Source organism: Heterodontus francisci, chromosome 5 (genome assembly GCF_036365525.1).
Source record: "Heterodontus francisci isolate sHetFra1 chromosome 5, sHetFra1.hap1, whole genome shotgun sequence".
Lineage (NCBI taxonomy): Eukaryota > Metazoa > Chordata > Chondrichthyes > Heterodontiformes > Heterodontidae > Heterodontus > Heterodontus francisci.
In genome coordinates this window covers 196480782-196548817 of record NC_090375.1, presented here as the reverse complement: position 1 = coordinate 196548817, position 68036 = coordinate 196480782, and the positions used below count along the sequence as shown (strand labels likewise).

Here is a 68036-nt window from a genome sequence, read left to right as displayed (position 1 = left end):
CTCAGAGGGTTATTAATCTTTAGAATGCTCTTCCTCAGAGAGCAGTGGAGGCTGAGTCATTGAATATATTCAAGACTGAGTTAGACTGATTTTTGATCTACAAGGGAATCAAAGGTTATGGGGGGCTGGCAGGAAAGTGGAGTTAAGGCCACAATCAGATTAGCCATGATCTTATTGAATGGCGAAGCAGACTTGAGGGGCAGAATGGCCTACTCCTGCTCCTATTTCTTATGTTCCTATGTTCTAACCTTTCTTCTCCTGTCTGGGGCATCCCATGGTAGTGCGAGTGATACAAAGATTGCTACCCTGGAGGCTCTGCTCCTTAATCTAGAGGTTAGCTACTTGAAACTCCTTTGCAGAACCTATTCCCATCCATGCCCTTGGTTCCCACATGAACCCTGACCTTGGCTGCTCACCCTTCCATTCCAGAAGCTTTTTTTTTTGTTCTGGGGTAACCCATCCTGAGCTCTCACCTGTTGCTCTAACCTATCCTGCCCTTTCACCTGTCACTCCGACCCATCTCGACCCCTCACCTGTCTCTCTGACCGATCCCAAACCCTCACCTATCTCTCTAACCCATCCTGACCTTTCAACTGTCTCTCTGACCCATCCTGACCTTTTACCTGTTGCTCTAACCTAACCTGACCTTTCACCTGTCTCTCTAACCCATCCTGATCTTTCACCTGTCTCTCTAACCCATCCCGATCCCTCACCTGACTCTCTGACCCATCCTGACCCCTCACCTGTCTCTCTAACCCATCCTGACCCCTCACCTGTCTCTCTGACACATCCCAACCCCTCACCTATCTCTCTAACCCATCCTGATCTTTCACCTGTCTCTCTAACCCATCTCGTTCCCTCACCTGTCTCTCTAACCCATCCTGACCCCTCACCTGTCTCTCTGACCCATCCCGACCCCTCACCTGTCTCTCTGACATCCCAACCCCTCACCTATCTCTCTAACCCATCCTGATCTTTCACCTGTCTCTCTAACCCATCCTGACATTTCACCTGTTTCTCACATCAGAATGAGGGGGGAAGGGGTGGTGTGGGGGATGCTTTCCTGATCTCGGTCTATAACTCCAGCAGAAACCTGCCTGTTTCTCCAAAGATTTTTCCAATGTTCTGCTGGAGTTAGAGATCAGGATGTTATGTTTACGCCGGGTTGCTGGATATATTATGTAATCTGATTTATCTCAAAGCAATGCAGATACCACACTTGTATTAAATTACCAACTGTTTCTTTACAACACTTTCAAATATTTCAGTTCTTACAAGATCTCAGTACAATGTCTTCTCAGAATAGTCTCTGTCCCTTTTTAGCTTCAGTTTCAAATTCTTCAGCTCCATCCATAGGCTTAAGCAATCAAGCACAGTGAACACAGATAAGTGGACAGACCAATACAATCAAACCCAGATCAATCAAACACTACACAGGGAACCCCTGAATCTCTTTGAAATATACACTAAAATCTACCAGACTAGATATTTCTGTGCTGTACATGACAGGCATCTTTCAACTCACCTCATGAACAAACATTTCCTGTTCTTGGGCATCACAATGGGTTGTCGGTTCTTTTTATTTCCCAAAAATGTTGTGCGACCCCGCCCCTCTCTTCCTCTACAGATGCAAGCCCTTTTAAGCTCAGCTGTGCTGTTAAATCAGCTCCAACACGACACTGCTTGGCTGCTGAGAAGGAATTAAATTGTGTGATGTTCTCTTCCACATAAAAGCTGCAATTTTGGGACAAAGAGACAGGAGAACATTCTCCCAGAAACCTTCCGTATCTGACAATAAGGCACCAACAGCAACTTCTAAGATAATATTTCTTTTGTTCTTGTGATCTTTGAAGTCGCATTGATTTCCTGAATGAGAATTGGGAATTCTAACTGCTGCTCAGTACTTGCATGCACAAATAATTCTTTTTCTATTAGATCTCACTGTGACATTGAATCGATTTTATCAACTGAATTAGATACAGTCTCAGTCCACATGTTCAATCTTTAATGGTCTTTCCTTTCTTCTTCTATAGAAATCATTGATAGCTCTTTCTCCGAAATAAAGATCCAGATAATGAACATCCATTCAAAATTCAACCTTGCTAGCTATATTTAGAAGTTTAATAATTGCAGGTGATGATATGCTCATGGAAATGAATCCTTCAGTTTGTATATTATTGCCAGTAGGGGAATTGTTTGATAATCCAGAAATATATAACTAAGCTCTTGCATTTCAAAGTTGCCTCTGAATCAGGCTAATTGAATCTTTAAAGACCTATCTAAGCTGTGCATGTAATTTAGCCCGTTCTCGCACCGCTGGCTTTCTCCATTACTCATCAGCTTTGTCCAGTCGCACACTGGGTATCCCTGCAGCTATATACTCATCTCTGAAGATGTCATTTATCTCAAAGCATACCCCCTGGAGCTTGATGGATCGCATTTAGTGTCAACTACTGCACACCATTCTGAGCTCCTTCAGATGCTAGGAGATAAAAATGCTTTTCAAAATCTTGGCAGTTATAATTGTGACAAAGCAATCTCCAAGCAGATAAAGCTTATAAAATTAATCTGTGCGATTCTCTTATGCAAACTCATTTGTTCACAGTTTTAACGGAACCATGAGCTTGTTTACAATAAGTGGGAAGGAAGGATTCACAGCATTGTGCCTCCTTCAGTTTGCTCTGTAGCTGGGACTAAGATTGAGTTCCTCATTAACGTATTTTAAGAAAGAACCTGCATTTCTGTTGCACCTTTCACAACCCCCAAGCATTACAACCAATAAAGTACTTATTGAAGTGTAGTCACTACTGTAATGTTGGAAGTGCAGCAGCCAATTTGTGCACAGCAAGCTCCCATAACCAGCAATGTGATAATATCCCAGATAATCTGTTTTTTGTGATGTTGATTGAGGGATGAATATTGGCCAGGACACCAGGGAAAACTCCCCTGCTCCTCTTCAAAATAGTGCCACCTAAGAGGGCAGACAGGGCCTCAGTTTAATGGCTCATCTGAAAGACAGCACTCCCTCAGTACTGCACAGAGGTGTCAACTTGGTTAATGCCTTCAAGCCCCTGGAGTAGGACTTGAATGTAAAGCCTTCTGACTCAGAGGCAAGAGCCACAGCTGATAAATCAAGCTACCAATTTATCCCCCCTTACATTTCCCATTGTTACTTATTTTTAGACAATGGTGGTGCTCAGAACAGCATGTAATCTGAACAAATGATCTATTGGTGCCTTCTCCTAATATTTCATGACTGTAATATTACCTACTTGTTTTTGCTCGGTTTAGTGAAGGTAGAAATGTCAGTGTTATGAATTCCACAGGTCTGCACTCAGGTTCGTTATCAGTTACCACTCTTGTAAGTAAACCTGGCATCCCCTATGATCTGGCATGCACATTGCTGCACAATACCTAGTTATAGGCTAGTGTAACTCAAGAATCATAATAGAACTCTTCATGCCAGTACTGGGCACTGTACCCTCACCTATACTGTCACCTGACATTCTCCTGTCTTCATGGAAGGTGAACTGAACAGCACTCCAGAAAGATAAGGAACAATTTTGAACCAGCAAATTAACTTATTTTACAAGAAATATACAAATAAACAGACCTGAATTTCCATAGTTGTTTCATGGATTTCTGATCACTCACTTATACAATTAAAGCAACAAAGAAGCAGCCCTGCTACTACTTGAGGCTTACACTTGCTTTTCAGCTAATTGTGCCTAAGCTAACTGGTCATATTTTCCTCTGTTACGGGCACCATTTGCCTACAGCCTCTCTACGTGTATCTCTAAATGACTAGATAAAGATATCATACCCTTTCATAGCTATGTGTGCGCACAAAAAAATCTTTTTTTTATTTAAATAACCTTAAAATTAAAGCCAGGCTGTTCAGGGGTGATGTCAGGAAGCACTTTTTCACACAAAGGGTAGTGGAAATCTGGAACTCTCTCGCCCAAAAGCTGTTCAGGCTGGGGGTCAAGTGAAAAATTCAAAACTGAGATTGATAGATTTTTGTTGGGTAAGGGTATCAAGGTTTAGCAACAAAGGCAGAAACACAGCTACAAATGACTGTTTCTGTTGTTCCTGTGTGGGTTCTGTTGTTCTCCCAGCAACAATAAGACAGTAGGAGAATCCCACGGGGATTCAGGGCCACAAAGTGTCATTTTAACTGAATTCCCAGCAGGAAACGAATGAGTTTGGATCAGCTGCCCGATTTACACTGGTCTGATTTGGACCCGACTGATTAACATCCCTGTGTTTTACACCCCATTGATTTACACCCCACTGTTTTACACCCTGTTGATTTACACCCCCCTGTTTTACACCCCGTCGATTTACACCCCAATTTACACCCATGTGATTTACACCCCTGCTCAATTTACACTTGCCTGATTTACACCCCTCTGATTTACATCTCCCCAATTAAAATCCCCCTGATTTACACCCCTCGATTCACAGCCCCCAATTTACACCTCCTCAATTTACACCCTTCCGATTTACACCTCCATAATTTACACCCCCTGATTTACACCCCCCTGATTTACACCCATCTGATCTATACCCACCTGATTTACATCCCCCAATCTACACTCCCCCCACTTTACACCCCCCTCCCGATTTACAGCCCACCTGATTTTCACCCTGTCTGATTTTCACCCGCCTGATTTTACAGTTTGTTTGATTTAACGTCTGCCCAGTTTTACTTTCCATTATCTCATGAGGGAACAATCAATAAAGAACAGTCAGAACAAATATTCCTCGGTAATAGCAGACTGTCAAAAACTTTGCAGTACAATAGTGCTCAGGTTTAACAATATATATTAACTGTTTAATTTCTCAATGATTCCAAGCTATAACAATCTCCAGCTAAAACAATATTGTTGACTTGTCAATAATACAATTCACATCATCTATATTATTTTCAGTCATTCCCCAGTTAATTTATTAACAATTGTATAATGTTGTAACACTTCACTTCATAAAACAGACTTGGGACATCGAACATGACCATTCTATAATTCTATATAGATAAAATTCTCAACCGAAATTAAACAAGCACATTCGCCATTTTCTAATATTCTCTCCATTTCCAAACAGTAAGCTGAAAGCACATTTACAGCAGCAACAAAGTCACACTTAAATATCACAATGCTTTGGAACAAACATGTCAGCTGTGGATCAGTGGATAGCACTCTCATCTCTCCAGCAGAACATTGTGGGTTCAAGTTCCAATTGTAGAAGTTGACCATAAAATCCAGCCTGGGATTTGGGATGAGATGTTAAGCCAAGCCCTGCCTGCTCTCTCAGGTACATGTCAAAGAAGCCAGGATCACTATTGGAAGAAGAGCAGGGGACTGTCCTGGCTCTCAATCAGCATTATTAAAGAACAGATTATTAATCACATTGCTAATTGTGGGATCTCGCTGTATGCAAATTAGCTTCTACATTACATCAGTGACTGTACTTCATTGGCTGTCAAGTGCTTTGGGATGTCCTGACATTATGAAAGGTGCTATATAAATGCAAGGCTTTCTTTCTATCTTACTGCCCCCTCATCCAGAGTATAACCCAAAGGACAAGGTGCAGCAGGACCTTGATTTTGATCAGATGTATTTTTACAGAAATGTTTTGCATGGTTTCAAGTTGTTTAAAAATGTGTGGGTCCCACCCAATGTGTCAACGCGACTTTCTCTTTCAAGTCCTGATTGGCTCCCAGCCCACTGCAGAATTTTCTGCTCTGATTTCAAAATCCTGATATTTTCAGTTTTCATTTTTATTGATCACCAAACTGTGCTTTTCCCTGCAAAATACAATCACAGAATGTATCCGTACATGTAAAATCAAAACTTTTGGAATTTAACACTGACGTAGAATCACTGAAATGTGGCAATAAAACTGAAGTTAATCCCTCTTGCATTAATTTCCATTTTCTTCATGTTGAATAGCTAAAACATTAAACCATGAACTGTACTTATTAGGTTCAAACCCCTAGGGAATAAGGAATCACTCACGTCCCACCCTCTTCCTATTTTGTAAGATGGATGAAGCCCTGCACATAAGTAAATGAATTATCTCATGGAAGTCCCAAGTTTGTTCACTGCTTCATGTTTAGAAAATGCCCTGTTTTCATGTCACACCTTTCTTAACTTCAGGATGTCCCAAGCTCCAATGAGGTACTTTTAAAGTGTAGTCACTGTTGTAATGTAGGAAGTACAGTACTTCATTGGCCAACTTGCACACAGCAAGCTCCCACAAACAGAGGTGTGATAATGATCAAATAATCTAGTTTTGTGATGTTGATTGAGGTATTAACATTGACCAGAATAACGGAGAGAACTCCCCTGCTCTTCTTCAAAAATAGTGGCCATGGGATCTTTTACATCCACCTGAGAGGACCGACAGGCCTTAGTTTAACATCTCATCCAAACAACAGCACCTCTGATAGTGCAGAACTCCCTCAGTACTGCACTGGAATGTTAGCCTGGATTATGTGCTCATGTCTCTTGATTCTTGAATGGAACTAGAACCTCCAGCCTTCTGACTCAGAGGTAGGCGTGCGACCACTGAGCCCAGGTGGAGACGTTATTATTGGTTGTCCTAGTACATCACAGCACAGAGAAACACCTGTGGCACTACACAGAATAAGCTTTTTCGAGCTAGTTCCAAGCACAAGCTCATTCTGAAATAAAAGTAATTTAATCTTCAGCATTTTAAAGATAAGATCTCAATTAAAGGTTAATGCACAAGATATGGGCTGATGGAGTTAGGGGTGATGTATTAGCATGGATCGATGTTTGGTTAACCTGGTAGGAAGCAGAGGGTAGGATAAATAGGGCATTTTCAAGTTGGCAGACTGTGAATAGTGGAGTGGCACAAGGATCAGTGCTGGAGCCTCAGCTATTTACAATTTATATTAATGACTTAGATGAAGAGACCGAGAGTAATGTATTTAAGTTTGCTGATGATGCAAAGCTAGATGGGAATGTAGGCTGTAAGGAGGAAAAACGGCTAACTGAATGGGCAACAAGGAGGCAGATGGAGTATAATGTGGGAAAGTGTGAGGTTATTTACTTTGGCAGCAAGAATAGGAAAGCACAATATTTTTTAGAAGTGTGAAACTTGTAAATATTGATGTTCAGAGACTTGGGTGTGCTTGTACAGGAAACACAAAAAATAGCATGCAGGTACAGCAAGCAATTAGGAAGGCAAATGGCATGTTATCCTTTCTTGCAAGGGGATTGGAGTACAAGAATAAAGAAGTCTTGCTACAATTGTACAAGGCTTTGGTGAAACCACACCCAGAATACTGTGTGAATTTTGGTCTCCATATCTAAGGAAGGATATCCTTACATTGGAGGCGGTACAACGAAGGTTCATTAGATTGGTCCCTGAGATGAGAGGGTTGTCCTATGATCAGAGGTTGAGTAAATTGGGCCTATATTCTCTGGAGTTTAGAAGAATGAGAGGTGATTTTTTTTTTTATTCATTTCATGGAATGTGGGCGTTGCTGACCACCCCAGCTTTTATTGTCCATCCCTAATGGCCTTTGAGAAGGTGGTGGTGAGCTGCCTTCTTGAACCGCTGCAGTCCATGTAGGGTAGGTACACCCACAGTGCTATTAGGAAGGGAGTTCCAGGATTTTAACCCAGTGACAGTGAAGGAATGGCGATATAGTTCCAAGTCAGGATGATGTGTGACTTGGAGGGGAACTTGCAGGTGGTGGTTTGATTTTTTTTTTAGATATTTTGATTTAGAGATACAGCACTGAAACAGGCCCTTCGGCCCACCGAGTCTGTGCCGACCATTAACCACCCATTTATACTAATCCTACACGAATCCCATATTCCTACCACATCCTCACCTGTCCCTATATTTCCCTACCACCTACCTATACTAGGGGCAATTTATAATGGCCAATTTACCTATCAACCTGCAAGTCTTTGGCATGTGGGAGGAAACCGGAGCACCCGGAGGAAACCTACGCAGACACAGGGAGAACTTGCAAACTCCACACAGACAGTACCCAGAATTGAACCCGGGTCGCTAGAGCTGTGAGGCTGCGGTGCTAACCACTGCGCCACTGTGCCGCCCCATGGTGTTCCCATGCATCTGCTGCCCTTGTCCTTCTAGTTGGTAGAGGTCGCGGGTTTGGAAGGTGCTGTCTAAGGAGCCTTGGTGAGTTGCTGCAATGCATCTTGTAGATGGTACACACTGCTGCCACTGTGCGCCGGTGGTGGAGGGAGTGAATGATTGTGGATGGGGCGCCAGTCAAGAGGGCTGCTTTGTCCTGGATGGTGTCGAGCTTCTTGAGTGTTGTTGCAGCTGCACCATCCAGACAAGTGGAGAGTATTCCATCACACTCCTGACTTGTGCCTTGTAGATGGTGGACAGGCTTTGGAGAGTCAGGAGGTGAGTTATTCACCGCAGAATTCCTAGCCTCTGACCTGCTTTTCTAGCCACTGTATTTATACGGCTACTCCAGTTCAGTTTCTGGTCAATGATAACCCCTAGAATGCTGATAGTGGGGGATTTAGCAATGGTAATGCCATTGAATGTCAAGGGGAGATGGTTAGATTCTCTCTTGTTGGAGATGGTCATTGTCTGGCACTTGTGTGGCACGAATGTTACTTCCCACTTATCAGCCCAAGCCTGGATATTGTCCAGGTCTTGCTGCATTTCTACACGGACTGCTTCAGTATCTGAGGAGTCACGAATGGCGCTGAACATTGTGCAATCATCAGTGAACATCCCCACTTCTGACCTTATGACTGAAGGAATGTCTTTGATGAAGCAGCTGAAGATGGTTGAGCCTAGGACACTACCCTGAGGAACCCCTGCAGTGATGTCCTGGATCTTTTATAACTTGTATAAAACACTGGTTCAGCCTCAGCTGGAGTATTACATACAGTTTTGGATGCCACATTTAAAGAAAGATGCGAAGGCATTGGAGTGAGTGCAGTAAAGATTCACGAGAATGGCTCCTGGGATGAGGAACTTCATTTCTGAAGTTAGATTGGAGAAGTTGGGACTGTTTTCCTTAGAGAAGAGAAGGCTGAGAGGAGATTTGATAGAGCTATTCAAAATCATGAGGAGTCTGGACAGAGTAGATAGGGAGAAACTGTTCCCACTCGTGAAATGATCAAGAGGCAAAGGGCACTGAATTAAGGAAATTGGCAAAAGAAGCAATGGCAACCTGAGGAAACTTCTTTCACGCAGCGAGTGGTTTGGATCTGGAATGCACTGCCTGAGAACATGGTGGAGGCAGATTCAATCGAGGCATTCAAAAGGGAATTAGATAGTTACCTGAAAAGGAAGAATGTGCAGGATTATGAGGAGAAAGCAGGGGAATGGCACTAAGTGAATTGCTCACTCGGAGAGCTGGTGCAGACACGATGGGCTGAATGGCCTGTGGGCTGTGCTGTAACAACTCAGTGATTCTGTGATCTCATTGAAACAAATAAGATTATGATAAAGCTTGACAGAGTAGATACTGAGAGGTTGTTTTCCCTGGCTGGAGAATCTATATCAAGGGGGCATAGTTTTAGGATAAGGGGTCGAACATTTAGGACTTAGATAGGAAGAAATTACATCACTCTAAGGGTTGTGAATCTTTGGAATTCTCCAACCCAGAGGGTTGTGGATGCTCCATCGTTGAATATATTTAAGATTCAGAGAGGCAAATTTTTGGTCTCTCAGGGAATCAAGGGATATTGGGAACGGGGGGGGGGGGGGTGGGGGGAAAGTGGAGTTGAAGCCCATGATCGTATTGAATGGCGGAGCAGGCTCGATGGGCTGTAAGGTCTACTCGTGCTCATATTTCTTGTGTTCTTATGTTCTTGAAGATTTCCTCCATTCCTGATAACAACACTTAACCAGCTTGTGGGGAAGGCACCACTTTTTGTCACTGCTCATTATCAGCAGGTAAATTGTACTGAATTTGGAATGATCTCTGTTTCACTTCATTTTCTTTCAGCAGGCATCAGCTGAGAAAAAGTTCCTATTTTAAAACGAGTAAAATCTAATTCCCTTTTAAATGATGTTATAGTCTCTGCTTCATTTAACACGTGTGATGTTGCATCCTGAATTCTAATGATACTCTGGGGAAGGAAAGAAATCTTCTACTGCCCCTTTTATTCGGGTTGCCAATTCTAGTTGGATGCATTCCTGGCTGTTTCACCACATGAACTTTCACCTCCAACAGCCCCACTCACTCAAAGAGTTTCCTCCCCCATCTGCACTATTTTTATAACTAATAAGTTAAATGGAAAGGAAAACACACATTTATTTTTAATTTCCCTGTTATTTTTCTCCTACATTTCTTGCAGCAATGTCCTGGAGATCAATCTTTAATTCCTGGAGAGTTAGCAACCCTTCCCTTCATCCTCTTAATTATAATTTTTAGTTATAATTCTTTGTTTGTGTCCTCATGTTACCAATTCCCCAACTAATGGAAACTGTCTTTCATAATTCACTCTCCCAAAACCTCTCACAATTTTGAAAGTCTCTGTCAGATCTCGTCTCTACCCTCTCCACAGCAGTGACAAAGGACCCAATATTTTTATACCTATGATTCCTGCTCCCATTCTATGAATCCTCACCGCCCTTTTTCATGGCTCTCATCCCCTTCCGATAACGGAGGTGCCCTGAACTCTAGCCTCCCATTCCTCATCCCATTCTCTGAATCTTTGCTGTCTCCAACCCATGATTATTATAAAAATTGGGCACAGAAACTTTGCGAGTTGCAATCTGGAGCAGGTAGTAGTGTAGTAGATTTAATGAGCATTTAGACAGTTGTATCAGATACCGTGATCATTCTGGAAGGGGGTGAATGAACTTTGACTGATTTTGCTAAGGTATGTTAAAGCCAGTTGTGTAAAACATTAAAGGATAAAATGTGCCCTAAGAGTTGGAGTTTGCTCTACCTGGTAATTATAAGTAAATTTGAAGTCTTGTTAAGATACAGTACCCTGAGGACGAGGTTAGTTTGCAGTGTCCTTCCCCTGAATTCCTATTTGATTTTTTTATCCTTGGGCTGCCTCTCAAATGTTGATTATTCTATACATTCTAACCATTATTGGCTCAGCACAACTACCATAACCCATGGATAACACCACATTAAGCTGGTGACATACGCGTCATGTTGACTATAAATATCGGCACAGAATTCACAATGAATACAGCGATGCAAAAGGAGCCATTTTGTACTTGTTTCATTAATCAGACTTTTTGGGGGCCATTGTATAGCGCTGTTTATTGTCATGCACGTATTGGTTTCCTCCTGTGTTTCTTCATCAGGATATTATTCATCCGCAATTAATAAAATGTAAATTAGTTTACTCGCCTAACTCATTTTGAAAAGTCATATCTCAGGCAGATGTCGGGCTTGACTGAACACCACCTTTGGTGATGCTCTGGTGGCAGCAAAGGAGACTTTCTTGGAGAGCATGAACTGCTCAGTGATGTCTTCCAGCTCAGTGTTGAAGTGATCAGGGCTTCCGTTGGAAGGCTCCTTGATGCTGTAATTGAGAGCCACGCTGTAACTGGCTGGTTTCTCTGACTGTTTCTCCTCGCACTTGTACAGCTTCCTGAAGGCTGCCCTGAACTTCTGAGACATCAGGTTGTAAATGATGGGGTTGACGGCACTGTTCAGATAGATGCAGACTCGGCAGAAGAGCAGGATCCAGGGATCAGTGAAGGGTTGACTCAGGAAGGAGTTGACCACCACAAGGGTCCTGTAAGGCATCCACAGAAGAGCAAAGAGGATGACCACCACGGCCAACATCTTGGTCACCTAAACAGCCAAACAGGAGAACGTATTCTGTAAGCATTGATACTGACCTCAACAACACAAATTTTTATCAGTTTTCATTTCCTGTTAACTCCAGCTATTTACTGTTGTCCAAAAGTCATGCTATTATTCAAATAGTAGATGTTATTGTGAGACCTACTTGCATACTTTATACAGCCAGGATAACAGCATTCAGGGCAAATCAATGCTTGTACATTTTACTGCCATAGTTCCAAGATTGGACCACCTTCATTCTTTTACATTCAAGCCCCATTCCAGAGACTTGAGCATAAAATCTAAGCTGACGCTCCCAGTGCAATACCGAGGGAGTGCTGCACTGTTGGAGGAGCCGTCTTTCGGCTGAGACGTTAAACTGAGGCCCTGTCTCTTCCTTTGGCAGGAAGAATAAAAAAGCTAAATGGTGAGAGATTGCAGAGCTCTGAGTTGCAGAGGGATCTGGGTGTCCTAGTGCATGAATCGCAAAAGGTTTGTGTGCAGGTACAGCACGTAATTAGGAAAGCTAATAGAATGTTGCTGTTTATCGTGAGGAGAATTGAATACAAAAGTAGGGAGGTTATGCTTCAGCTATACAGGGCATTGGTGAGAACACATATGGGGTACGTGTATAATATTGGTCTCCTTATTTAAGGAAGGATGTAAATGTGTTGGAGGCAGTACAGAGAAAGTTTACTAGACTAATACCTGGAATGGGTGGGCTGTCTTATGAGGAAAGATTGGACAGGCTAGGCTTGTATCCGCTGGAATTTAGAAGAGTAAGAGGTGACTTGATTGAAACATATAAGATCCTGAGGGGTCTTGACAGGGTGGATGTGGAAAGGATGTTTCCCCTTGTGGGAGAATCTAGAAATAGGGGTCACTGTTTAAAAATAAGGGGTCACCTATTTAAGACAGAGATGAGGAGAAATTTTTTCTCTCAGAGGGTCGTGAATCTTTGGAATTCTCTTCTTCAAAAGGCAGTGGAAGCAGAATCTTTGAATATTTTTAAGGCAGAGGTCGATAGATTCTTGATAAGCAAGGGGGTGGTGGAAGGTTATTGGGGGTAGGTGGAAATGTGGAGTAATCAGTTCAGCCAAGAAATGACTGAATGGCAGAGCAGACTCGAAAGGCCGAGTGGCCTATTCCTGCTATGTAATTCATATGCTTGTATGTTCCAACTCTGGGCACCTCCTAACAATAAAGCAATAGTGTTCAGTATGGTAGTGTAGTTTATAGATCAGAGTTGTCCAACATATGGCCCGCTGGACAGGATCCGGCCTGCCAAAGGTTTCCATCCAGCCCACAGATGGATTTCAGAGATGAGAAATTTTCCACTGTCCTCTTCTTTCAGACCGGCTTTTTAAAACAAAATCGCACTGTCTGTTTTACTGCTGACAGGTGCAGACATCGGGAACAGCAGTTTTCCAACACCGAACAGGTTCAGGGTTTTCTGGCGGGCTTTTAAAAAAAAGTCAGAATCTGCTGAGAGAGAGGAGGGGGCCAGAGAGAGAGAGGGGGGAGAGAGAGAGGGGGGAGAGAGAGTGAGGGGAGAGAGAGAGAGAGAGAGAGAGGGGGAAGAGAAAGAGAGGGGAGAAAGAGAGGGGAGAGAGACAGAGGGGGACAGAGAGTGAGGGGACACAGAGGCAGGACGACAGAGAGAGAGAGCAACAGAGAGGAGGGAAAGAGAGCGATCAAGATCACTCCTGACAATGGACATCTATCTGGAATACTCCGCATCGCTACAAGTATGCGGGTAAACATTGACTATTTGTGCAAGCAAAAAAAATGCCAGGTATCTCACTAAATCAGTGTCCAACACAGTGACAAGAAAGTAAGCCAATAAATTAATCTTCTCATTTAAAGCTTCTTCACAAAAATGCATATTTGTTGTTGATTTTATTAATAGTAAGATACATTTTAATGCCTTTATCTTTCCAAAATTGTCTCACTGGCCCCCGATGCAAGACAAAAATTGTAACGTTCCCCCACAGGCAAAAAGGTTGGACAACCCTGATATAGATGTTAGAATTATATTAGGGACTGGTAAAACAGAGTTCAAATCCTTCTGTGTCAGCTTAAGGATTTGAATACAGTGTAATAAAAAGCTGGTAATAGTGAAAGTGACCATGAAACTGTCGGATTGTCCTAAAACCGCATCTGGTCGACTAATGTCCTTGAAGGAGGGATATCTGCCGTCCTTACCTGGTCTGGCCTATATGTGACTCCAGTCGCACATCAATAGTTGATTCTTAACTGCCCTCTGAAGTGGCCTAGAAATTACTGTTATATCAAAACTGCTCACAGTGATTCATGAAAGCAGCCCATCACCACTTTCCCCGGGATGGACAATAAATGCCAGCCTTGCCAGCGATGCCCACATCATGAGAATGAATGATGACATGCAGTGAGGCTGAAGTTGGGCTTTACTGGAATGCTGGGTACGTTATTTTGGAAGAACGTTACTGACTCAAAAATGTCAGGACTCGGGATGAATATTCCATTTCTTTGACTGTTGCAGATTCCTGATACTATTCCTCACAGCGAGTCAAAAAATATGTCTTACCCTGAAATTTGGATTTGTTTTTATGGTAAACAATTGAACTATTCCGCAATTTGACTAAAGCTGTGTAAATAACAAATAATTCCAATTAAATGAGTTTTGAATTAATAGGAGTGAACTATATATCTTCAATATCACAATGGAGATATATCAGCAAATTGTGATGTGAAAGTGTGACAGGGAGTCAGTGGGCTGCATTTTCTGGGAACATTGGGGACGGGAACGGAGGCCAATGGGGACACTAAATCGGGACAGAAGACGTCGGACTAGAAGTCTGATGTTGTGACAACCCATCCGTGTATTATTGCCAGCAGCCGACCTGGAGAGCAGACTTCACACATCCACACAGCAGGAAGGTAATTACGGTAGTCAAGAACCCAAGTGAAAGCAATTTTATACTCTGTTTTGCATTAAACTGATGGCACATGGAAACCCTGGGCTGTCGGAGCCTTGCCTACTGAAAGAAGGGGACAAGGAGGCGGCTGGAAAGGAGAGCCATTGGGTGAGGCAGTGTTGATTGCCAGGGAGGGTGGAAGAGAGAGTGCATCGGGAATCGGTCTGAGGAGTAGGGCCACTGCTGCTCACACTGTGGGGGAGGCATATCAGGGTCCCATCGAGCAAGTGCCAGTTGTCTCAGCTGTCAACTGAGGGGAAGAAGGAGGGGCCGTTGGCTGTGAAGGCCTTGCACACAGGGAGAAGCAACCTGTCATTGGCCTCATTCACCTTGGCTCTGGGTCCCCTGTTGAGAAAGAGGAGCAGCAGAGACGGAGGGAGGACCAGGTACCAGCAGCTGTGCTTGCCACATGGGAGAACACAAACATTTGTGGGCTAGTTTGTTCAGATCTCCTCATCCCAACCACGTGAGATGTGGATCTCCAGAAGTGTGGTGGAGGACATGAGAACATAATGTCTCCTCTCATCCTTGTGCAGACACTCTAGTCTCACCATCCACAACTGCCTGGCCGCCCTGGGCCCCCGCTAGCTCCAGAGCCTCCTCCTCTGCCAGCCTCAGAGAATGCACATCAGGGATCCCACCGTCAGTCTTTGATGTCTCCCCTGGTGTTAAGGGCCCATTTCTCCTGAAAGCGGAAAGAGTTGGACTTCGCAGGAAGAACAGCAGAACAGTTGTGCTAGTGTCAGCCCTTCATCCTCTGATGGGGTCTCCTAAATGGCTCCTCCCCACGTCCACTCTCAGGGGAGGGAATGGCAATGAGCTCTGAAAGAAGATGGCCTGTACCAAGATGCAGCCATGCATCTGACAGGATGTGGTGATGTCTCATCCGTTTGTGACCTCCTTTATGGTCACTCCCTCCTCATGTTGTGCTCTCTCCCATATGGTCACATGCAGGCCCCAAACATAGAATAGGTACGGAAGACTCACCATGGCGAAGGGAAGGTGGTCATTGTCCCTTTTGCGGCACTGGACCCAGTTTCGGAGAGTGACCCCATGACTGCCCACCTCCTCTGCAATCTCTGCCAGGGTCACTTGGTCAGGCAAGAGGGTCTCTTCTCGCCATCCTTTGGAAAGAGGACCTCACACATTTCCCTTGCAGCCTGGAGGAGAATCTCCAGGGAGGCATCGCTGAACCGTGGGGCTACCCAGTGTCTTGCCACAGGTATGGTTCCATTTGGCTCCTGCTCCATCTGGTCGGTCCAAGATCATGGTGCAGGGACACAGGGAGGCGCAGGAGTCACAGTAGTGGTAGAGGGGGGTCTGACAACAGCAGCAGCAGCAGTAGAGGGGGGTCCAGGAGTTCCAGCAGCGGTAGAGGGGGGTCCAGGAGTTCCAGCAGCAGTAGAGGGGGGTCCAGGAGTTATAGCAGCAGTAGAGTGGGTCCAGGAGTTCCAGCAGCAGTAGAGAGGAGTCCAGGAGTTCCAGCAGCAGTAGAGGGGAGTCCAGGAGTTCCAGCAGCAGTAGAGGGGAGTCCAGGAGTTCCAGCAGCAGTAGAGGGAGGTCCGGGAGGTACAGCAGCAGTAGAGGGAGGTCCGGGAGGTACAGCAGCAGTAGAGGGGGGTCCAGGAGTTACAGCAGCAGTCGAGGGGAGTCCAGGAGTTCCAGCAGCAGTAGAGGGGAGTCCAGCAGTTACAGCAGCAGTAGAGGGAGGTCCGGGAGGTACAGCAGCAGTAGAGGGGGGTCCAGGAGTTACAGCAGCAGTCGAGGGGAGTCCAGGAGTTACAGCAGCAGTAGAGGGGAGTCCGGGAGTTCCAGCAGCAGTAGAGGGGGGTCCGGGAGTTCCAGCAGCAGTAGAGGGGGGTCCAGGAGTTCCAGCAGCAGTAGAGGGGGGTCCAGGAGTTCCAGCAGCAGTAGAGGGGGGTCCAGGAGTTACAGCAGCAGTAGAGGGGGGTCCAGGAGTTACAGCAGCAGTAGAGGGGGGTCCAGGAGTTACAGCAGCAGTAGAGGGGGGTCCAGGAGTTACAGCAGCAGTAGAGGGGGGTCCGGCAGTTCCAGCAGCAGTAGAGGGAGGTCCAGGAGTTAAAGCATCAGTAGAGGGGGGTCCAGGAGTTACAGCAGCAGTAGAGGGGGGTCCGGGAGTTCCAGCAGCAGTAGAGGAGGGTCCGGGAGTTCCAGCAGCAGTAGAGGGGGGTCCAGGACTTCCAGCAGCAGTAGAGGGGAGTCCAGGAGTTACAGCAGCAGTAGAGGGGGGTCCAGGAGTTCCAGCAGCAGTAGAGGGGGGTCCAGGGGTTCCAGCAGTAGTAGAGGGGGGTCCAGGAGTTCCAGCAGCAGTAGAGGGGGGTCCAGGAGTTCCAGCAGCAGTAGAGGGGAGTCCAGGAGTTACAGCAGCAGTAGAGGGGGGTCCAGGAGTTCCAGCAGCAGTAGAGGGGAGTCCAGGAGTTACAGCAGCAGTAGAGGAGGGTCCAGGAGTTACAGCAGCAGTAGAGGGGAGTCCAGGAGTTACAGCAGCAGTAGAGGGGAGTCCAGGAGTTACAGCAGCAGTAGAGGGGAGTCCAGGAGTTACAGCAGCAGTAGAGGGGGGTCCGGGAGTTCCAGCAGCAGTAGAGGGGTTCCAGGAGTTACAGCAGCAGTAGAGGGGGGTCTGGGAGTTACAGCAGCAGTAGAGGAGGGTCCAGGAGTTACAGCAGCAGTAGAGGGGGGTCCAGGAGTTCCAGCAGCAGTAGAGGGGAGTCCAGGAGTTACAGCAGCAGTAGAGGGGGGTCCAGGAGTTCCAGCAGCAGTAGAGGGGAGTCCAGGAGTTACAGCAGCAGTAGAGGGGGGTCCAGGAGTTCCAGCAGCAGTAGAGGGGAGTCCAGGAGTTACAGCAGCAGTAGAGGGGAGTCCAGGAGTTACAGCAGCAGTAGAGGGGGGTCCAGGAGTTCCAGCAGCAGTAGAGGGGAGTCCAGGAGTTACAGCAGCAGTAGAGGGGAGTCCAGGAGTTACAGCAGCAGTAGAGCGGGGTCCAGGAGTTCCAGCAGCAGTAGAGGGGAGTCCAGGAGTTACAGCAGCAGTAGAGGGGGGTCCAGGAGTTCCAGCAGCAGTAGAGGGGAGTCCAGGAGTTACAGCAGCAGTAGAGGGGGGTCCAGGAGTTCCAGCAGCAGCAGTGGGTTCCAGCAGCACTCCAGGTTCACTGTATCAGTGAAAGGCAGCAGTTGAAACAGGGTTGGCAGTGCTTTAAAGATTGCGCCACCAGCTACATTTTCTGCAGTTGATGCTGCTATCGAAGCCTCATAGCCCATTCTGTCCTGCAATAGGACAGGCTCGGCGTCTTGGTTTGTTAACTGGCCAGGTGCTGCGGCATCGCGGTCAGTTGGTGGCAGGTGTGACATGCGGCGATGCCACCCGTTTCTGGTGCCGCCACTGCAACTTACGATGGGCTGAAAGAAATTCAGCCCAGAGATAGGTTGATAGGTAAATTGGCCATTATAAATTGCCCCTAGTATAGGTAGGTGGTAGGGAAATATAGGGACAGATGGGAATGTGGTAGGAATATGGAATTATTGTAGGATTAGTATAGATGGGTGGTTGATGGTCGGCACAGACTCAGTGGGCCGAAGGGCCTGTTTCAGTGCTGTATCTCTAAACTAAACTAAAGAATCTGATACAGAGAGTGTGACGGGGAGTGAGTGTGACACAGTGTGATGGGGAGTGAGTGTTTTTTTTAATTCATTCATGGGATGTGGGTGTCGCTGGCTAGGTCAGCTTTTATTGCCCATTCCTAATTGCCCTTGAGAAGGTGGCGGTGAGCTGCCTTCTTGAACCGCTGCAGTCCATTTGGGGTAGGTATATCCACAGTGCTGTTGGGAAGGGAGTTCCAGGATTTTGACCCAGCGACAGTGAAGGAACGGTGATATAGTTCCAAGTCAGGATGGTGTGTGACTTGGAGGGGAACTTGCAGGTGGTGGTGTTCCCATGCATTTGCTGCCCTTGTCTTTCTAGTTGGTAGAGGTTGTGAGTTTGGAAGGTGCTGTCTAAGGAGCCTTGATGCATTGCTGCAGTGCATCTTGTGGATGGTACACACTGCTGCCACTGTGCGTCAGTGGTGGAGGGAGTGAATGTTTGTGGATGGGGTGTCAATCAAGTGTGCTGCTTTGTTCTGGATGGTGTCGAGCTTCTTGAGTGTTGTTGGAGCTGCACCCATCCAGGCAAGTGTGACACAGAGAGTGTGACAAGGAGTCAGTGAGACACAGAGAGTGTGACGGGGAGTCAGTGTGAAACAGAGAGTGTGACAGGGAGTAAGTGTGTGACACAGAGAATGTGACAAAGAGCGTGACACAGAGAGTGTGACAGGGAGTCAGTGAGACACAGAGAGTGTGACGGGGAGTCAGTGTGAAACAGAATGTGACAGGGAGTGAGTGTGACACAGAGTGTGACAAGGAGTGAGTGTGACACAGAGAGTGTGACAAGGAGTGAGTGTGACACAGAGAGTGTAACAGGGAGTCAGAGTGACACAGGGAGTGTGACGGGGAGTCAGTGTTATCATAGAGTGTGACGGGGAGTCAGTGTGACGTGTGACACAGAGAATGTGACAGGGAGTGAGTGTGACACAGAGAGTGTGATAGGAAGTCAGTGTGAGACAGTGTGTGAAGGGGTTCAGTGTGACACAGAGAGTGTGACAAGGAGTGAGTGTGACACAGAGAGTGTGACAGGGAGTCAGAGTGACACAGAGAGTGTGACAAGGAGTGAGTGTGACACAGAGAGTGTGATAGGGAATCAGAGTGACACAGAGAGTGTGACAAGGAGTGAGTGTGACACAGAGAGTGTGACAGGGAGTCAGAGTGACAGAGAGTGTGACAAGGAGTGAGTGTGACACAGAGGGTGTGACAGGGAGTCAGAGTGACACAGAGAATGTGACAGGGAGTGAGTGTGACACAGAGAGTGTGATAGGGAATCAGTGTGAGACACAGAGTGTGACAGGGTGTCAGTGGGAGATAGAGAGTGTGACGGGGTGTCAGTGTGACACATAGAGTGTGACAAAGAGTGTGTATGATACAGAGAGTGTGATGGGGAGTCAGTATAACACAGAGAGTGTGATGAGAGTCAGTGTGTCACAGAGAGTGTGACAGGGAGTCAGTGTGACACAGTGTGTGACAGGGAGTCAGTGTGACATAGTGAGTGTGACAGGGAGTCAGTGTGACACAGAGAGTGTGACAGGGAGTCTGTGTAAGAGACTTTGATAGGGTGTCAGTGTGACACGGAGAGTGTGACGGGGAGTCAGTGTGACATAGAGTGTGACAGGGAGTGAGTGTGACACAGAGCATGTGACAGGGAGTGAGTATGACACAGAGAGTGTGATAGGGAGTCAGTGTGACAGAGAGTGTGACCAGGGAGTGAGTGTGACACAGAGAGTGTGACAGGCTGTCAGTGTGACACAGAGAGTGTGATGGGGAGTCAGTGTGACATAGAGTGTGACAGGGAGTCAGTGTGACAAAGAGAGTGTGATAGGGAGTCAGTGTGACAGAGAGTGTGACAGGGAGTGAGTGTGACACAGAGCATGTGACAGGGAGTGAGTATGACACAGAAAGTGTGATAGGGAGTCAGTGTGACAGAGAGTGTGACCAGGGAGTGAGTGTGACACAGAGAGTGTGACAGGCTGTCAGTGTGACACAGAGAGTGTGACAGGGAGTGTGTGTGACACAGGGAGTGTGACAGGGTGTCAGTGTGACATAGAGAGTGTGACGGGATGCCAGTGTGACACAGTGAGAGACGGGTCGTCCATGTGACTGAGAGAGTATGCATTAGTGGAAAGAATTTTAATTAGCTGGTCTGAGATTCAACAGTGAGCTCGTTGATTGAAATCCAAATTTAAGTTTTAAAAGTGGGAATTGTACCAATGTTAAATATAAGAACAGAAGTGGTTTACAAAGTCTTTCTTTAAGGGTAGTTGTGCATGCCTTCTGGTTCACTCCTCTGGAAGGCAATTAAGAACTCGCCTCCAGGATTGGCATCCCTATTTGGTGGCCTGGGGAGGTGGGAGGTCGATTCAGTGCTGGCCGGCAACCTTGGCTGTGTCTGCAGTGAGAGTGCTGCTGAGGGGCAATGCAGCAGGAACAGGATAGACACAATGGAGGCACGAACGGTCTGATGGGAACGGTTGCCAGTGCATCACCCCCAGCACTATCAGAGACATCACCTTCAGGAGCTCCTCACACAATGGCCAGCATCTGCCCGCAGAGGACATCAGCCTTTTCATTTTTAGCTGTTACAGTTTAGAAAGTCTTGTACTCTCAGGCTGCCCTGGCCTCTTGCTGTGTAGCTGCCTCCTCTGAGTTGCCAAGGTGCTGACACAGTGTGGGGCCCCTGCGACGCTGAGGAAATTGCCATGTCGGTGGCAAATTGCAGTTAGTCGGCTGATTAATCATCTCAATTGGCTTCTCACTTCTGCCAGGCGGGATGCTGACATGCCAGCCTTGGGAAAAGCAGCTGGAGGTGGGAACACACTGGGAAACTGGCCAGATGCTTTTTCGGATGAAGGATCATCGACCTGAAACGTTAACTCTGTTTCTCTCTGCACAGATACTGCCTGACCTGCTGAGTATTTCCAGCACTTTGCTGTTTTTGTTTCAGATTTCCAGCATGTGCAGTATTTTGCTTCTGCATCTTTCTCTAATTTTGCTCACACCTCCCCCGCCGACCCCATGCACCCCACCCATCCCCATCCTCCCACCACCTCCAAACCTGCCTCCAAGGACCTGCTAAAATTCCCCCCAATATTTTGGGTTGATAACTTTGGGTCTGAGTATTTCCAGCAGTTTCTGTTTTTCTATTGAAGTTGAGGGTTGATGGATGAGTGGTGATGGATGAGTGGTTGAATGAGAGGAGGAGGAATATTCTGGAATCTATGGGGGGGGGGGCGGGGGCAGCTCGGTGGAAATCTTACTTCTCACCTTGTCGGTGACATTAACAAACCATCTGGGTGGGGAAGGGAAGATCCCAGCACAATTGCCGCCAATAGTTGGCTGTACTTGCCTGTCGTCTGGAAGTAGCTGTTGTGTTGGATGTCAGGGAGTCACTTGCTTTTGATGGATGTTGATGGTGAGCAGATCCATCCTCCCTTTGCTTGCTGCTCTCTGATGGGTCAGCGGGAATGGGATTCAGAAACAAAATGCTGCCAATCATCCAGTACAGGACAGTGGCCAGAACCAGAGGCGCGACATAGAACAGAAAGAAATCGAGGAAATAAATGGGGAGGTAAAACTTTCTGGAGACCCTGTAGTCACACGTCACCACAGTCATGTCCTTGTAGGTAGTCTGCTTGATGTCTAGTAGGAAAAACCACATCACACAATAGACACAAGTGAAAGCCCACACCAGCAGGATGATCTTTTTAGCTCGGGATGTAGTGCAGATAAACTGGGCTTTGATAGGATGGCAGATAGCAATGTACCTCTCAATGGTGAAGGCAGTTATTGAGCAGGAGGACACATTAATCCCCAGGTATTGGAGATAGGTGATGCCCAGGCAGCCCGTGTAACCATAAATCCAGGATCCGTAGATGGTGTTGGTGATGTTGGGGAGCCCTGCAGCCATTAATACCACCAGGTCAGCGATGGCCAGACTCACCAGGTAGCAGTTAGTGGGGGTTCGCATGTGCTTTGTGCTGAGGACCACCAACACCACCATGGCATTGCCCATGATGCCGACGCCACATATCAGCAGGATGAGGGACATGCTTGTCACCTCGTACTCACGGCTGTGCTCTGTCCTGTTCCTGTACACCTTGTTCAGCTGCTCCTCGTCGTAGTAGGACAGGTTCTCCATGGCCAGGCGAAGGGGCTTGGCTTTGTTGGCCTGATTTATTGGCACCGTGCTGTTGCAAAGGACGATTGGTGGACTATCCACATCCGTCCTGAACCGGGATGGAGAGAAGGAGTAATACCTGCATCAATCACAGATTGGCAACAAGGTTCAGTGAGGTGTAAATACAGCAGGGCAGTGTCCACACATTCTCCTCACTGTCTTCCAAAAATACCTTATACACATCAGTACAAATGAAAGTGTTTGTTTAAAGAGACCCCGAAAGTAAATACACTAACTAAACGATACTGTGTGCAACAGATTGCCAATCAGTGCAGAGATACAATACAGGCTGTCTAACTGAGTGTAGCTCCACTGCTATCCCTTTAACATTTATAACCAAGACAAGGTGGACTGATGTGTGACAGAATAATTAGATCATAGAGCGATACAGCCCACTTCGGCCCACTGAGTCTGTGCCGACCAACAACCACCCATTTATATTAATCCTACACGGCTAACCACTGCACCACACATATTGATTTGAAGGGGGAGCAGAGATATTGGTGAATGAGTAAACAGCATCCAGAGTACAATACAATTAGGATGGGGTCCTCCCAGGATCTCCAGAGGGGGAGGATAGGGTCTCGAGTGTCCTGCCAGAGTGCGATAGAGTCTAACCCTTCTTTACAAACTTCATATCACACCCAGAATACTGAGCCAAGTACAGCACTATCAAACTGGTTAAATATTTCCCTGCATGTTCACCTGCTGATTTAGTTCAAAAATATAACTCCTAATCTGAGCTAAACCTTGTTTGGAAAGTTGTATCTATGGATGTAATTCACAATGGCATTTGCCCCCTCTCAGTTTAGTTTCTAGAGATATCAGTGATGTTTTGCTGTCCCATATTTTCCGATCTGGGGTGATTTCAATGGTTGAGCTGGATTTCTCCCCTGCCCTCCCGCACTTTCCCCAACTTTACCCCCCATCACCCGGTGAAACCATCCACTAAACTGCCCACTTGACCATTTCAACCTCATTTCCCTCCACTCCCGATCTGCTCACATTCCGCCCACTCCTACCGATATGGAAATGGAAAATGAGCTAGTTCAGGAGTCCACACAGTCACATAAACCCAGTTAGACCCCACCCCACAAGCCGACACAAATGTACATGCCTGGAGTTTCTCCTACCTTACTGCTCCTGGCTGCGCTCTCCTTGGCTTCTGCTGTGAGTTGAGTTTGCACTATAGGAGCCGAGCTGAGCTGTTAGCTTCCCCCACCCTTCTCCCCTTCTTCTTCTCGTGGACTTGCTACTAACCAGTTTCTCTGTTACATCTTACTGCTGCGCCTCCACAAACACTCAGTAAGAACTGCCCAAAGCATTGAGCAAGGGAGCCTGTAGACTTTAACAGAGTCTCGGCAAAGCTAGTGACGCTCGCGGTAGATGTGACATGTCTGAATGCTCCCCACCCACCAGAAGTTTCACTTTGCACAACAGTTCCAAACAGATCGGTCAGAAGAAAGCCGATTGCATTGGGGAACCTGATCATTCACACAGCAAGCAGCGTCTTTCTATTCGCACCTTTCATTGGTTCGCATTGTATTTGTTTATACGGAGTTTTTGCACCATTTCTCTTCGTTTGAGGGGGGCCGGGGTGGGGGTGAAACCGAATTAAGCCCCAATGCAGAATGTGTGCACCTAATCTGGCTTTCCACTTGAGCCCAGCACTGAGGTCAATGCTACAATAAACTGTATGGGGTCTTCCTATGTGTTCAAATCAAATCCCATTGGAGGAAGAGTAAGGAGTTCTCCCAAAATTCATCCAACCAACGAAACCGGTTAGCTGGTGATTTATCTTATTCCTGTTTGTGGGAGCTTGCTGTGCATAAACTGGCAGCCTGCTTTCCTACATTACATCAGTGACCACACATCAGAAAAGTACTTCATTGGTTGTGAAGTGACTTGGGACATCCTGAAGCTCTAAAAGGTGCTGAATAAATGTAAGTCTTTATTAGAATCTTCTTCTCCTTCTTCTTTGGCCTCCTTGTCTCAAGAGACAATGGGTAAGTGCCTGGAGGTGGTCAGTGGTTTGTGAAGCAGCGCCTGGAGTGGCTATAAAGGCCAATTCTAGAGTGACAGACTCTTCCACAGGTGCTGCAGATAAAGTTGGTTGTCCGGGCTGTTGCACAGTTGGCTCTCCCCTTGCGCTTCTGTCTTTTTTCCTGCCAACTGCTAAGTCTCTTCGACTCGCCATGCTTTAGCCCTGTCTTTATGGCTGTCCGCCAGCTCTGGCGATCGCTGGCAACTGACTCCCACGACTTGTGATCAATGTCACAGGACTTCATGTCACGTTTGCAGATGTCTTTAAAGCGGAGACATGGACGGCCGGTGGGTCTGATACCAGTGGCGAGCTCGCTGTACAATGTGTCCTTGGGGATCCTGCCATCTTCCATGCGGCTCACATGGCCAAGCCATCTCAGGCGCCGCTGGCTCAGTAGGGTGTATATGCTGGGGATGTTGGCTGCCTCGAGGACTTCTGAATTGGAGATACGGTCCTGCCACCTGATGCCAAGGATTCTCCGGAGGCAGCGAAGATGGAATGAATTGAGACGTCGCTCTTGGCTGACGTACATTGTCCAGGCCTCGCTGCCGTAGAGCAAGGTACTGAGGACACAGGCTTGATACACTCGGACTTTTGTGTTCCGTGTCAGTGCGCCATTTTCCCACACCCTCTTGGCCAGTCTGGACATAGCAGCGGACGCCTTTCCCATGCGCTTGTTGATTTCTGCATCGAGAGACAGGTTACTGGTGATAGCTGAGCCTAGGTAGGTGAACTCCTGAACCACTTCCAGAGTGTGGTCACCGATATTGATGGAGGGAGCATTTCTGATGTCCTGTCCCATGATGTTCGTTTTCTTGAGGCTGATGGTTAGGCCAAATTCATTGCAGGCAGCCGCAAACTTGTCGATGAGTCTCTGCAGACACTCTTCAGTGTGAGATGTTAATGCAGCATCGTCAGCAAAGAGGAGTTCCCTGATGAGGACTTTCCGTACTTTGGTCTTCGCTTTTAGATGGGCAAGGTTGAACAACCTTATTAGAATCATAGAAAGTTTAATGCACAGAAAGAGGACACCTGGCCCATTGTGAAAAACAAGGCATCCAGCCTAATCTCACCTTCCAGCATTTGGTTGGTAGCACTGCAGGTGTATATCCAGATACCTTTCAAGGAAAATATTTGCAAGAGAATTTTAAATTTCTCATTTTTTGTGTTCAAATCCCTACAAAGCCTCCTCCCTCCCTGTCTCTTTAACTTCCTCCAGCCCTACAACCCTCCAAGACATCTTCACTCCTCCAATTCTGCATCTTTAATTTCTCCCCACCATTGGTGGCCGGGCCTTCAGCTGTCTGGGCCCTAAGCTCTGGAACTCCCTCCCTAAACCTCTCTGCCCCTCGACTTCATTTTCCTCCTTCAAGACACTCCTTAAAACCTACCTCTTTGACCAAACGCTTGGTCACCTGACCTAGTATCACCTTTGGCTCAGTTTCAGTTGTTGTCTGCTTAAGCTCCTGTGTAGAGTCTTAGAACATTAAAGGTGCTATATAAATGCAAATTGTTGTTGGATATTTCCATAATTTACCTTGCACTAATAAAACTGGGGCCATGCTGTTCAGAATCTTTTGCCCTATCAGTTGATTTAATCCATCCTTTCACATTCTGTTTTCCCAGATTGAAAGGACCTTGGGATTAACATAAAATCATAGAATGATACAGCACAGGAATAGGCCATTCAGCCCATCATGTCTGTACCGGCTCTTTGAAAGAGCTGTCCAATTAGTCGCACTCCCCCCTGCTCTTTCCCCATAGCACTGCAAATTTCTGCCTTCAAGTATTTATCCAATTTCCATTTCAATGTTATCTGCCTCCGCTGCCCTTTCAGTCAGTGTTCCAGATCATAAACAACTCACTGTATAAAACAAATTCTCCTTATCTCGTCTCTCATTCTTTTGACAATTACCTTCAACCTGAGTCCTTTTGTTACTGATCCCTCTGCAACGGGAAACAGTTTCTCCTGATCAACTCTAGCAAACCCCCTAATGATTTTGAACACTTTTTTTAACCATTTCTGCTTGAACAATTACCACTATGCACTACTATTATTAAATTAAGCATTGCCTCATGCTATGCTACCATAGATAAGTGAAAAATATTTCAAGTGCAGAGCAGTAACTTGACTGGGCTAAAACCATTAGTGAAATTTATTTGGTAAATAAGATAGAATTATAAAATAAGGTCAATTTGATCAATGAGGCAATTAGAATTTATAACATACAGATCATCAGTTACAGGGTCTGACATAAAATCCCTGAGTTATTTTCCTTGAACAACTTTCGGAATTCAGCAAGGGTTAAAGAATCTTGTCGATAGGCCTTGCTGTTATTTACCTAATTTTTAAAAAAAGAAAAGCAGAAAAATTTGAAAGATACTGCTCAACAAAAATATAATAGACTAACTTTGAGGCTCTACAGCATTGCATGACCACACTCTATAATTCTCACCTTAAAATCCTTCTATCTCTCCTTCTCCCTCAGATCCTCCTTGAAACAAAACTCTTGACTAAGCTTGAGCAGTGACATTTATTCCCCCGATGAGCAAATAACATCAAAAATCCTAAACATATGAAAAAAACTTCCATTTGTTTTCTAGAGACCCAAAATAGTCCACTTTAGCTTATATCAAGTTGACAATTTGATTCAGCATAATAAAGCATGTCTGAGTCTGGAAAACATGTATATAGAACACGGAATCATTATTGGGATGATGGTGATGTATCTACTATTGTAAATATCACTCATGATAATGAAGATGGATGAACATTTTTAGCCATTTTAGCTCTGGTTGCAAATAATATTTTCAGATTACTGAATTATTGAGCAAGAAATAACAGAAATAATAGGAACATCGGAGCAGGAGTATGCCATTCAGCCCATCAAGCCTGCTCTGCCATTCAATACAATCATGCCCTTTTCCCACACTCTCCTCATATCCCTTTATGTCATTGGTATTTAGAAATTTGTCAATCTCTGCTTTAAACATACTCAATGACTGAGCTTCTACAGCTCTCTGGGGAAGAGAATTCCAAAGATTCAAAACCCTCCGAGTAAAGAAATTTCTTCTCATCTCTGTCCTAAGTGGCTTCCCCCTTATTTTGAAATATCACAAAACAATCAATTAACTTGAGAAAATGTTACAAAACATAGCCAACCAATACTTTTCCTAAACAGCCTATGTTGCCCAAGTACTGGAGAAAGACCACGACAAAGAAGGGAAGACAGGATTCTATAGTGGAACAGCCATCCCTTCTGAAATCTGAAATCTTTTACAAGATATGGAATGTTGGAGGTAACAAAGCCTGATCTTCCTGCCTGGTGGTGAGTTGCAGGGGAAGTTAGTCTTACGCACTCAATGTGGCACTAGTGAAGCTCTTGTTTACAGAAAGTCAAACGGTAACTCTCGCCACAGCACCATTAGTGGTAGGAGGACTGAAAATCCTAGCATTACCTTAAAAAGGCAAGCATTACTGTTATGCTTTAAGGTGTTGATGCTAGGCAATGTCACGCAAGCATTGCTAAATGGGCTGAATGGCCTCGTTCTGTACTGTACATTTCTATGATTCTATGATTCTATAAATCATGACAGCAGGAAACAGGTGTGACAAACAAGAAGCCTGAAGAATTGTATCACTAGTAAATTGCCTGCGACATTACCTACAGTCAGTTCACTATTATTGGCTTTCCATATGCATAGGATCATGACAGAATTGGGGGAAAAAAACCTCAGAAACCACCTCACCCAATAGTCAGAGCATGCAACAATATAGAATCATTGGATCATAGAATGGTTACAGCACAGAAGGAGGCCATTCAGCCCCTTGTGTCTGTGCTGGCTCTCTGAAGGAGCAATCACCTAGTGCCACTCCCCCACCTTCTCCCCATAACCCTGCACACTTCTCTTTTTCAGATAACTGTCTAATTCCCTTTTGAATGCCTCGATTGAATCTGCCTCCATCACACTCTCAGGCAGTGCATTCCAGATCCTAACCACTCGCTGCGTGAAAAAGTTTTTCCTCATGTTGTCATTGCTTCTTTTTGCCAATTACCTTTAATCTGTGCCCCCTCTTTCTTGATCCTTTCACCAATGGGAACAGTTTCTCTCTATCTACTCTGCCCAGACCCCTCATGGTTTTGAATATCTTTATCAAATCTCCTCTCAACCTTCTCTTCAAGGAAAACAGTCCCAGCTTCACCAATCTATCCACATCACTGAAGTCCCTCATCCCTGGAACCATTCTCAAGAATCTTTTCTGCACCCTCTCTAATGCTTTCTCATCCTTCCTAAGGTGTGGTGCCCAGAACTGGATGCAGTACTCCAGTTGAGGCCAAACCAGTGTTTTATGTAAGTTTAACATAAATTTCTTGCTTTTATACTATTTCCCTATTAATAAAACCTAGGATGTTGTATGCTTTATTAACCACTCTCTCAACTTGTCCTGCCACCTTCAATGATTTATACACATATACACCCAGGTCGCTCTGCTCCTGCACCCATTTTAGAATTGTACCTTGTTACGATCAGGTGAGGAGTGGTCAAAAGGCTCCCCTCTTGTCCCTCTCCTTGTTTGACTGCAACAGGGTTTATTTTTTTAAACAATGAATGTGCTTACAAATTCAGTGAATGTTTAACCCTTTATGTGCTATGATCATAAAATAACAAATCGGACAGATTTTCTTGAGTTTAAACGAGAAAGAGGTTAGTTTATTGTACTTAATATCAAAACCCAATTTAAGTAAAAATAATAAACTACACTCCAACTTTCACACACACACTCACATGAGAATCACACAGACACATACAAATAGGTTACAGAGTGATGAAGAATAGTTTGGTTGGATTAAAATCCAGAACAAACAAAAATAATATACAGTCTGTGGGATCTGGTAATTCAGTTGTCTTCCAGCTGAATTCGTGGTTTTGAAGTTCCTGGCTTGTAGAAGTGGCCCCCTTGGTTCAGGTTTTGCTTGGAGGCAGTGATGTAGCTGGCTTTCTCCCCAGAGTCTCTGTCTGTAGCAATGATAGACTTGGATCGCTGAAGTCCGCAGACAGTGTTCAAAACTTGTTATATTACCTGGGGAGAGAGAGAGAGCCCCATTGGGGTCTTGCACAGATTAGCTCTCAAAGCTTGTCTGATGTGTCCAAAAGAAACTGTAAGTTTTCACAGAGATGAACAGACTGTCACATGATTATCTCAGTGTATTCCCTGTTGCACTTTAATGAGATTCAAGTCTAAGAATTTAATCTTTCTCAGGCCTTACTGCTTCAATGATTATCTCCTGGAGCCTCGTCTCCACTAGGGTTACTCTTCTAAGATGGTCTTGAATGTCTTGCAAATGAAAGCGATAATCAGGTAGTTCATTCAACTGTTCAAGCTGTTCAGCTGTTCTGGATGAGAGCTATTTCGATTTCGTCTCCACTTTGATGCCTTGGAATGTAATGTGTTTGATGCAAATTGTGGTGGCCAACTTAGCTGTTTTCCCTTTGAAAGTTTAATGTAGGTTTTCAACCGATGAATTAAAATCATCATTCAGCATAGCACAGTTTTCATGACAACCCTTTATTTAATATTGTCTCTCCATGTTCTTTCTTCCAAAATGAATCATTTCACACTTCTCTGCATTAAATTTCATCTGCCACTTGCCAGCCCATTCCACCAACCTGCCTATGTTCTTTTGAAGTTCTACACTATCCTCCTTACAGTTCACAATACTTCCAAGTCTTGTGGCATCTGCAAATTTTGAAATTTTGCCCTGTACACTAAGGTCTAGATCATTAATATATATCAGGAGGAGCAGAGCGACCCCTGGGGAATTCCACTTTAAATCTTCCTCCAGTCTGAAAAACAACCATTAACCACTACTCTCTGTTTCCTGTCACTCAGCCAATTTTGTATCTATGTTGCTACTGACCCTTTTATTCCATGAGCTCTAACTTTACTGACAAGTCTGATGTGTGGCACTGTATCAAATGCCTTTTGGTAGTCCATGTACACCACATCAATAGCATTAGCATCATCATGTATCATTACAGGCGACTGTTTACATACAGGAATATGAACAGAAAATGGTGGAAATGCTCAGAAGGTCTGGCAGCATCTGTGGAGAGAGAAAAAAAAAGTTAACATTTCAGTTCTATGACCCTTTGTCAGAGCTGGAAAAAATTAAGATGTTAGAGGTTTTTAGCAAGTACAGAAGCAGTCAAGGAAAGAACACAATGGAAGGTCTGTGACAGGGTGGAAGGCAGAAGTGATTTAAATGGCAAAAGAGATGAATTATGAAAGGCAAAAGGAGATAGTAATCAGTCAAGTAAAGAAACAAAAGATGGGTCTAAAGGAGGTGTAAATGGTAACACCAGAAACATTACCAACAGCTGCTGTCTGAAAAAAATGGGAACAGTGGTTATGATCTGCAATTGTTGAACTCAGTGTTGAATCTGGAAGGCTGCAAAGTGCCTAATCAAAAGATAAGATGCTTATGCATTTGAGCTTATGCCGAGCTTCATTGGAACAGTGTAGGAGATTGAAGACAGAGTGGTCAGACTGAGTGACAGGAAACAGAGAGTAGTGGTTAATGGAAAAAGATCTAAAGTCGAGTTCCCCAAGGCTTGGTGTTTGTACCTCTTCTCCTCCTGATATATGTTAATGACCTAGACCTTGATGTAAAAGGCACAATTTCAAAATTTACAGATGATACAGGACTTGGGAGTGGGTTGCAGAATTGCAAGTGACCAGAGGCTCAGGGTCATGCGTCCATACAAGACGTCCATTCTAAATGTTTACATAGGCAGTTTCAATGTTAAATGTTAACATAAATACTTTCATCAAAAATTTGGACAGGAAATGCTAAATTTTAAAATATATACTAATTATTTCCTGGTGGTGTTTTAAACATGGAATCAAGAGCAAGTACAAAAGAAAGAAAGACATGCATTTATATAGCATCTTTCACAACCTCAGGACATCCCAAAGTGATTGACAACCAACAAAATACATTTTAAGTACAGTCATTGTCATAATGTAGGATACACCGCAGCCCATTTGCACATAGCAAGATCCCACAAACAGCAATGTGATAACCAGATAATCTATTTTAGTGATGTTGATTGTGGTACAGGTATTGGCCAGGACAGTCAGCTTAATGTCACACCCAAAAGACAGCACCACTGACAGTGCAGCACCCTTTCAGTACCAACACTGGACTGTCAGCCTCCATTTTATTCCCCAGGCTGTGGTGTGGGACTTGAACCTACAACTCAGGCAAGAGAGCTACTACTGAGCCATAGCTGACACAGATAGATAGGTGTAAGCACTGGGTGTATCTACTGGGGGGAGGGGGGGCATGCCACTAGGGGCACATCACAGACACACAGGCACTGCAGGAGGGTACAGGTTGCCATGTAGTGCACTTGCTCAGAGTGGTACCAGGTCCTCCCAGAAAGAAAGTAGAGCTGGCCCCTGCTTTGTAAGATGGCCACAAGAGTTTAAAAAAATCTGCTTTCACTTAAGAAGTCGAGGCCACAACCAGGCAAGCCCCAGATCCACCATTCAGCCTGCAGCTCACTGACTCCATGAGGGATGTGGAAACTCCTGGGCTGTGAGTCCCTGCTTCTGGCCCCACTCCTACCCATCCTACCCATGGGTAGAGGATCCATCTCTTACAAGACCATCAGGGATGTCTGCAGAAGATTAGAACCTGGCACGTCTGTGTCCCAGGTAGATTTGTGGGCTCCCATTCTCATTCCCCCGCACCAAGAGGTGCTGGGAGTGTTTGGGTGTGCTGTGGAATTTGACCCCAAGACTCAGTAAGGGCTTCTTACGTGTAATTTCCTGCCCTCACTAATGGGATTCCAATTTCAGACCCAATATACGGCACAGGCATGATGGGCCAAATGGTCTCCTTCTGTGTTATTCTATGGTAGAGGTCATGAAGCTGACCCTGTAACAATTCAGTGAGATCAGCACACGAACGGCTGGTCAATGCTCATGGCACTACCTAAGTAACATCCAATCAGAAAACCTACTCTCAGAGAACGAAATTCTTAAAGGGGACAAACATTGAGTTTTTTGTTGTTTCCATTTTTATTCGTTTTTATTAGAGATGTTTTCAGTACTTTTGTAACTTTTACGATTCGTGGAATCATTATTGAAAGAAAACTTGTTTTTATTTTCATAAGTTTGGTTTTAAATGTTCAAAAAATAAAAATCTGACCTTGTCCTCACCAATCTACCTGTCACAGATGAATCTGCCCATGACAGTATTGGTAGGAGTGACCACTGCACAGTCCTTGTGGAGACGAAGTCCCGTCTTCACATTGAGGATACCCTCCATCGTGTTGTGTGGCACTATCACCGTGCTAAATGATATAAAGTCAGAACAGATCTAGCAGTTCAAACTGAGCATCCATGAGGCTCTGTGGGCCACCAGCAGCAGCAGAATTGTATTCAGCCACAGACTGTAACCTTCATGGCCTGGCATATCCCCCCCTCTACCATTATAATCAAGCCAGGGATCAACCCTGATTCAATGAGGAGTGCATGAGAGCATGCCAGGAGCAGCACCAGGCATGCCTAAAAATGAAGTGCCAACCCTGGTGAAGCTGCAGCACAGGACAACATGCATGCTAAACAGCGGAAGAAGTATGTTAGAGACAGAGCTAAGTGATCCCACAACCAGCGGATCAGATCAAAGCTCTACTGTTCTGCCACATCCAGTTGTGAATGGTGGTGGACAATTAAACAACTAACAGGAGGAGGAGGCTCCGTGAACATCCCTGTCCTCAATGCTAGTGGAGCCTAGCATATGAGTGCAAAAGAAACGGCTGAAGCATTTGCAACAATCTTTAGCCAGAAGTGCTGAGGTCCCTAGCATCACAGATGCCAGTCTTTAGTCAATTCACTTCACTCCAGGTGATGTCAAGAAACGACTGAAGGCACTGGATACAGCAAAGGCTATGGGCCCTGACAATGACTGGAATGCTGAATACTTGTGCTCCAGAACTAGCCGCACCCCTAGCCAAGCTGTTCCAGTACAGCTACAACACTGGCATCTACCCAACAATATGGAAAATTGCCCAGGTATGTCCTGTACATAAAAAGCAAGCCAGATGCAATCCAGTCACTTACCACCCCATCAGTCTACTCTTAATCATCAGCAAAATGATGGAAGGTGTTATTGACAGTGCTATCAAGTGGCACTTACTCAGCAATAAACTGCTCACGAATGCTCAGTTCTGCCACGACCACTCAACTCCAAACCTCATTACAGCCTTGGTTCAAACATGGACAAAAGAGCAGAATTCCAGAGGTGAGGAGAGAGTGACAGCCCCTGACATCAAGGCAGCATTTGATTGAGTGTTGCATCAAGGAACCCGAGCAAAATTGAAGTCAATGGGAATAAGGCAGGGAAATTCTTCGCTGGTTGGAGTCATACCTGACACAAAAGAAGGTGGTTGTGGTTGTTGGAGGTCAATCATCTGAGCTCCAGGACATCACTGCAGGAGTTCCTCAGGGTAGTGACCTAGGCCCAACCATCTGCAGCTGCTTCATCAATGACCTACCCTCCATCATAAGATCAGAAGTGGGGATGTTCACTGATGATTGCACAATTTTCAGCACCATTCCCAACTCCTCAGATACTGAAGCAGTCTGTTTCCTCATGCAGCAAGACCTGGATAACATTCAGGGTTGAGCTGATAAGTGGCAACTAACATTTGCACTACTCAAGTGCCAGGCAATGACTACCTCAAACAAAAGAGAATCTAACCATCTCCCCTTGACATTCGTAGAGTCATAGAGTAATTTACCACACAGAAGGAGGCCATTCAGCCCATCGAGTCCATGCCAGCTCTCCACGGAGCTATCCAGTCAATCCCACTCACCTGCTCGATCACTGTAGTCCTGCATGTTTATTTCCTTCAAGTGACCATCCAACTTCCTTTTGAAATCATTGATTGTCTCCACTTCCACCACCCTCGTGGGCAACGAATTCCAGGTCATTACCACTCGCTCTGTACAAAAGTTCTTCCTCACATTCCCCCTGCATCTCTTGCCCAAAACCTTCAATCTGTGTCCCCTAGTCCTTGTACCATCAGTTAATGGGAACAGTTTTTCTTTGTCTAATTTACCTAAGCCTGTCATAATCTTGTTCACTTGTATTAAATCTCCCCTCAAATTCTTTTGCTGTAAGGAAAACAAATCTAGCTTTTCCAATCTAACCTTGTAACTAAAATCCTCCATCTCTGGAACCATTCTAGTAAATCCCTTCTGCACCCACTCAAGGACCCTCACATCCTTCCTGAAGTGTGGTGACCCGAACTGGACACAATACTCCAATTGGGGCCTACCAGAGCTCTATAAAAGTTCAGCATAACTTCCCTGCTTTTGTACTCAATGCCTCTATTTATGAAACCCAAGATCACATATGCTTTATTCACCACCCTCGAAATATATCCTGCCGCCTTCAAAGATCGCAACACATGCACCCTGTCATGCTCAAGCAAGAATCAATTATAAACTATAAAAATGAACTGATGAATTAACCTCCCAGAATGGAGACATTTTTGCAACAAGACAAAATGGAGTAAGAGGTCAGGTGACCTCGCCAGCACTGTGAATATACATGGTGACTGCTGGAGACTGAAATTATCATCATGTCTGGACCGGCCTTGAAGAAAGCAGAGGAAATGCTAATGGCCCCATTCCATGTTAATGTCTAACCTTCTACAATTGGTGGGCGGCACAGTGGTGCAGTGGTTAGCACCGCAGCCTCACAGCTCCAGCAACCCAGGTTCAGTTCTGGGTACTGCCTGTGCGGAGTTTGCAAGTTCTCCCTGTGACCGGGTGGGTTTCCACCGGGTGCTCTGGTTTCCTCCCACAGCCAAAGACTTGCAGGTTGATAGGTAAAGTGGCGATTGTAAATTGCCCCTCGTGTTGGTGGGGATGTGGTAGGGAATATGGGATTAATGTAGGATTAGTATAAATGGGTGGTTGTTGGTCGGCACAGACTCGGTGGGCCGAAGGGCCTGTTTCAGTGCTGTATCTCTAAATAAATAAAAAAATAAACCAGTTGGACTACCAATGACCTTTGCAGATGTAGAGGGCTGGATTTTATAGGACCCCCAGAGGCGGGGTCAGCAGCGGGGGATGCCCGTAGAATCGCGATGGCTGGTGGGGAATAGAGGGTCCGTCACCACTCCATCGCCAAGCAATTTTGCGGGGGGTGAGATAGGCCGATGAGGGCCTGCCCACCCAGAGACCAACTGAGGCCCTTACGTGGCCTATTAACAGCCACTTAAGGGCCTCTTCCCACCGCTGCTGAGATCTAACCAGCGGCGGGGGAGGGTGCCTCTGTAACGTGGGGTAGGCACCTTGTAAAATGAGGTACCCTCCCTGTGGGCTTGGTGGGGGGGTCCCTCCTTCGTGGACAATCTGTGGCCAAATGGAGGACGCCCGCTGCAAAACTTACAACTCCATGGCCCCGCCTCCCCCTGGACTTCATGCCCACCCTCCTGCCCACCCCCTCGCCAGGCCTTCCAGACTGTCCCTGGCGACCCTGCCTCACTTACCTGAGGACTGGGGTTCCAGCGCTGGGCGTGGGTCCAAGGCCACTGCAGTACCGGCAGTGGCCACAGCTAGCCGTGGCAATGCTTATACTGCTGAGCTGCTGGCACTGTGATTGGGTGGCAGCTCTTGGAGGTGGGATCCCCGTCCTTAAAGGGAGGATTGCTGTTGTGGGGCGGGGCGGAGGGGTCACGAAAAGGCTGAGGCAGGGTGCCCCCCCCCCACTTTTCGGCCTGGTGCTGGGAGTCCCACCTCCTCCACAAAATCCAGCCCAGTATCTCCAGACTCAAACTCAGGATAATAGAGGTGGCCAAACACCATTTTATCAAGATGAGCAACATTCAAACACCATTAGCAGAAACAGAAAACCAGCAGTCAGGAGGCTGAGAGAGGGATCTATTTCCAGCCAAGAAGAAGACCCTGCCAAATACCATCTTTAAAAACTATCTAGAGCCAGAGATGGAAAGGTGACCTTTGAAAACTCCCCATTTGAGAGATTGAAACATGATCTCCGCCATCAGACTGTAACTGAGATTTAACCAAAGAAGTCTGAAGCCAAGCATCTGTCTGCCTGAAACTCTCCTAAGCTCGAATCCAGGGAAACGGAAAAAAAGGAAGAATAGACCTGTATTGTTTCAGTTTTCCTCCCGGATAAACAAACAAGCTTTCACAATGAACTCTTATTAAAAAAACTCCGGACCTAAATGCATGCTATGCTTTAATCTCTATCTTTTCTTGTGTGTGTAGATGTGTGTGCGTGTGTGTATGGGTGAAGTTGTGAATTTTAATATACATTTGCCTTTCTTTAGACCTACGAGAAAACCTGTCAGTTGCCTGTTTATTGACCATTAAGACGCTCAAGAGTTAAAGCACAATTCTAATAAAAACACTGTCTGCAGTCAGTTGAGAGGGGAAGAGGGAAACCACCCCTACCATTTCCTACCTGTCCATAACAACGAAGGTCCCTCTGTTCCTGCACACTCTTTAGATCTGTGCCATTAAGTATATATTACCTCTCCCTATTCCTTCTGCCAAAATGCATCACCTCACACTTGTCTGTATTAAATTTCATCTGCCATCTGTCTGCCCATTCTGCTGGCCTATCTATGTCCTGCTGCAGGAGGTTAATATCATCCTCACTGTTTGACATACACCTCCAACTTTGGTGTTATCGGCAAATTTTGAGATTCTACTCTGTATTCCAAGATCCAAGTCATTTATATACAGCAAAAAAAACAGTGGTCCCAGCACTGACCCTTGGGGAACATCACCGTCAACCATCCTCCAGTCTGAAAAACAACGATATACCAGGACTCGCTGTTTTCTCTCTTTAAGCCAAATTTTTATCCAATTGGACACTGACCCTCCTATTCCATGAGCCTCAATTTTGTTAACTAGCCTTTTATGTGGTAGCTTATTAAACACTTTCTTAAAATCTATATAAACAACATCCGCCATATTCCCTTCATCAACCTTCTCTGTTACATCATCAAAAAATTCAACTAGATTAGTTAAGCATGATCTGCCTTTTACAAATCCATGCTGGCTATCCTTAATTAACTTCAACCTCTCCAGTGTCTGTTTGTTTTCCCTGATTATTGTTTCTAAAACCTTACTCGCCACTGATGTTAAACTAACTAGCCTGTAGTCACTCAGACTGTCCTTACACCCTTTCTAGAACAAGAGTGTTGCATTTGCCACTCTCCAATCCCCTGGCACTTCCCCCGTATCCAGGGAAGATTGGAAGATTATGGCAATTCAAGAAGGCAGCTCACCACCACCTTCTCAAGGACAATTAAGGATGGGCTATAAATGCTGGTCTTGCCAGCAATGCCCAACAGCCCATAACTGAATAAAAAATAGTCCCTTGTATTACCAAACCTGACAGCAGGGGAAAGGCCGGATATTGCGGAGAATGTCATGGAAGTTATTTAATGCTCATTTATTCATGATTCCTTTTCATTTCTTGAAATGCTGAGACAATTATTCCATCTCCAGGTTTCTTCTTATGAATGAAATCTATGATTAAAGAATAGTTAAACACTATAATTTGCACAGTTTCACCCACGGATGCATTGGTCATTAAATAAATAAATGTTCATGATAATCATAGCTAGTTATTTCAAAAAATGCATCTGCAAAAGTGGTAGTGACAGAACGATGAGGATAATTTAATTGGTTTGTGAAGATGTTATGAATTCCTATCTCATCAAATACCAAAACACTTCATCTTGAAACTTGAAATGTCAGTGGAAAAAAAAAAATCATCTGAAAATTATAGCACAAACATGCGGGGTTAGTCATAAATTTTGGTTGCTCATCAAAAGCTTAAAATAACAATCATTATAGGTTGATGATCTAGGAAACTGACAGATATTAATGTAATATCCAATCAGAGAAATAAGCCTCGCACAAAATATTTAAAAATGGTCTCCCTCAGTGTTCAAGGGTAACATCTTCATTCAAAGCCATGTTTCTTTGAGCCAAGACAAATTTGATCGTGTTACAATTAATCATTGATGCCCTGCAGCTGGCATTGGAAGCCAGTGATGATTATCCATCTCTGGGACAATTGGAAACATGAGTCTGTTAAGATAGAAATGAAGAGAGAGTGATCACACACCATATTGGAGCATTAATGTACTGGGCCTTGCAGTGACAGCATGATGAGTGTCTCCACAAAATCTTTCATGTGCTGATCTCAATTTAGCCAAATGATACCAGGGTTTCAGCAGGAGAAGAGATTCTAGTAGCTGCTTTTTAAATCAGTGACCAGTCCCTGGAAACAAGAACCCTTGGGCAAGTGTGTGTGTGCAAATACATCAGGGAGCTAACTTTGTGATTGAAAGGTTAGTGTTGGACAAAGGAGGGGCTCCATTTCATGGGGCACAGTCACCAGTACTGTGACAGGAAGGAGTTGGACCTCTGGGATGGGGTCCACCTGTACAGGGCTGGAATCAAGGTCTAGATAAAAGAACAAATAGAACCATAGAATGATACAGCACAGAAGGAGGCCATTCGGCCCATCATGCCTTTGCCAGCTCTTTGAAAGAGCTATCCAGTCAGTCCCACTCCCCTGCTCTTTACCCATAGTCCTGCACAGTTTTCCCTTTCAAGTATTTATCCAATTCCCTTTTGAAAGTAACTATTGAATCTGCTTCCATTGCTCTTCCAGATCATCATAACTCACTGTGTGTAAAAAAAAAATGTTTTTTCCTGTTGTCTCTGGTTCTTTTGCCAATTCTCTTAAATCTGTGTGCTCTGCTTACTGACCCTCCTGCCAGTGCAAACAATTTCTTCTTATTTACTCTATCAAAACCCTTCATAATGTTGAACACCTCTATTAAATCTCACCTTAACCTTCTCTGCTCTAAGGAGGACAATCCCAGTTTCTCCAGTCTCTCCACAAATCCCTCAACCCAGTACCATTCTAGTAAATCTCCTCTGCATCCTCTCCACAGTTTTGACATCATTCCTAATGTGTGGAGCCCAGAACTGAACACAATACTCCGGCTGAGACCTAACCAGTGTCTTACAAAGGTTTAACATAACGTCCTTGCTATTGTACTCTCTGCCTCTACTTACAAAGCCAAGGATCCCACATGTCTTTTTAACAACCTTCTCAACTTATCCTGCTGCCTTTAAAGATTTGTGTGCATGCAAGTAAAATAGGATTAAGAACATAAGAAAGAAGTAGGAGCAGGAGTAGACCATTCAGCCCCTCAAGCCTGCTCCTCCATTCAATACGATCATGGCTGATCTTTTACCTCAACTCCAGTTTCCCGCCTGCTCCACATTTCCTTTGATTCCCTGACAGACCAAAATGACTAGTTAATAATATGTGTGTGTGGTGGGTGGAAGGTGATGGAATTTAACTGCAGGAACTTCAGCTCACTTCAGAGGACAATTAAGACTGAACCATGTTGGTCTGGGACTGAAGTCACATATAGGCCTAGACCAGGTAAGGACATCAGGTTTCCTTCCCTAAAGGACATTAGTGAACCAGTTGGATAGTTAGGACAATCCAACAGCTTCGTGGTCACTTTTACTGAGACCAGAGTTTTATTTCCAGATTTCAAACCGCGCATGGTGGGATTTGAACTCATGTTCTCTGGATTGTTAGCCCAGGAACCTAGTGGATCATAGCACTATCCCACCCACCTCCTGGGCCCTCAAAGATAACACTGACCCACCATCAGCCTAGCCGCCCACCCCCGCCATCTCTCCCTCCACACAACCCCTGGCCTGCCTACTGCCACAGAGCAGTTGCTGGTGAGCTGTAGCAGGGGTGGGGGTGGGAGGACGGTGGTTTTTTGTGGAGAGGCTGGGACATGTGGGGGCAGGGATCTGTGCAAGGAGGTGTAGGGTTGTGGAGGTTGCAGAGCTAGGGTGTGCTAAGAGGTGAATGTGCAGGAGAGTTCACTCGCAGCCTCACCGACTCCGACTCCAATCCCAGTCCCTCAGTATTAGATGAAAGTCATTGATAGCCTCCATTGCATTTCACTTTCATTAATGGGGTGAGAAGTTTATGGACATAGTAAGGATTAATCATAGTTGCAACTGCAATTTCCTTCACCTTACTTCACTGTGAATCAGATTGCCCGGCTCGTAATCGCAGTAATAAAAACACAGCCAGACACCTCTAAAATAAAACACTTCAAATATTTGTATTTTCCACACATGCCACATGTTTATTCGCAACTTCATCTGTTGGCACCTGCTGTATAAAATAACTTAATTAAGGATGATTCTGTGTAGTCGAAGGCTGAAGCAGATTGTTTGCTACCTTGCTGTCTTATTCATCTCTGAGCTGAGCACCCCCTCCAATATCCTCTCCAGCATCACGTCCCATTCACCCATTACTCCTTGTGCTCATGGCCTACCTTGCCTCCCAGTCCAGCAATGCCTCAATTTAAAAATTCTGATCCTTGTTTTCAAATCTCTCCATGGCCTTGCCCCTCCCTATCTCTGTAGCTTCCTCCAGTCCTACAAAGCTCGAAGATATCTGCGCTTCTCTAATTCTGGCCTACATAGAAACATAGAAAATAGGAGCAGGAGTAGGCCATTTGGCCCTTTGGGCCTGCTCCGCCATTCAAAAAAGATCGTGTCTGATCGTCTAATTCAGTACCCTGTTCCCGCTTTTTCCCCATATCCCTTGATTCCTTTGGAATTAAGAAATATATCTATCTCCTTCTTGAATATATTTAATGACTTGGCCTCTGCTGCCTTCTGCGGTAGAGAATTCCACAGGTTCACCAGCCTCTGAGTGAAGAAATTTCTCCTCATCTCGGTTCTAAATGGCATTCCCCGTATCCTGAGACTGTGACCCATGGTTCTGGACTCCCCAGCCATCGGGAACATCCTCCCTGCATCTAGCCTGTCTAGTCCTGTTAGAATTTTATAGGTTTCTATGAGATCCCCTCTCATTCTTCTAACCTCTAGTGAATATAGGCCTAGTCGACCCAATCTCTCCTCATACGTCAATCCTGTCATCCCAGGAATCAGCCTAGTAAATCTTCTTTGCACTCCCTCCATGGCAAGAACATTCTTCCTCAGGTAAGGAGACCAAAACTGCACACAATACTCCAGATGTGGTCTCACCAAGGCCCTGTACAACTGCAGTAAGACATCCTTGCTCCTGTACTCAAATCCTCTTGCAATGAATGCCAACATACCATTCACCTTCCTAATTGCTTGCTGCACCTGAATGCTTGCTTTAAGTGACTGGTGTACAAGGACATCCAGGTCTCGTTGCACCTCCCCCTTTCCCAATCTATCACCATTTAGATAATAATCTGCCTTTCTGTTTTTACAACCAAAGTGGATAACCCCAGATTTATCCACATTATATTGCTTCTGCCATGCATTTGCCCACTCACTTAACTTGTCCAAATCACATTGGAGCCTCTTTGCATCCTCCTCATAGCTCACTTTCCCCCACAGCTTTGTGTCATCTGCAAAATTGGAAATGTTGCATTTAGTTACTTCACTCAACTCATTAATATATATTGTGAATAGCTGGGGCCCAAGTACTGATCCCTGCGGTACCCCACTAGTCACTGCCTGCCACTCGGAAAAAGACCCGTTTATTCCTACTCTCTGTTTCCTGTCTGTCAACCAATTCTCAATCCATGCCAGTATATTACCCCAGATCTCATGTGCTTTAATTTTGCACACTAACCTCTTATGTGGGACCTTGTCAAAAGCTTTCTGAGCATCCCAGATTTTATTCTGAGCCTTTTGAGCATCCCAGATTTTAATTACTCCACTATTGGTGGCCATGCCTTGAGCTGCCTGGCTCCTAAGCTCTGGAATTCCCTCCCTAAACCTCTCAGCCTCTCTACTGCTCTTTCCTCCTTTAAGGCACTCCTTAAAACCTACCTCTTTGATCAATTTTTGATCACGTGACCTAATATCTCCTTACGTGGCTTGCTGGAGCTGCTCCCTTCACACACCTGAAGAACAAGATCACATCAACATAATAACATAAAAGCAAAATACCGCAGATGCTGGAAATCTAAAATAAAAACAAGAAATGCTGGAAATACTCAGCAGGTCTGGCAGCATCTGTGGAGAGAGAAACAGAGTTAACGTTTCAGGTCAGTGACCCTTCATCAGAACTAGCAGAGCCAGCAATGTAATAAGTTTTAAGCATGTAAAGTGGGGGTGGGGCAAGAGATAACAAAGGAGAAGGTGTAGATAGGACAAGGTCACAGAATAGCTGACCAGAAGGTCATGGAGCAAAGGCAAACAGTATGTTAATGGTGTGTTGAAAGACAAAGCGTTAGTACAGAGAGGGTGTTAATTGACAGAAAACTGAACAGCCTGGCCCCAAGCACGAACATGAAAACAGTGGGTAGGCAGAGTAGAAACAAACTAAAATAAAATAAACACATAAAGAAGAAAAAAGAAAAAGGAAAAGTAACTAAAAATAAAAATGGAGGCCCGTCATGCTCTGAAATTATTGAACTCAGTGTTCAGTCCGGCAGGGTGTAGTGTGCCTAATCGGTAAATGAGATGCTGTTCCTCGAGCTTGCGTTGATGTTCACTGGAACACTGCAACATGCCCAGGACAGAGATGTGAGCATGAGAGCAGGGGTGTGTGTTGAAATGGCAAGCAACCAGAAGCTCGGGGTCATGCTTTTGGACTGAGCGGAGGTGTTCTGTAAAGCGGTCACCCAGTCTGCATTTGGTCTCCCCAATTAATAGAGACATATAAGATAATCAGAGGGTTAGATAGGGTGGATAGTGAGAGTCTTTTTCCTCGGATGGTGATGGCAAACACGAGGGGACATAGCTTTAAGTTGAGGGGTGATAGATATAGGACAGATGTTAGGGGTAGTTTCTTTACTCAGAGTAGTAGGGGCGTGGAACGCCCTACCTGCAACAGTAGTAGACTCGCCAACTTTAAGGGCATTTAAGTGGTCATTGGATAGACATATGGATGAAAATGGAATAGCGTAGGTCAGATGGTTTCACAGGTCGGCGCAACATCGAGGGCCGAAGGGCCTGTACTGCGCTGTAATGTTCTATGTTCTATGTTCTAATGTAGAGGAGACCACATTGTGAGCAGCGAATAAAGTATACTACATTGAAGAAGTACAAGTAAATCACTGCTTCACCTGAAAGGAATGTTTGGGGCCTGGGATAGTGAGGAGAGAGGAGGTAAATGGGCAGGTATTATACCTCCTGCGATTGCATGGGAAGGTGCCATGGGAAGGGGACGAGTTGGTGGGGGTAATGGAGGAGTGGACCAGGGTGTCGCGGAGGCAACGATCCCTTCAGAATGCTGACAGGGGAGGGGAGGGGAAGATGCGTTTGGTAGTGGCATTACGCTGGAGGTAGCAAAGGATGATTCATTGGATGTGGAGGCTGATGGCATGGAAAGTGAGGACAAGGGGAACCCTGTCACGGTTCTGGGAGGGAGGGGAAGGGGTGAGGGTAGAGGTGCGGGAAGTGGGCCAGACACGGTTGAGGGCCCTGTCAACAACAGTGGGGGAGAATCCTCAGTTGAGGAAAAAGGAAGACATATCAGAAGTGCTCTCATGGAAGGTTGCATCATCAGAGCAGATGCGTCAGAGACGGAGAAACTGGGAGCTTGGAATGGAGTCCTTACAGGAGGCAGAGTGTGAAAAAGTGTAGTCAAGGTAGCTGTGGGAGTTGGTGGGCTTATAATGAATATTAGCAGACAGCCTATCCCCAGACATGGAGACAGAGAAGTCAAGGAAGGGAAGGGAAGTGTCGGAGATGGACCATGTAAAGGTGAGAGAAGGGTGGAAATTAGAAGCAAAGTTGATAAAGTTTTCCAGTTCCGGGTGGGAGCAGAAAACAGCACCAATACAGTCATCAATGTACCGGAAAAAGAGTTTGGGGAGGGGGCCTGAGTAGGACTGGAACAAGGAATGTTCGACATATCCCACAAAAAGACAGGCATAACTAGGACCCATGCGGGTACCCATAGCAACACCTTTTACTTGAAGGAAATGAGTGGAGTTGAAGGAGAAGTTGTTCAATGTGAGAAAAGGTTCAGCCAGGTGGAGGAGGGTGGTGGTGGATGGGGACTGGTTGGGCCTCTGTTCAAGGAAGAAGCGGAGAGCCCTCACCATCGTCCTGGTGGGGGATGGAGGTGTAGAGCGATTGGACGTCCATTGTGAAGAGGAGGTGGTTAGGGCCAGGAAACTGGAAATTGTCAAAATGACATAGAGTGTCAGAAGAGTCACGGATGTCGATGGGAAGAGACTGGACCAGCGGAGAAAAGATAGAGTCAAGGTAGGAAGAAATAAGTTCAGTGGGGCAGGAACAGGCTGAAACGATGGGTCTGCCGGGACAGTCCTGTTTGTGAATTTTGGGAAGGAGGTAGAAGCGGGCTGTCTGGAGTTGCGGGACTATAAGATCTACTTTTGTGGTGATCTGGGCGCTGCTAGTGGAAGCCTTCATCATTAACAACAACAACATCAAGAGCTAATGGCTAAGGGAGTAAACCCGACAAAGTCTGGAGTTGAGTCCCATTAGGCAGTTGGTGTTTCCCTCAAGTTAGCACCTTCTGGTAACTCCTGCAACGAAATAGGCCCCAGACGTATAGGCCTTTGTCTTTCCTCTGGACACCGGCCTATGAGGTTGGGTGTTGCGGGGGGGTGCGGGGGGGAGTTCAGATGCTAGGCAAGTCTGCACCTCCTAAAACCACACCTAGGCTACACAGCAAACAAAGAAAGGCTTGCTGTCAAATTTTGATCACTCTTCTGTGAAGCATCTTAAAATGGTTTTACTATGTTAAAGGCACTGCATAAATACAGGTTGTTGTTACGATAGTCTTTTTCGAAATTCCAAAACTATTCATTAATGTGAAAGCTAACTGCTCAGAGCCACAGAGTATTCTCGACAGATGACTGTTTCCAAGGTAACAGGGCCCATTGTAATTTTTGTTGCTATCCATTGTAGCCTAATGGCACCTATTAATATCTTACCGGATTTGCATAATGTTATTTCGTGATAATGAATTATTTGAAATCATTTGACCTCTTTGGAATTCTTGCCACATTATTGTTTTAATCATTATTTAAATAGCAGATTAAATTAGGAATAATTAGCCTGCCATTTAACACTGACTGTAGTTCTCAGAAGGAATGATCTTATGTTTATAAGCTGCCTTTACATATCTTTGCGACATCCCAAAGCACTTCATAGACAATGAGGAACTTCTTGAAGTGTAGTCAAGGTTGTAATGTAGGAAAACACAGCAGTTTACTCACAACAAATTCCCACTAACATAAATGAGCAGTTACTCTGTTTTGGATTAAGGGATAAATATTGGCTAGGACACCCCACTGCTCACTTTCATCTTTTACATCCTGTCAAACAGCGCCTCATTTCAATATCTCAATTCGAAATCCAGAGGCCTCTGAGTGCTGAAGTTTCAGCCTAGTTCATGTGCTTAATTCTATAGTGAGACTTGAATTCATAGCCAGTCATGATGGTGATTCTATATTTTTTGTTAATTTTTTTTTTGAGGACTCATGTATTTTAGAATTATGGACATTGTTTTATTTAGGAAAACTGAAAAGGATTTCATGGATGTTTTTTCACTGGGCTCATTGAAAGAACACTGAGAGGTCTTGTTGAAAACAACATTTACTGGAAGTCACCTGTCTTCAGGTAACTACACAGCAGGGGCTTTTTGACTTGGGGGAGATGTTTATAGAGAAGTGACAGGTCAAGATTTATAAGGGTCAGGAGGCTTGACTCTTGAGATATTGTTTTTGGTTTCGCTTTGGACAGTGTGTTGGGGTGTGAACTGTTTTGAAGGCAGTTGGAGAAAACCTGCCAAGAGAGCAGTCACCATCAGCACCCTCTTCCATCTCTTTGAGAACGTCCTGAGAATCAATTATAAGAAATAGAGAAACTGATGCTGCATTTCTCCTGAAAAGCCGACCTGAAACCCCTGTTGTCTTCTTTCTCCTGGAAATCCTGCCAAACTGATCTTCATTGTTGCCTGAAAAGAACTGTTCTAGAAAGATCCAAGTGATAGTCATCCAGGTGTATTTGGAATGCTAAACCAAAACGGACAACTGACATCTTTCCGTATCTTCTCTTTTTTTCTTCAAGAATTAGCAAGTATTTGGCCAAAGTATTCTTTTTTGTCTCCTTTTTTGTAACAGAGCTGTAAAGAGAAAATCTCGATTTTTTTGGGTTAACCAGTGTGTGTGTGTGTGTGTGTCTAAGGTAAAAGGGAACTTTCATATTTCAATCTGTGTGTTAATGCTTTGCTTCATTACTGGATAAGTCTTGTTTTAGAATAAACTGATAATTTTGTTGTTTATTAAAGAAACCTGGCTGGTGTATTTTATTCTGGAATAAAGAGTAGAGTAAATGATTGACCGTATCAGTAACTGGGTAAACATTTAAATATATGTTATGACCTGTGGAGAAGTGGAACTAGAAAAGACAGTGCACTCCTCCCACCTCGGTCGTAATACATATATGGGGGCTCTGTGCGGGATAACCCGATGCCTACGATATGCAATTGTACGTAGGGGAATGATAATTCAAAAAAAGGAAAAGGAAAAACCAGGTTTCTTGTGCATTAGAGTAAAGTTTACACTACCGGAAATTCTTCATTAATTGCTACGACCTTTCTTGGGGAAGGAGGATGCATCCTCCTGTGTGATTTGAGAAACTTAACCAAGGTTCGACTAAAGGATTTGGCTGACCTGTTGGCATTAGAGTTAAAACCAGGAGCTAAGAAAGCAGACATAATTGAAGTAATAGCACAGTATTTGCAATTGGAAGAAGTAGGCAAACAAGATAGCAGAGCAGATGAATTAGCTAAAGATGAAGCAGCTTTAACTTGAAAGGGAAAAGGATGCAAGAGAGGAAAGGGAAAAAGAGCGAACATTTCAAAGGGAGCAAGCAGAGCGGCAGGAGAGAGAAAAGGCAAGAGAAAGAGAGGAAAAGGGGAGAGAGAAACAGAATACCAGATTAGATGGCTGGAACTAGAGATAAAAAAAGGATCCCCACAACCCCGATGAAAATTCGGGTGGGGAAAGAACTGACTCCAGCCCAGGACCCAGTGGAGAGCTTTTTAAATTTGTACAAACCCTCCTGAAATTTGAGTAAAGGGATGTAGAGGCATTTAACATTTCTTTTGAAAAGATAGCCAGACAGATGAAGTGGCTGAAGGAAAGTTGGACACTGCTTATGCAAAGCAGGTTGATGGGCAGAGCACATGAGGTTTATGCCATGCTTTCTGAAGAGGCCTGTACAGATTATGAGGTGGTAAAAAAGCTATTCTTGCTGCTGGTGAGTTGGTCGCCGAAGCGTGCCAGCAGAAATGTCAGAACCTCAGGAGACAGCCTTGGTAGACTTACATAGAAATTGAGAGGGTAAAACAAATTAATTTTGATCGTTGGATGCAGGCACTAAAGGTAAAGGCCACGTATGAGAACCTTAGGGAACTAATTCTCCCGAAAGAATTTAAAAATTCACTCCCTCTGTTAGTAAGAACCCTTGTAAAGAACCAGAAAGTTTCAACAGCCATATCGGCAGGAGAAATTGCTGATGATTATGAGCTTGTGTAAAAGCCCAAACCCTTTGTCCATCACCCCCACAAACCCGAGAAGGATAGAAGGTGGGAGGGTGAAAGGAAGGCAAGTAGCCGGGGACAAGAAGGGACAGCTGGGAACGCCCCGGGATCTCCTCCTCAGGCTAGAAAGGAAGATGTTAAGGATGGAAGTGAGGTCCGAAAGCCTAAGTGTTACCATTGTCACAAGCTGGGACACCTTCGTGCAGAATGCTGGAAGTTGCAGGGTAAACCCAGGGGACTTATTGGGGTAGACAAAACCAATGCAGAGAAAGGGGCCCTGACCAAGAGTATGACAGATCAGGCTGTAGATCTGGCTGCAGCTGTAAGGCCAAGTACAAAAACCTCTGAGTGTGGGGGACGTGAACAAGATACCTGAGAGTTATAGGGAATTCTTGTCGAAAAGAAAAGTAACTCCTTACCACTCAAGTGAGGCAGGTAAACCTATACTTATACTTAGGGATACAGGAGCCACCTAAATTCTTTTGCTGGGGAAAGGCTTAACATTTCCACCAGAGAACGCACTGAATGCTAAAGTTTTAGTGAATGGTTTTGGTGGGGAGTATATACCCGTATATTTGTATCGGGTGTACCTGGAGTGTGACCTAATGTCTGGAACGGTAACTGTAGGAGTTGTCCATAGTTTGCCTGTAGATGGAGTTGACCTACTCCTGGGGAATGATTTGGCTGGAGCGAAGGTAGTAGCTTCTCCAGTGGAAAAACCAAGTGAAGTCAAGGAGACAGAGCAGTTGCAGGAAAAGGTTCCAGGAATTTTTCCTCCATGTGTATAGACCCGAGCAATGGCTAAACAAGTTCCATTGGCAGAGGCAAAATTGGCACCACAGTCAGATAATAGAATATTTGAAACGTTCTTTGGGGAACTGGATAATCCGAAGGAAATGTTCAATAAATCTTCTCTGATCACAGTTCAGCAAGCTGATCCAGAGTTAGATAAAGTGGCACAATCAGCTCTAACAGAAGCTGAAGCAAAGGGAGTTCCAGAAGGCTATTATATTAAAGATGGGATTCTGATGAGGAAGTAGAGACCTCCTCACAGATCAGTGGATGAAGAATGGACGGAGGTTCACCAAATAGTGGTACCGCCCAAGTATTGCTGGGAAATATTAAGGATAGCCCATGAAATTCCGATATTGGGACATGTGGAGATCCTGAAGACCTAATCACTTGTAAGTATTCATTTTTACTGGTAGGGTCTTCCCAAGGACGTGGTGCAGTTTTGTAAAATGTGCCAGATTGTGGGAAAACCACAACCTGCCATAAAACTTGCACCTCTAATTCCCGTACCAGATTTTGGGGAACTATTTCACAGGGTGCTGGTTGACTGTGTAGGACCTTTACCGAAAACAAAAGCGAGACATTAATATATACTCACTTCTCGTTTCCCAAAGGCCAATCCCTTGAGAACAATTTCTGCTAATGTAGTGGTAGATAAGTTAACCCAGTTCTTCACTAGATATGGATTACCGATTGAGATTCAGTCGGATCAAGGTTCCAATTCTATGTCTAAAAATTTCAGGAGGTTATGGGTAATTTGGGTAAAACACAGTTAAAGTCTTCATGCTGCAGCTGTACAGAACTTTAGTTAGGCCACACTTAGAATATTGCGTGCAATTCTGGTCGCCACACTACCAGAAGGATGTGGAGGCTTTGGAGAGGGTACAGAAGAGGTTTACCAGGATGTTGCCTGGTCTGGAGGGCATTAGCTATGAGGAGAGGTTGGATAAACTCGGATTGTTTTCACTGGAACGACGGAGGTGGAGGGGTGACATGATAGAGGTTTACAAAGTTATAAGCGGCATGGACAGAGTGGATAGTCAGAAGCTTTTTCCCAGGGTGAAAGAGTCAGTTACTAGGGGACATAGGTTTAAGATGAGAGGGGCAAAGTTTAGAGGGGATGTGCGAGGCAAGTTCTTTACACAGAGGGTGGTGAGTGCCTGGAACTTGTTGCCGGGGGAGGTGGTGGAAGCAGGTACCATAGAGACGTTTAAGAGGCATCTTGACAAATACATGAATAGGATGGGAATAGAGGGATACGGACCCTGGAAGTGCAGAAGGTTTTAGTTTAGGCAGGCATCAAGATCGGTGCAGGTTTGGAGGGCCGAATGGCCTGTTCCTGTGCTGTACTGTTCTTTGTTCTTTGTTCATACCACCCACTGACACAAGGGGCTTTAGAAAGGTACCATCAGACCCTCAAATCATTATCAGGGCATACTGTCATGAATATCCCCATGATTGGGACAAAGGGCTGGAATTTCTTTTGTTTGCTCCTGGGGATTCACCAAATGAGTCTACCAGTTTTAGTCCTTTTGAATTAGTTTATGGACGTGAGATAAGAGGTTCTCTAAAACCAATTAAAGAAAGGTTTTTAGAACAGAGGGACAAATCTTCTGTGTTAGATTATGTATCTGTGTTCTGGGAATGGCACATAAAAGCTGGAAAGTGGCTCAGGAACAGCTTAAAGCTTCCCAAACAACAGTGAAGAAGTGGGCAGACAAGCATGTCAAGACCCAAACATTTCAACCAGGGGATGAGGTGTTAGTATTACTGGCTTTACAGGGTGAAACGCTGAAAGCACGGTTCAGTGGTCCATATAAAGTGGTGAAAAGAATTGGTAAATTATTTGATTGACACCCCAGATTGTTAGAAAAAGAATCGGCTGTGTCATACCAATGTGTTGAAATAGTATCATCGCTGGGAGGAGGATAAGGAAACACAGGTGTGCAAGGTGGTAAGGACAGTGAAGGATGAAAGGGATAGTGAGGCTGAGGCAGAAGGAGGCTAGACAATTCCCAAATTGAACTGTCTACTATCCAGTTAGCTCATATTGAATTGTTAGGGAGATTGGACATTACGCTTTCCTATTTAGATGCAGAACAATGAGAAGACCAAACAAGGTTATTCACGGCATTTAAAATAATCTGTAGGGACCAAACAGGTTGTACAACCTTAGCCACACATGATGCAGATGTAGGGGAATGCTTTCCTATAAAACAGCATCCTTATCGCTTAAGTCCAGAGAAACAGGCCCAGGTAAAAGCAGAAATCCAATACATGCTGGAAAACTACCTAACTGAACCCAGTGAAAGCAGCTGGAGTTCCCCAGTTGTGTTAAAGCCTAAACTTGATGGTTCAATTAGATTCTGCATAGACCACAGAAGATTAATGCAGTAAAAAAGGCAGACTCCTACCCAATATCTCACTTGGAAGACTGTATTGACAGAGTGGGCAGTGCCACGCTTCTTACAAAAATAGATTTGTTAAAGGGAGACTGACAAGTTGCTTTAACACCCTGAGCTAAAGAAATATCGGCCTTTGTCACACTAGACTGTCTTTTCCAATGCCGAGTGATGCCATTCAAGCTAAAAATGCCCCAGCCACTTTTCACAGACTAATGGACCAAGTGGTAGCCAGTGTTCCTAACTGTATGGTTTACCTTGATGATGTGCTGGTATACAGTGACACTTAGAAGGACCACTTGGAACAACTGGAAGCTCTGCTTAGAAAATTACAATTGGCTGATTAGTGATAAGCCTTGCCAAAAGTGCCAAAATTTGCAAAAATATGGGTAACCTACCTTGGGCATACAGTAGGACAAGGACAAGTGTTGCCAAGAACAGTAAAAGTACAAGACTTGGTGGAGTTCCCCACCCCTAAGACTAAGCGAGAAATCATGAGGTTCTTGGGGATGTGTGGTTTCTACCAAATTTTAGCACTATAGAGCAAGACTACACCTTCTTCTGGCAGGGTAGGCATCCTGAAGAACCAAGACAGGATGGAGTGGGCTTTGCATCCGAAACTCTTTGCTCAGCATGATAGAGCCACCTTCAAATGGCTCAGAATGCATACTGTCCATCCAACTGCTCACTGCCTCTGGTCCAGTACACCTACTCAGCATCTATGCTCCAACACTCTGCTCCCCAGCTGAAGTTAAAGACCAGTTCTATGAGGAACTCCATAATATCATTAGTAGCATTTCTAATACCAAACATTTGTTCCTGCTGGGGGACTTGAACGCCAGGGTTGGGGCAGACCATGACTCATGGCCCTCCTGCCTTGGGTGCTATGGCATTGGAAGGATGAATGAGAATGGACAGAGACTGCTGGAGTTGTGAACCTATCACAACTTCTGCATCACCAACTCGTTCTTTCATACTAAACCCTGTCACCAGGTTTCTTGGAGGCACCCAAGATCACATCATTGGCACCAGCTGGACCTCATCGTCACTAGGCGAGCCTCTATAAACAGTGTCTAAATCACACGCAGCTTCCACAGAGTGGACTGCGACACCGACCACTCCCTGGTGTGCAGCAAAGTTAGACTCAAACCAATGAAGCTACATCACTCCAAGCAGAAGGGCCACCCGCGCATCAACACGAGCAGAATACCTCATCCACAGCTGTTACATAAGTTTCTAAATTTACTTGAAAAAGCCCTTCAAAACACTCTTACGGGGATGCAGAGATCAAGTGGGCCCACATCAGAGACTCCATCTATGACTCAGCAATAACCACCTATGGCAAACGTGAGAAGCAGAATGCAGACTGGTTTCAATCTCACTTTGAAGAGCTGGAACCTGTCATTGCCGCTAAGCGCATTGCACTGTTGAACTACAAGAAAGCCCCCAGCGAGTTAACATCCGTAGCACTTAAAGTAGCCAGAAGCGTTGCACAAAGAACAGACAGGCGCTGTGCAAATGACTACTGGCAACACCTATGCAGTCGTATTCAGCTGGCCTCCGACACCGGAAACATCAGAGGAATGTGTCATGGCATTAAGAGAGCTTTTGGGCCAACCATCAAGAAGATTGCCCCCCCTCAAGTCTAAATCAGGGGACATAATCACTGACCAACTCAATCAAATGGACCACTGCGTGGAGCACTACCTAGAACTGTACTCCAGGGAAAATGTTGTCACTGAGACCGCCCTCAATGCAGCCCAGTCTCTGTCAGTCATGGATGAGCTGGACGAACAGCCAACAAAATTGGAACTCAGTGATGCCATTGATTCTCAAGCCAGTGGAAAAGCCCCTGGGAAGGATGGCATTACCCCTGAAAGAATCAAGCCTGCTATACTCTCAGCACTCCATGAACTGCTTTGCCTGTACTGGGATGAGGGAGCAGTACCACAGGACATGCGCGATGCCAATATCATCACCCTCTATAAGAACAAGGGTGACCGCGGTGACTGCAACAACTACCGTGGAATCTCCCTGTTCAGCATAGTGGGGAAGGTCTTCGCTCAAGTCGTTTTAAACAGGCTCCAGAAGCTGGCTGAGCGTGTCTACCCTGAGGCACAGTGTGGCTTTCGAGCAGAGAGATGCACCATTGACATGCTGTTCTCCCTTCGCCAGCTACAGGAGAAATGCTGCGAACAACAGATGCCCCTCTACGTTGCTTTCATAGATCTCACCAAATTCTTTGACCTCGTCAGCAGACATGGTCTCTTCAGACTACTGGCAAAGATTGGATGTCCACCAAAGCTACTAAATATCATCACCTCATTCCATGACAATATGAAAGGCACAATTCAGCATAGCGGTGCCTCATCAGACCCCTTTCCTATCCTGAGTGGCGTGAAACAGGGCTGTGTTCTCACACCTACACTGTTTGGGATCTTCTTCTCCCTGTTGCTCTCACATGCGTTCAAGTCTTCAGAAGAAGGAATTTTCCTCCACACAAGATCAGATGGCAAGTTGTTCAACCTTGCCTGTCTAAGAGCGAAGACCAAAGTACGGAACTCATCAGGGAACTCCTCTTTGCTGACGATGCTGCATTAACATCCCACACAGAAGAGTGTCTTCAGAGACTCATCGACAGGATTGCAGCTGCCTGCAACGAATTTGGCCTAACCATCAGCCTCAAGAAAATGAACATCAGGGGATAGGATGTCAGAAATGCTCCATCCATCAATATCGGTGACCACGCTCTGGAAGTGGTTCAAGAGTTCACCGACCTAGGCTCAACTATCACCAGTAACCTGTCTCTGGATGCAGAAATCAACAAGCGCATGGGAAAGGCTTCCACTGCTATGTCCAGACTGGCCAAGAGAGCGTGGGAAAATGGCGCACTGACACGGAACACAAAAGTCTGAGTGTATCAAGCCTGTGTCCTCAGTACCTTGCTCTACGGCAGCGAGGCCTGCACAACGTATGTCAGCCAAGAGCGACGTCTCAATTCATTCCATCTTCGCTGCCTCCGGAGAATCCTTGGCATCAGGTGGCAGGACCGTATCTCCAATGCAGAAGTCCTTGAGGCGGCCAACAGCCCCAGCATATACACCCTACTGAGCCAGCGGCGCTTGAGATGGCTTGGCCATGTGAGCCGCATGGAAGATGGCAGGATCCCCACGGACACATTGTACAGTGAGCTTGCCACTGTTATCAGACCCACCGGCCTTCCATGTCTCTGCTTTAAAGATGTCTGCAAACGCGACATGAAGTCCTGTGACATTGATCACAAGTCGTGGGAGTCAGTTGCCAGTGATCGCCAGAGCTGGCGGACAGCCATAAAGGTGGGGCTAAAGAGTGGCGAGTCGAAGAGACTTAGAAGTTGGCAGGAAAAAAGACAGTAGCGCAAGGGGAGAGCCAACTGTGTAACAGCCCCGACAACCAATTTTATCTGCAGCACCTGTGGAAGAGTCTGTCACTCTAGAATTGGCCTTTATAGCCACTCCAGGCGTTGCTTCACAAATCACTGACCACCTCTAGGTGCTTACCCATTGTCTCCTGAGACAAGGAGGCCAAAGAAAAAAAAATAGCTGCTCCACTGACAGATTTGCTACATAAAAAGAAAACCACGACAGTGTGGTCAGGGCAGTGCCAAGCATCTTTTGTGAGGCTGAAAGCCATTTTGATTAGTGAATCAGTGTTGGCTGCTCCAAATTTCACTAAGTACTTCAAGGTAGCAAGTGACCTGGGGGGTCGGTGCAGTCCTGTAACAAGACGATGAATCAGGCATTGAAAAACCAGTGGGATACTTTTCCAAAAACCTTAATCAAAACCAAATAAAATATTCAACAGTGGAAAAAGAAACCCTCAGTTTATTACCAGCTGTAAAACATTTTGAGGTCCATGTCCGCCACAGCTACAGAGAGACTCTGGTACATACTGATTATAATCCCCTAGCCTTTGTGAAAAAAATTCAAAAACCAGAACGCCAGACTATTTCAATGGAATTTACTATTGCATCCTTATCACTTAAATATTATCCACATTGCGGGAAAAAATAATGTAATTGTGGATGCTTTGTCTAGGATTTAACATTGCTTTGAGTTACTGAGGACAAAGATGGTACAAAGCAGAAGTATAGTAGCTACAGGTAAAGAGTGAACGAGTATGTGTGTGAAAATATGTTTTAAAATACTTTTCAATTTCTGTTTTTTCCCCCACTCTTTGTAATGAAACACATTTGAAAATTACATTTCATTCCTCCAAGGATCGAAGTGCTAAGACTAAGAAGTGCTTCTATACTTCTTTGTTAAGTATTTTTTTTTTGAGGCCTCGTATTTTAGAAGTATGTGTTAATCTGTTAATTGTGTGTCAATGGTTTGACTATGTGCAGGTGAAGGGTATTAATTGGGCTCTTAGTTGAGCACTTATAAGCAGACACTCACTGAGACTGGAGGGTCTGAGTGAGGAGCTACATGTTTGTAATCCTTTTACTCTGCAGAATAAATGTGAAACTGAGTAAATATAGGCTCCAGCATTATCCTTCCATAATAAGCTTTCTGGAATTTAATGTGGTAGCAGAGGATGGCTGCCTTAAGTTGAAGGTTGGAAAATAGGAATTTTTTTGGATAGAAAACAAAAATCTCAAGGGCTATTGTGGAAGATATGGCAGAAAGCAAGTGTATGTTGTCAGGGTATGATTACCCTCTGGTGTTCTCGGAGTCTGAACCATATGACCAGTGGAAGAATGAAGCGAATATGTGGACACGGGTTACATTTCTACCAAAGAGGAAACAAGGTATGGCCTTGGTGTTGTCACTTCCTACCAAAAGTAAAATCAGAAGTAAAGTGTTTTCTGAACTGGATGCTTGTCAGTTGGATACTGATGAAGGATTGGATCTTTTGTTAGAATTCTTGGATGAAATTTACAAGAAAGATGACCTATTGAATGCGTATGTGGCATGGTCAGATTTTGATAGATTTTGGAAAACAGATGGTTATTCAATGGAGGAATATATCATGGACTTTAACAGATTGTATAAAAGATTGAGGAAACTCAATTTGGAGATCCTTGGTCAGTACTAGCTTTTAAATTGCTAGATTGTGCTAGGGTGTCGTATATGGATAGGCTCCTGGTTCTAACTAGGGTTCAGTTCTTGGACAAAGACTCCCTGTTGGGCAGAACATCTGCTGCCTTAAAAAAATTCCTGGGGAAAACAGTCATTTCCTGCAGTCCTGGTAGAGCAAGCAGGACATTCTGCGGTGACACAAAGAATGGAGGACTCAATGTTTACAAGATTTAGAAATAATCCAGGTACTGAAAGCAGGCCTAAGTACAATGGAAGAGTTAAAGACAGGAGGAATGAGGATGAAAGCACCTTTAGCAGGTCTGAATATTACAGTGGAAGACAGGGTTGGAACAGCAATCAAAGGTGAATGGATCCCAGGAATGCCCAAGGAACAGTTAATAGATGCATCAGATGTGACTCAAAGTATCGTTATGCAATGAATTGCCCTAAGCGGAGGGGCAGAGTCTTTGAAATAACACACAACACAGAAAATTCTGAGGCAGAAGAGGCAGATACTGATGAATCTGAATGAATTGTCCTAGTCACAAGGAGTTTTAGTCCTGTAATGACTGTGTTGGTTGCGGATTCATTCAACTGTGGTGTATTGGATAGTACTTGTATGTCGACAGTATGTGCAACTGATTGGTTACAGTGTTATCTGGATTTACTCAGTGGTGAGGATCGACACAATGTTAAGGAGTATAAAAGTACTACCAGCTTTAGGTTTGGTGATGACAACACATTGAAGTCACTGTAGAGAGTAGTCATCCCATGTAAAATAGCTGGGATAAGCCACTTTATCAATACTGATGTAGTCTCCAGTGAGATACCTTTACTGTTGAGTAAGCCTTCAATGAAAAAGGCACAGAAGAAACTTGAAATGGAGCATGATAAGGCAATTGTTTTTGGGAAGTCAGTGAATTTGCAGTTTATCCAGTCAGGGCATTATAGATATTTCTAGTCAGAGTATTAGAGAAGTGTTAAAATAAAGGCAAAATACTGCAGATGCTGGAAATCTGAAATAAAAACAAGAAATGCTGGAAATACTCAGCAGGTCTGGCAGCATCTGTGGAGAGAGAAGCAGAGTTAACGTTTCAGGTCAGTGACCCTTCAGAACAGAAGTGTTGATGGCATCAAATGTTACAAATCAGAGAGATAAAAGGCAAATTGTCTTAAAGTTACACAGACAATTTGCTCACCCTTCTTGTCAGCAATTAAAAACCCTACTAAAAGATGCAGGTGTGATTGGTGAAGAATATAGGAGGATAATAGAAGAGATTAGTGAAAAGTGTGAAATCTGTAAAAAGTATCAGAGGACACCATCACGCCCTATTGTCAGCCTTCCATTGGCATGTGACTTGAACGAGATAGTTACCATGGATTTAAAGGTGTGGGACAAAGACAAGAATATTTTCATTCTACATTTTATAGACCTAGCGACTAGATTTAGTCTTTCTACAATAATAAAAAATAATAAGGACAAAAGGGTGATTATATCCAAAATTATGGAGAAATGGATGGGGACTGGACTTGGGGTGCCAGCTAAGTTTCTGACTGATAATGGAGGGGAATTTGCCAATGACGAGTTCAAGGATATGTGTGAAAACATGAACATTATGGTTATGAATACAGCTGCTGAAAGTCCTTTCAGCAATGGGCTCTGTGAAAGGAATCACGCAGTGGTTGATGAAATGCTGCATAAAATCTTAGCTGACCAGCCAAACTGCAAGTTGACAACTGCCCTGGCATGGGTGGTTCATGCGAAGAATTTGCTTCAGATGGTTTGAGGATATAGTCCCTATCAATTGGTCTATGGGCGGAATCCCAAATTGCCTTCTGTACTGTGCGACAGCCCTCCTGCTCTAATTATTTAATTAATTAACTACAATTAGTTCCATTTTTTTCCCATGCATTTGAATGCTTTACATGCAGGGAGAGGTCTCTAAGAATACTCGCATAGCTCTGAGGCAACGTATAAGACCATCTGAGGTGGAATTTAGTTCAGCAGATTTGGTGTATTATAAAAAATGGTCAGGATGGTAAAATTGTAGTTATCAATCATGGAAATCAAACTGTTAAGGTTCATTCCTCACGATTATTCGGGATTACAAAATCTCAGAATCTGAGCAGCTGATGGAGGGAAAAGAGGCACCTTGTACCTCAAATCCTCATGTGTTTTGTGATGAGGGTCCTGAGACACAGAATATGATAGATCAAGAGTTGGATATTACTGTGACCAATCATGATGCTCAGGAAAGATAAACAAATAAGAGAAGCAAAACATAAGGAATTAGAGAGTTGGAGAGAGTTTGGAGTTTATTCTGAGGTACCAGATAGGGGACAGCCGGCCTCGACACATAGATGGATTTGTACTGAAAATTGTTTCCCAATGGACCTTATAAGGCTAAAGCGAGGTTAGTTGCGAGGGGCTTTGAAGAGTGACTGGGTGATACCGATGTTAGAGTGGACTCTCCTACAACTGGAAAAGTAATCTTGAAAATCGTTTTGGCTCTTTTGGCCACAGATTCATGGGAGTGTAGATCCATTGACATCAAAGCCACATTTCTGAAAGGTGATACTTTTCAGAGACAATTGTTTCTGAAACCACCTAAAGAGACAGCAGATGCAGAAGGAAAATTATGGAAACTGAACAAATACGTCTATGGCCTTAATGATGCTTCCAGGGTGTGGTATTTCTCACTGAGATCTGTTTTGTTGAAAATTGGTTGTGTTCAACTAAAAGCAGATCCTGTAATGTTTTATTGGTATCATAAAGGGAAAGTTTCAGGCATTTTCATGATGCACCTTGATGATTTCTTATGGGGTGGGACTGCGGATTTTGAGAAATATGTTGTCAATAATATTAGGGCATAATTTAAGATTGGGAGTCAGACTTGTGGGGCCTTTAAATGTATTGGTTTAGATATTAAGCAGATTAAGTCTGAAATAACTTGAAATCAACAATCCTATTTATAGAGTGTTTCTCCCATCCCGGTTAATCGTGTTTGGTCATCACAGAGAGATCATGATCTATCTAAAGCAGAGATTGAGCAATTGCGAAGCCTGGTGGGTCAATTAAACTGGTTGTGCTCTCAGACTAGGTCTGATGCTAGTTTTAATGTGCTGGAGCTAATCATGATGATGAAACATTCAAAAGTTGAGAATGTTTTAAGGGCAAATAAAAAAACGTTGAGAAAACTAAGGGCTGAATTTTATTATGAGCCCTGCGTGTTGGGGGTCGTGGTGGAGTGGGGGGGGGGGGCCGGAAAATTCTTTCGGGAGAGGCCCGCCACGACCTCCGATGCCGAGAAGGTCCCGCCACATTTTACCAGCGGCGGTGAGACTTCGATGCGGCCCTCCCCCCCAACTCAGCGGCAGGGCCTTCATTTAAATATTAAAATGAAGTCAAATAAATGCAAATTAACTTACCTTGTCCAGCAGCCATCCCCTGCCGATATTCCGGCCGCTGGCTGGAACTCGCACACCTTCAGGACCCTGTTCGGAATTGAGGTGTGACACGAGTGGGGAGGAGCGAAGTTATCAGGGCAGCAGGGAGGGAGCAGGGAAAACACTTTGGGCAGAATTTTACCAGCCCCTCAATACCGTGGCTCACGGTGGCGGGGTGGGGGGGGGGGTGCGGTTAGTAAAATTCTGTGGGGAGACGCCCACCTTGACCCCCGACATCGAGAAGGGCCCGCCGTGTATTACCAGCGGCGGGGGGACCATGGTGCAGTACCCCCGCTGCTTGGTGGCGGGGCCTTCATCTAAATATTTAGATGAACAAAAATTAGGTGCAAATGAACTTACCTACTGGCGGTGGCCGTCCCACGCTGAATTTATGGCCACCAAACGCAACTTGCGCGCCTTCGGTACTCCATACGGAGTTCCAAGACGAGATACTGGTGGGGAGTGGGGAGGAGCAAAACTTTCAGGGTGGAAGGGCTAGGGGAGTGGGAAAAACCATTTTTATTGGCTGTGGGGATGGTTGGAAGGGATTGAAGGGCAAATGTGAGAAGGTTGGGTGTGGGGGAAGTTCGGGTTGGGCATAAAATAATTTTTGTTAACTTCAGGCAATAAAAAGACCATTGCAGGTATTGGGGAAGGGCCTCCATCTCCTAAATATTTATTTTTTAAAAAAAATCATGTTTACTGTACCTTTTAAAAAAATTTAAATCTTTGCTAAGGGCTTCAAGCGCTTTTAAAATGGTGCAGGCGCTTGCGCAGTGGCGCCAAGCGCTGTTGCCGGGGATGTGACGGCCGCCCCCTCTGTCATTGGGGGTGGCTGCTCCGCCCCCTTTATTTAAATCAGCCCCTACGCGTAATATCGCGGGGGCTTTGCGGCGGCGGCACTTCCATGTCTGAAGGCCGCCACTCTCTCAGCGCACCGCCGCGGATTGCCGTGGCACGCTGATAAAATTCAGGCCTTTGTATTGGCTGAGGGGATATTGGGAAGGGGTTGAAGAGCAAAAGTGGCAAAGTTTGGGGGGCAAAGTTGGTGATGGGAAGAAAAGTTTTTATGTGCTTTAAATACAGTTGATGCTCATTGTGGGGGGGGGGGGGGTGGGTGCAGTGGGAGAGGAGGTTCGATCAGTTAATAAAATTTAAAATATTAACTTGACCTCCATTTCCCTTTAAAAATTAAAATTGCCGGTGAGAGCTTGTAGCCCTTTAAAAATGGCGCTGGCATCTGCCCGATGATGTAGAGGGGGTGGCCACCTCCACCCCCTCCATTGAAATGAGCCCCCAAGCGAAATATCAAAGGCTCCCCACGGTAGGCTATTGCAGAAAATACAGAAGTATGGGGTTGAAGGTGATTTAGTGCTTTGGATCAGAAATTGGCTAGCTGAAAGAAGACAGAGGGTGGTGATTGATGGCAAATGTTCATCCTGGAGTGGTGTACCGCAAGGATCTGTTTTGGGGCCACTGCTGTTTGTCATTTTTATAAATGACCTGGAAGAGGGTGTAGAAGGGTAGGTTAGTAAATTTGCGGATGACACTAAGGTCGGTGGAGTTGTGGATAGTGCCGAAGGATGTTGTAGGTTACAGAGGGACATAGATAGGCTGCAGAGCTGGGCTGAGAGATGGCAAATGGAGTTTAATGCGGAAAAGTGTGAGGTGATTCACTTTGGAAGGAGTAACAGGAATGCAGAGTACTGGGCTAATGGGAAGATTCTTGGTCGTGTAGATGAACAGAGAGATCTTGGTGTCCAGGTACATAAATCCCTGAAAGTTGCTACCCAGGTTAATAGGGCTGTTAAGAAGGCATATGGTGTGTTAGCTTTTATTAGTAGGGGGATCGAGTTTCGGAGCCACGAGGTCATGCTGCAGCTGTACAAAACTCTGGTGAGGCCGCACCTGGAGTATTGCATGCAGTTCTGGTCACCGCATTATAGGAAGGATGTGGAAGCTTTGGAAAAGGTGCAGAGGAGATTTACTAGGATGTTGCCTGGGATGGAGGGAAGGTCTTACGAGGAAAGGCTGAGGGACTTGAGGTTGTTTTCGTTGGAGAGGAGGAGGAGGAGAGGTGACTTAATAGAGACATATAAGATAATCAGAGGGTTAGATAGGGTGGATAGTGAGAGTCTTTTTCCTCGGATGGTGATGGCAAACACGAGGGGACATAGCTTTAAGTTGAGGGGTGATAGATATAGGACAGATGCCAGAGGTAGTTTCGTTACTCAAAGAGTAGTAAGGGCGTGGAACGCCCTGCCTGCAGCAGTAGTAGACTCGCCAACTTTAAGGGCATTTAAGTGGTCATTGGATAGACATATGGATGAAAATGGAATAGTGTAGGTCAGATGGTTTCACAGGTCGGCGCAACATCGAGGGCCGAAGGGCCTGTACTGCGCTGTAATGTTCTAATCATGGGGGCTCAGTGATGGAGCAATCCGTCCAAGCGGACCGCTGAGATGAGAGAGCACTGCCACGATTTGCGACATGCTCATAAAATTCAGCCCTAAATCTGGATAATTGTGTACTGAAGATCCCATCTTTAGGTGATCCAAAGACCATGAAGCTAATAAGTTTTAGTGATGCTTCATATGCTAATCTTCCTGATGGGTATTGGAGTACAGCTGGCTTCATATTATTTCTGATAGGTGAAAATGGAAAATTAGCTTGGGAGGCTAAGAAAATAAAAGGGGTTGTTGAAAGCACTTTAGCTGCAGAAACACTGGGTCTTGTGGAGGCAGTGGACATGGGGTTCTATTTGTCAAATATCTTGGGTGAAATTCTGAACAAGGAACATCTTGAAGATAGGATAGCCATTGAATGTTATGTGGATAATCGTTCTTTGTGGGACAAATTACACTCTACAAAAAGTGTGAGTCAGAAAAGACGACGTATTGACCTTGCTGGATTGAAACAAATGCTGCAGAGAAAGGAAATCATCAGCTATCCGATTGTTTCACAAAAAGAAATGTTAACACAAAGAACTTGTTAGCGGTGCTAGAGGAGGAGTGTCTCACAATGGAATACTTTGTACCCAATATGGAATTTATTTGGATTTATTTTGAAATGTTATTTGAACATGTTAATTCTGTATACATAATATGGAATTTATTTTGAAATGTTGTGTGAGCATGTTAATTCAAGTTGTATTGTAAAAGAAAGAAGGGAATCAGTTAATCTGTTAATTGTGTGTCAATGATTTGATTATATGCAGGTGAATGGCGTTAATTGGGGTCTTAGTTGAGCACTTATAAGCAGGTACACACTGAGACTGGGGAGGGTTTGAGTCTTCAGATAAATAACCAGCAGGGGCTTTTTGACTTGGGGGAGATGTTTACAGAGAAGTGACAGGTCAAGATTTATAGGGGTCAGGAGGCTTGACTCTTGAGATATAGTTTTTGGTTTTGCTTTGGACAGTGTGTTGGGGTGTGAACTGTTTTGAAGGCAGTTGGAGAAAACTAGCCAAGAGAGCAGTCACCATCAGCTCATTCTCTTCCATCTCTTTGAGAACTTCCTGAGAATCAAATCTAAGAAATAAAGAAATTAATGCTGCATTTCTCCTGAAAGTCCTGCCAGAAACCCCTGTTGTCACATTTCTCCTGGGAAGCCTGCCGAACTGATCTTCAAAGTTGCCTGAAAAGAACTGTTCCAGATAGATCCCACTAACAGGTGTCTACACACATTGGGACACCAATCCAAAAAGGGACAACTGACATTTTTCCATATCTTTTTTTTGGTCTTTTTTGTAACAGAGCTCTAGAGAGAACATCTCTTTGGCTGGAATTGTACGCCCCTCCCCCAAAGAGCGGGATGGTGTTGGGAGGGGGCGGTGGTGCGTAAAATGGAGTGCAAGGCTTGGGGGACCCTTCCCAACCCACTCCCAGCTCTAGGCCATTTTACGTGGGGTGGTAGCGACAGGAAACAGCCTGCCCCAGGCCAATCAAGGCCCTTAAGTGGCCAATTGACAGCCGCTTAAGGGTCTTTGCCTGCTGCCATGGGGGTTTTACCATTGGCCAGTGGGTGGACCAGGCCTGAGAAAAGCCGCCTGACAAAAGCAGGTAGCTCTCTGATGGCCTTGGGGGGGGGGGGGGCCCTCCTGGTCAGGCACCCTATGCCTGACAGAAGGCTGCTTCTGATGCCCCAACCATCCCCAACACCAGCACACCCCTCACCCCCCCCCCCCCCCCCCCCCATTCGACCACCCTTGCCTCGCTGGGGCCCGACTGATCACCTCCAACGAAGCCTGTAAAATGTACCTTTTCCTGGGGTCGTCCTTTCTGTTCTTAGTGAAGCTGGACTGCTGTCCCAGCAGTGGCCAATGCTCCCAGTGGCGCTGCTGGGACTAAGAGCTGCTGGCCCACTGATTGGCCAGCAGCTCCATTAGGCGGGACTTCCTGCCTCAATGAGGTGGAAGTCCCGTATCAGACATATTAAAGGCCTGGGGACCATAAAATCCGGATTGGATCCCCAGGCCTGGTGGAGGAGGGATCGCCACCGACTTTTCGGTCAGTGGATGGCTCCTGTCTGACGAGGGTAAAATTCAGCCATTTATTTTTCAGTTAACCAGTGCGTGTGTGTGCGTGTATGTGTGAGGGGCTAAGGTAAAAGAGAACTTTCATATTTCAATCTGTGAGTTAATGCTTTGCTTCATTATACATAAATGATTTGGAGGAAAGTATAGGTGGTCTGATTAGCAAGTTTGCAGACGACACTAAGATTGGTGGAGTAGCAGATAGTGAAGGGGACTGTCAGAGAATACAGCAGAATATAGATAGATTGGAGAGTTGGGCAGAGAAATGGCAGATGGAGTTCAATCAGGGCAAATGCGAGGTGATGCATTTTGGAAGATCCAATTCAAGAGTGAATTATACAGTAAATGGAAAAGTCCTGGGGAAAATTGATGTACAGAGAGATTTGGGTGTTCAGGTCCATTGTTCCCTGAAGGTGGCAACGCAGGTCAATAGAGTGGTCAAGAAGGCATACGGCATGCTTTCCTTCATCGGACGGGGTATTGAGTACAAGGGTTGGCAGGTCATGTTACAGTTGTATAAGACTTTGGTTCGGCCACATTTGGAATACTGCGTGCAGTTCTGGTCGCCACATTACCAAAAGGATGTGGATGCTTTGGAGAGGGTGCAGAGGAGGTTCACCAGGATGTTGCCTGGTATGGAGGGCGCTAGCTATGAAGAGAGGTTGAGCAGATTAGGATTATTTTCATTTGAAAGATGGAGGTTGAGGAGGGACCTGATTGAGGTATAGACAGGGTGGATAGCAAGAAGCTTTTTCCCAGAGTGGGGGATTCAATTACTAGGGGTCACGAGTTCAAAGTGAGAGGGGAAAAGTTTAGGGGGGATATGCGTGGAAAGTTCTTCATGCAGAGGGTGGTGGGTGCCTGGAACGCGTTGCCAGCGGAGGTGGTAGACGCGGGCACGATAGCGTCTTTTAAGATGTATCTAGACAGATACATGAATGGGCAGGAAGCAAAGAGATACAGACCCTTAGAAAATAGGCGACATGTTTAGATACAGGATCTGGATCGGCGCAGGCTTGGAGGGCCGAAGGGCCTGTTCCTGTGCTGTAATTTTCTTTGTTCTTTGTTCTTTATTACTGAATAAGTCTTGTTTTATAATAGACTAATAATTTTGTTTATTAAAGAAACCTGTTTGATGTATTTTATTCTGGGATAAAGAGTAGAGTCTATGATTGACCGTATTGGTAACTGGGTAAACATTTAAATATATGTTGTAACCTGTGGAGAAGTGGAACTAGAAAAGACCGTGCACTCCTCCCACCTTGGTCGTAACAAGCCTACAAACTCAAACCTGAGCTTATCCAAATCTCTGCTGCGTGAATCCTAACTCGCACCAAGTCCTGTTCACCCATCACTCCCTGTGGCTCCCAGTCTGCCAATGCCTCAACTTTAAAATTGGCATTCTTGTTTTCAAATCCCTATCTCTGTAATCACCCTAAGCCCGACAACCCTCAGATCTCTGCACTTCTCCAATTCTGGCCTCTTGCACATCCCTGATTTTAATTGCCTTCATCATTGGTGTCCATGCATTCAGCTGCCTGGGCCCTAAGCTCTGGAATTCCCTCCCTAAATCTCTCAGCCTCTCTACCTCTCTCTCTCCTCCTTTAAGATACTCCTTAAAACCTACCTCTTTGCCTAAGCTTTAGGTCACCTGTCCTAATATCTCCTTAAGTGGCTTGGTGTCAAATATTGTCTGGTAACGGTCCTGTGTAGTGCCTTGGGACATTTTACTAGGTGTTATTTAAATGCTAGTTGTTGTGGAGTTCTCTCAGTTTTGCTAAGTTGATATCACTTTCACCTTTGGGTTGGCATGTCAGGGCTTGAGCTAGTACTCCAGTACAGTACTGAGAGTGCACTATACAGTGAGAGATATCTGGCTTTGGTGGATATTAAATATTCCAATGTCACTATTTAAAATAGAACCAGGAAGTTTGTCCAAGGCCCTGTGTAAAGCATTGAGAATGTGTTGAGGTGCTGTTTTTCATTTCTTTGACCTAAGTGTTCGACCAGTTACTTTTTTAAAAAAAAAATTTGTATTTCTGCCCTCAAGTACAACAGAGATCAGATGTAACTGTGCTAGTCACTGCTTCTGCTTCACTACCTCCCAGATAAGGCTTCCTTCACCATTTGTCAATCACCTTTTATTAACTATCGCTAACATGTCGCTGGTTTCATCATTTGTAATTTCTGTAAAAGTTTCACGTGCAGAACTGTATCAAATGTCTTCTGAGAATTGAAATAAATTATTTGCACTGAATAAAATTTTACCAGTAAATTTCGATATCTCCTCCAAAAATCCACGTCTTGTTGAGGTGTGAGATTTTGCTTCTAAATCTCTGCTGATGGTTCCCATGTTCCTTTGATGAAAACATCACTATATTAGAACATAAAATAAAGACTTGCATTTCTATAGTGCCTTTCACGATCTCAGGCTGTCCAAAAGCACTTTACAGTCAATGAAGTAATTTTGAAGTGTAATGACTGTTGTAATGTAGGAAACGTAGCAGCCAATTTGAGAACAGCACGATCCCACAAACAGCAAAGAGATAAATGAACAGATAATCTGTTTTTGTGATGTTGGTTGAGGGATAAATATTGACCAGGACACCGGGGAGAACTCCCCTGCTCTTCCTCAAAACAGTGCCCTGGGATCTTTTACATCTACCTGAGAGGGCAGACAGGGCCTCGGTTTAACGTCTCATCTGAAAGATGGTACCTCCGACAGTACAGCACTCCCTCAGTAATGCACTAGGCGTGTTTAGCTTAGACTATGAGCCTGGAGTGGGACATGGACTTTCTTACTCAGAGCTGAGAGTGTTGCGCAATAAGCCTTGGTTGACACCTGTTACGAAATGCTAACCAGGGTGTCACACACTTAATTAGATTAATTTTCCTTTAATTCCTTCAATTGCATACCATTTAAAAAAAAAAATGTTGGGATGGCAATGGCTGTCGTCCTCTCTTCAGTCGCTGTATTTCCACGTCTCTAAAAACTATCAATAAGACTGCTGTTCATTTCAGCATTTATTTTTTGAGGATTCTACATTCCATTGCATTTGGTCTACTTTGAGTATTGTGCCCAGTTTTGGTTGGAAGGAAAACAGTCAAGTCTTGGAGGCAGAGAGGGGAAGAGTTACAAGGCTCACCCTGAGTGTCAGAGAAACGGAGAAACTTCCCACTGAATTATTCTTTAGAGGGCAATGGATTTTCAGGCAATACTGAGGTTGGTAGAAGGAGTAAAATGAGGAGGCTTGGCTTACTGACACAATCCTGCCCCAAACGTTGGCCACAAAGTTCTGCTCATCAAAACCCACCAGCCACCTAATTGGATAGCTCTTTCTGTGAGCCAGTAAAAACACAAAGGACTGAATGGCCTCCTTCTTTTCTGTACCATTCTATGAAGGGCCCAATCTATATACGTTTCTTTTTGCTTAGGGAGCTATTAGGGCTTTCAGTTAAGATGATCGATCCCCTGCTCTGATTGCCGATGATTTGCAGTCTGGAGGCTTCATTGGGATCAAG

General features: G+C 45.0%; 1 protein-coding gene across 1 annotated transcript; it reads right to left on the bottom strand.

Moving 5' to 3' along the window:
- Nucleotides 1-10291: 10291 nt before the first annotated feature.
- trhra (thyrotropin-releasing hormone receptor a) lies at nt 10292-23970 on the bottom strand. Its single transcript, XM_068031009.1, has 3 exons — nt 23721-23970; nt 21757-22666; nt 10292-11800 (listed from the first exon to the last, which is right to left on the bottom strand). The coding sequence occupies exons 2-3, from the start codon at nt 22546-22548 to the stop codon at nt 11369-11371; spliced, it is 1224 nt and encodes a 407-aa protein (XP_067887110.1). The 5' UTR covers nt 22549-22666; nt 23721-23970; the 3' UTR covers nt 10292-11368.
- Nucleotides 23971-68036: the final 44066 nt, after the last annotated feature.

What these genes read in the sequence shown, in the direction of transcription:
- trhra (XM_068031009.1), bottom strand. Translation starts at nt 22,548, where the DNA reads ATGGAGAACCTGTCCTACTACGACGAGGAGCAGCTGAACAAGGTGTAC. An exon ending in CAGCTACTTCCAGACGACAG is followed by an intron (nt 11,801 to 21,756) that starts GCAAGTACAGCC and finishes TTGGCTGTTTAG; the next exon opens with GTGACCAAGATGTTGGCCGT.